Source organism: Cetorhinus maximus, chromosome 7, assembly GCF_964194155.1.
Source record: "Cetorhinus maximus chromosome 7, sCetMax3.hap1.1, whole genome shotgun sequence".
Taxonomy (NCBI): domain Eukaryota; kingdom Metazoa; phylum Chordata; class Chondrichthyes; order Lamniformes; family Cetorhinidae; genus Cetorhinus; species Cetorhinus maximus.
In genome coordinates this window covers 41,501,001-41,573,089 of record NC_135885.1, presented here as the reverse complement: position 1 = coordinate 41,573,089, position 72,089 = coordinate 41,501,001, and the positions used below count along the sequence as shown (strand labels likewise).

At 42.9% G+C, this 72,089-nt stretch overlaps 1 protein-coding gene across 1 annotated transcript; it reads right to left on the bottom strand.

The window, feature by feature from the left end:
• Positions 1-13,913: 13,913 nt before the first annotated feature.
• On the bottom strand, positions 13,914-69,435 carry LOC144683110 (receptor-type tyrosine-protein kinase FLT3-like). The gene is made up of 19 exons (XM_078546127.1): positions 69,387-69,435; positions 66,575-66,726; positions 66,326-66,476; positions 60,680-60,845; positions 58,273-58,379; positions 54,011-54,113; positions 49,025-49,209; positions 48,760-48,857; positions 38,672-38,804; positions 37,829-37,933; positions 35,487-35,597; positions 35,234-35,387; positions 33,305-33,441; positions 32,279-32,400; positions 32,069-32,191; positions 21,292-21,403; positions 21,103-21,202; positions 20,109-20,214; positions 13,914-18,992 (listed from the first exon to the last, which is right to left on the bottom strand). The coding sequence occupies exons 1-19, from the start codon at positions 69,433-69,435 to the stop codon at positions 18,927-18,929; spliced, it is 2,280 nt and encodes a 759-aa protein (XP_078402253.1). The 3' UTR covers positions 13,914-18,926.
• Between the last annotated feature and the right edge of the window lie 2,654 nt (positions 69,436-72,089).

The following is a 72,089-nucleotide window of genomic DNA, read 5'->3' as shown; positions in this document are numbered from 1 at the left end:
GAGGAGATATGAAGACTGATGGGCTAGATTTAAGGAATGTCTTAGGGGAGGAGAGGCTAGACTTGGAGGAGCACAGAGATTTTGGAGGTTGTAGTGGGGCTGGAGGAGGGTACCGAAATAGGGAGGGGGGGGTGGTGGCGAGGCCATGGCAGAATTTGAAAACAAAGATAAAAATGATCAAATCGAGCCAATCTGAGCACCTCATAAAATTGCTATGTTTTAATGGTTTTCGCTGGTCCTCTGTCGTTGTTACAACGTGAAAGCAGAGCATTCCAGAGAAAAAATCTCCTCTAGTTTTGCAGATGTGGAACAAAAAAAACCTGCAGATTTTGCAAATCTGAAATGAAATGCTGGGAGCACTCTGCAGGTCAGGCAGAATCTGTAGAGAGAACCAGAAGATTGTTGTTTCAGGTGAGGGGCCTTTGCGCTTTGAAACATTCATTATAGACATGGAAATGTGAACTGATAATTCCATGTATTACAGAGAGTTTAACTGTATGTTTGGGAATAGGCTTGAAAATGCCCACTGATTGCTGCTGACGTTTAGACAAATCAACCCATTACAAGCTTTTGTGCCTGGAGATTTTATTGATTCCCTGCTTCTGACAGAGAAGAAAGTAAGTGCCTTCATATGTATTACTTTAGGAACTCAATTTAAACTATTAATTCATTACATTCATAAGTTGCCTTGAGGGGCTGGAGGCCCTCCTACAGGAGATGAGGCAAAGGAGACAAGGCTAGTGCACTGGGAAAGAGGTTGTCAAAATCAGTGGCATGTGTCCAATCGAGGTAGGTGATATTCAGGCCCAGATTTTTGTCACGATGGAGAGCCTTTCCAAAATAGCGGAACTGCCCAAAAATCGTAAGTCCCGCCCTCAAACATAGCACTTCCCATTTTCGCAGGGGTGGGAATGGGGATGAGGTACAATTCGCACATGCACGTTTTATGGAGGCAGCTGGCTATTTAAATCAGCAGCTTCCTCTGTGCTAGTTGGATTTCGTTAGCCCAGGGGTGTGAAAACCAAAGTGTGCAAAATAGACACGGTAAAAGCAGATCTGAACTTGGCATATTTCTTTGGAAAGGTAGGGTACCCTTGTGGAATTTGCCTTAAAATCTTATTCACTGCCCCAGAAATGGCACAAAATAAATTTCATCTGTCTTCCCTTGACCCAAGAGAGTAGGAAGTGGGGCTCCTGGTCTCACAGGGCAATTATTTTTGCCCCTACACACTCCTGCACCAAGCTGCCAGGAAGAGCTTTGTCCTGGAGAAGGGCATATAGTACTTTGTGTGAAGGAACTTCAAAGGTGGGCATGGCACCCTCACACATATAGGCCAAAGAAGCCAGTCACCATGAGCAGCTTGGGGACCAGAGGGACGGCAGAAAGTCAGGAGGGAGAGGCTGCCTCCCGTGCACCAGGAAGGAGGAGGAAGAGAGGCAGAACAACCAGGTGCCACCCTATGGGATGGGCCTAGGATATCCTACCTCAATATGATGAAGTACCAGTGCCGAAGGTGACTGAGGCTAAGCTGTGAGGTGGTGACAGACATGTGTCACATGGTCAAGGAATAACTCAAGCCACAATCCATTGAACCTCATTCCCTATCAGTGACTGTGAAGGTAACCGTCACACTCAACTTCCATGCCTCAGGATCTTTCCCAGTATCATCAGGAAACCTGTCTGATATATCCCAGTCAGCAACACACAGCTGCATTAAGGCAGTAACTAATGCCTTGTTTGCTTGTGTAAAGTGAATACATTAATTTCCCCATAGATTTGACATCTCAGATGCAGAGAGCCATGGTCTTTTCCCAATTAGCAGGCTTCCCTCAGGTACATGGTGTTATTGATTGCACCCATGTTACCATGAAGGCCCAACTCAACATGCGGACAACTTTGTCAACTGGAAGCCTGCCCATTCAATCAGGGTGGTTTGTGAACACAGCAGGGTCCTCCTTCATGTATGTGCAAAGTTCCCTGGCAGCTGCCAGGACACTTTCATACTAAGGAGTTCCCAACTCCCTCAGCTATTTCAATCATCAACACAGATCTGTAGTTGGCTCCTGGGAGGCAAGGGCTACCACTTAAGAACTTGGATAATGACCCTCCTTTAGATGCCCACAAATTGAGGCAGAACGCAACTACAACAGCAACCATTGCACCTTCGAGGCCTTCCGTGCTTGGTGGGCACCGCGTGGGAATTGGGGTGCTTTATCAACCCCTTTAATCACATTTTGGTTTAATGTTTGTTAGTTTCCTTTGAATTTTGCCTTTTGATTTTGCAGTTTCCCTTTAAAGGGCTGCCTTTTAATTTGTCCCTTGGTTTGTTAATTTAGTTCATTTGTTTGTGTTCAAAAGGGTTACAACAGCAACCATGTCATCACCAGGAATACCATCGAGCAGGCAATTGACATTTTAAAGATAGACTTCAGGTGCCTTCATCAATCAGGTGGTGCTCTGCAATATGCCCCAGCAAGGGTATCAAGAAAAGTAGTGGTGTGCTACATGCTGCACAACACTGCTCAGCGGAGGGGCTTACAAATCAATGATGAAGAGGCCAGGGCAGAGCTCCAACCTCTGAGGAGGAAGATGAGGGGGAGGATGAAGCCTCTGTCCATTTGGAAGATTCCAAAACAGATGAAGATGAGGAGGCCACCAATGACAGAGCAGCTGGGAGGCATCACTATGTAGCCAAAGCTGATCCTGAGCAGGAGGGGACCATTGCCAGATGGGTCTTTGCGCAAAATAGTTTCTTATAAGGTCCTCCCATATTACAATTGCCATCAGCCAGTCCCTGCACATACTTCCACCTAAAGAACCTTGTACATTGACTCCACAATTACTCAAGGTATTGCCCATCCCCCACAAGGGAGAGAATAAACATCAGTGAATTGGACTCGGTCACATTCATATGGCTGAAACACCCACTGCCACAACCATGAGCCTCATAATATTGCAAACACACAGGGTGATAAGTCATTCACAACTTCCCTCACATGAACATGTGACTGTAAATGAGGGGCCCATCCCACCAAATTGTCCATAATCAAACCATGCCTACAATGCTGAGAGTGACACAACGTCAGATTCCAAACCCTATAAATGCTGATAGGATTGTATGTTGCAGCATACACGCAGATAAGACACTTCACACATGATGAGCCCATAACTGAGCAACAACAGTTCTTTGGAAGAACTTGCGCACCATCCATTCTGGTCAATACCGGAACGTTTCTGATGTGGGCGCCACATGCAACATTCCTGGCTTCCATATATGTCTGCTTACCACACAAAGCACATCCTGTGATACCTGGAATGCAAATGCAGCCAAAGTAGTGGGCAGAGCAGATGACCAATATTACCAGGACAATACATGGTCTCTCGAGCTGTGATGCCTACACCTAGGTCAATGTGTAATACTGCAGTGCAGATGAATGCCTTGCACCCAGCACTCATGCTGAGACGCACCTGCTGCCTAGCATCTCCTCATGGAGTGTGATCATTGAGACTACCTTAAAGTCAAGCTGGGATGGACAATGAAAGATACAAGGAACATTTCAGTACTTGAGTTTTGACCTCTGGAATCTTAAGTTATACAGCAGAGAAGGAAGAAATCTTCCAAAACATCACAAACCAGCCGACAACGTTGATCCTATTGACAGCACATTGAGATGGACCTCAGCATGCCATTCTCATTATTACTGGTAAGAACCGCCTTCATAACATTAACCATTCTTTTTGAGTCATCTAGTGTATAAACACACATCGAGTTATGTAAAAGTGTAAGTAACTGCATGAACCATTCTCACCATATCGTCAGTGATTACTGGTAAGGTTTGGTGGGCAAAGTGGCTCTGCACAAATGCTTGGTGCCATGTATGTTGCGGCTGTGACTCCAAGGTGGCATGCTGAGCTCTGTGACCACTGACAGCCCTACTGGCTTTCTCCCTCTTAGTCACGTTGTTCTGCAGTGACAGTGTGTACCTGTGATGGACCTGGTCAAGGGTTAACTGTGTGGGCGCATCTGATAGATGGGCAGCAAGAGGGAAAGTGGATGGGATAATGAGTGTGGCACTGTTCACCATTCATCAGCCTACTGTGTCTTGGCAGCTAACTATATGACTGCATACTATCTGTACCAGGTAGTGGTGGCAAGACGATGCCACCTCCATGGCTGTGAATTGAGAATCCACTCCATGCTTTCAGTGGTTCAACAGAGTACACTTTGAATAGGCAGCAACAATGACAATTCTCCCACAGGGAAAGCCCATGATGGGCCATCTGATCCAGGATCAGCCAACATTTGGACAATATTTACAGTTTTGACACTCCCTGACAAGGTAATGACATCTCCTCTGAGGCACAAGGACTTCACTATTGATGACCAACCTCTCAAATGGGCCTTTCTGAAGGCCCGTTTTTTATCTGTGCCCAAGTCGCCCAAACTGACTCAGGGGTCACCCACCCCAACTCCTAATCTAGCCTGCTCCCCAGAACCGAAAACCAGAAGTTTGGACAGCCATTTTCAAAGGTCGCTTCACAGAACCAGGGATTCTCCTGTCTCTGCACACCCAACCCAGGAGTGAAAATCTATGCCTCAATCCCTGTCGTAGCACCAAAACATCACTACCCAAGGCCTTTCACTGATATCCTCCAGCAAAAGCTTCACTTCCCACCCTTCCATTGTCCCTTTGGAAGTTCCCTGAGGATTCATTCTTGGCTTCATCTTCTTCCTTATCTACATGCTACCCCTTGGTAACATTGACTGCAGACAGTTTCCACATGTTCATCAATGACACCTAGTTCTAGAACAGCGTCACCATGTCTGTGGCTACTGTGCAATCAGATTGTTTGTCCAAATAAAGCAAAAAAGAAAGACTTGCATTTAGTGCTTTTCACATTCTTGAAACATCCTACTTCACAGCCAATGAAGTATTTTTGAAGTGCAGTCATTGTTGTAAGGTAGGAAACACGGCAGCCAAAATGTACTGAGCAAGATCCCACAATGTGACATGACCAGATAATCTGTTTTCTTTAGGTTGAGTGATAAATACTGACCAGAACACCAGGGAGAGCTTCTTTTCAAAATAGTGTCTTTTACATCTGAGGCGTCAGATGGGGCTTCAGTTTAATGTCTCATCCAAAAGAAGGCATCACTGAAAGTGCAGCACTCCCTCAGTATTGAACTGAAGCTTCAGCCTGGATTTTGTGCTGGAGTCCCTGGAGGTGGACCTGAATCCAAAACCATCTGAGTCAGAGGTGAGACTGCTACCCACTAATATCACTTGAGCTGCAATAACCTCCAGGAAGTCCAAAATGAGGATCACTTCACCCTGACACAAACTCTGCCCCCTACCACCAGTTCCGTCCCCATCTGAATCACGCTGAGCCAGATTGTTCTTAACTTCAGTGTCCTTTTTGGCCTGAGCTGAACAAAACTAGCTTTGGACCTTATAGCCCCTCCATCACAAAGCATACTTCCACCTCCAACATGGTCTGCCTATTCCTACTTCAGTGCTTCTGCTGCTGAAACCTCACTCATACCTTTGTCTGGTCCAGACTCCATTACTCAAATGCTCTCCTGGCAACCTTTTCACCTTGCACTCTCAATTCATCCAAAACTCTGCTGTCCATATCCTATCCTCAGCCAAGTCTCACCCACTACTCAAAGATGTAATAGAAAAATATCTAGAAACAGAAAGTATAATTCTGAGTAGTCAATACAAATTTCAAATGGGAAACTCATGGTTGATGAATCTTATCAAATTCTTTGAAGTAACGAAAAGAGTAGACACCGGAATACAATAGTTGTAAATACTTGGGTTTTCAAAAGGCCTTTAATGAGGTACCGCATAGTAGACTAAGATCAGAACATATGGAGTTAGGGGACAGATCGTAGAATGGATAGCAAGGTGTCAGCAAAACAGGAAACAGAGCATTGTTAAGTGTAAAAAACAAAAAACTGCGGAAGCTGGAAATCCAAAACAAAAACAGAATTACCTGGAAAAACTCAGCAGGTCTGGCAGCATCGACGGAGAAGAAAAGAGTTGACGTTTCGAGTCCTCATGACCCTTCAACAGAACTGTTGAACAGACAGAAACGTCAACTCTTTTCTTCTCCGCCGATGCTGCCAGACCTGCTGAGTTTTTCCAGGTAATTCTGTTTTTGCATTGTTAAGTGTAGTTACTTAGATTGGCAGATGGTGGGAAATGGTGCTCCAGAAGGATTGGTGTTGGGACGACTGTTCAGCATTTGCATAAATGACTTAGACTTGGGAATCAGAAATACAATTTCAAAATGATGCTAAAGTTGGAGCAAGAACAAAAAATGCTGGAAAAACTCTGCAGGTCTAACAGCATCTGTGGAGCAAAAAAACAGAGTTAACATTTCAAGTCTATATGACTGTTCTTCAGAGCTAAAGAGAAGTGAAAATGTGATGAAATTTATACTGTTTAAGGGGGGTGGAGCAGGTGAAGCTGGATAGAAGACCAGTGATAGTTGGAGGCAAAGGAGAGATTGCCAAAGATGTTGTGAACAAAAGGACAAAGATAGTGATACCGGCTAAAGGAGCTGCTGAAGGTGGCATTAAGGTCAGAAAGCAGGATGTGATAATAGCAGGACAAGGGTAAGCACTCTGGAAAGAACAACACAAACAAGTGACAGATGGCCCTTGTGGGGTGGGGGGAGGGGACGATGGTGGAAAAAAGATTGAAAATAGGATAAAAGGTGGGGATAAAACAATGAATAAAAATAAATAAAAATAAAAATGAGTGGATAAAAAATAAAAATTAGGAGTGGACCCTAGGAATATCCTATGTCATATCAACAATTTCCAGTTCCCTGGCCCTAACCGCCTCCTCATCACCATGGATGTCCAATCCCTCTACACCTCCACCCCCACCAGGATGGTCTGAGGGCTCTCTGCTTCTTCCTTGAACAAAGGCCCGAACAATCCCCATCCACCACCGCGCTCCATCTGGCTGAACTAGTTCTCTCACTGAACAATTTCTCCATAAACTTGTCTCACTTCCTCCAAATAAAAGGTGTGACTATGAGTATCCGCATGGGCCCCAGTTATGCCTGTCTCTTTAGTGGGTATGTGGAACATTCCTTGTTCCAGTTGTACTCAGGCTCCCTCCCACAACTCTATTTTTCAGTACATCGATGACTGTTTCAGTGCCACTTCATGCTTTCATCTGGACCTGGAAAAACGTGTCAATTTTGCTTCAAATTTCCACCCTTCCATCACCTTCACATGGTCCATCTCTGACACTTCCCTTCCCTTCCTTGACCTCTCTGTCTCAATTTCTGGTGATAGACTGCCCACCAATATCCATTACAAGCCTACCGACTCCCACAGCTACCTCGACTACAGCTCCTCACACCCTGCTTCCTGTAAGGACTCCATCCCATTCTCTCAGATCCTTCACCTCCGTTGCATCTGTTCCGATGATGCCACTTTCCAAAACGGCGCCTCTGACATGTCTTCCTTCTTCCTTAACCCAGGTTTCCCACCCACTGTAGATGACAGGGCCCTCAACCGTGTCCGACTCATCTCCCGCGCCTCTACCTTCACACCTTCCTCTCCCTCCCAGAACCATAATAGGGTCCCCCTTGTCCTCACTTTTCACCCCACCATCCTCTGCATTCAACGGATCATCCTCCGCCATTTCTGCCAACTCCAACATGATGCCACCACCAAACACATCTTCCCCTCACCCCCACTGTCAGCATTCCATAGGGACCGTTCCCTCTGGGACACCCTGGTCCACTCTTCCATCACTCCCTACACCTCAACCCCCTCCCGCGACACCTTCCCATGCAAACGCAGAAGATGCAACACCTGCCCCTTTACCTCCTCCCTCCTCACCGTCCAAGGCCCCAAACACTCCTTCACTTGAGCTTCACTTGCACCTCCTTCAATTTGGTCTACTGCATTCGCTGCTCCTAATGCAGTCTCCTCTACATTGGAGAGACCAAACGCAGACTGGGTGACCGTTTTGCGGAACACCTTCGGTCTGTCCGCAAGCATAACCCAGACCTTCCTGTCGCTTGCCATTTCAACACACCTGCTCACATGCCCATATGTCCATCCTTGGCCTGCTGCAATGTTCCAGTGAAGCCCAACGCAAACTGGAGGAACAGCACCTCTTACTGGATTAGGCACTTTACAGCCTTCCGGACTTAACATTGAGTTCAACAACTTCAGACCATGAACTCTCTCCTCCATCCTCAACCCCCTTTTTATCTTCTTTTTTCAATATTCATTTTTAATTTTTATTTTTTATACACTTATTTTTATTTATTTTCATTTTCATTTTCATTCATTGTTTTATCCCCACCTTTTATCCTATTTTCAATCTTTTTTTCCACCACCGTCCCCTCCCCTCACCCCACCCCCACAAGGGCCATCTGTCACTTGTCCATGTTGTTCTTTCCAGATTGCTTACCCTTGCCCTGCTATTATCACTCCTACTTTCTGGCCTTAATGCCACCTTCAGCAGCTCCTTTAGCCAGTACCACTATCATTAACAACCCTTTGTCCTTTTGCCCATGACATCTCTGGCAATCTCTCCTTTGCCTCCACTTATCACTGGCCTTCTATCCAGCTTCACCTGCTCCACCCACGTTAAACAGTATAAATTTCATCACATTTTCACTTCTCTTTGGTTCCGAAGAAGAGTCATATGGACTTGGAATGTTAACTCTTTTTTTCTCCACAGATGCTGTTAGACCTGCTGAGTTTTTCCAGCATTTTGAATAAAATACCAAAGCTGTGGCAAACTGGTTTCATACTGGGCTTATCTCTGCCACACTGCTGTGAGGTGGCACAAAGTGGAAGCCATTCACCTTCCTGTCATGGAGACTGAAACCAGAGGAAAGCTGTCTCCAGGCCACTGCCTGTTGCCTGTTGGTGGCTAACTCGGAGTGGCATGTAATTCACCCATAGTCAGTCCAGGAGGAGAACGGAAAGGATTAAACGGATTCATAACTTTAAAAAAATAAACAATTATTAGTTCAGTATAATTGTTAATAAGCACTGAAATTTGCTTCACCAAAATTGCAGAATGTACTTCTCTATGTTCCTTTCTAACTGTTTAACTCTATCCAACACACACAGGTGCTTCCTTAGAATAATCTCTTACAGCCCTTCTAGATTTAGCTGGTTACCAGAAACCTTAGTGAGTTCCTTCTTCATGTTCTCACTTTCCTCCTCAGGTTTCCTCATATGTTCATACTAACCTTCTATGAGTCACCATGAATCCACCACATCCTGTTGTAGTTCCTGACTGTCCTACGCTATTTTAATTGTCAGCTTCTAACCTGAATGTATTTAACAAACCATTCACCCAATCCTGGTATCTCTAAAGAACTCTGCTTTCCCATTCTCTTGCATCAATGCCACAATTATTAGCTTTCTATCTAGATAGCAAACAGCAGTCAGGGAGTTGTAATGTGTCTTGGCTTTCCAATGCAGTGAATTGAAATATTAATGGAGCAGTTTTAAATATTAATGGTGCACATTTAGGGGATGAGAAATATGCTGGCACAATTTTGATTTTGCTGTCATCTGCAAACAGAGTGGCATTGGGACCAGAATCTCCTGCTGACTTACTGCTGGTTGACCATCCACTCCAATTTTTTAGGTGGACACCACCACCTGCCAGTTCCCCTCCAAGACACTCACCATCCTGACTTGGAAATATATTGCCATTCCTTCACTGTCACTGGGTTGAAATCCTGGAACTCCCTACTAAACAACACTGTGGGTGTACCTGCAGCAGATGGACTGCAGCAATTCAAGAAGGTGGCTGACCACCACTTTCTCAAGGGCAGTTAGGGATGAGCAATAAATGCTGGCCTTGTGTGTAAAGCTAACATCCTAGGAACGAATAAAAAAACATTTTAATTGGAAAGATTTCCCACTGGACACTGCCCAGAAATGAGGGAACATATTTCTTCTGTCACATTGCAGTTCTTTGCTACTTAGACTGTTTTAGAGTGCTGGTAATAGCTGTACAGGGGGCTGGTTAGCTCAGTTGGCTAGCGTGTGCATCAGATCAGCATGGGGTTTGATTTTCATTCCGGCTGAGGTAGATTCAGGGCCTGCCTCACCATCCTACCCATAGTAAAAATCACAGCACTTAGCCATGGTTCGGTGAATAATTGCCAAGGACCTGCCTTTGGACAAAGAGCTGAAGAACAAGAAGTGGCTGTACAGTGTTCTGAACTCTTAACATACTTGTTTACTGCTTTATGAAGTCCAGTTCCACTTTGGTGAGAGGACAAGGAGCTAGTGAGCAGCAGCAGGAGAGTAAAACAAAGAGAACTACCGCTGCAGAAAGACCAAATAAAAGGAGTTATGTTCACAGCAGTGCTTGCCCTGTGATCAGAACTATTAGGCCGAGGACAACATTCCTGCAGTTCTCTAAGGAGCAGTGGTTAAGGAGGCTGCACAGTTGTTCCAACTTCTGCAGTAACCTGCAACCAACAGCTAGCCAAACACAGCAGTGCCTGTTATAGTGAAGCACACTGGAGTCTGAACTTTCAGGTTCCTTTCAGGCTGCTACAGTGGTTGTCAGTACTATAGGCCATCCTGCAATTCATGGTTGCAAATGGTTGATGTCATTTCAGATCAATTACTTTCATCACTTTCCCCATGAACAACTTGATGCAGCCGGATAACACTCTAGAAAAGGGCACAGCGACAAGAATTAGTGCATAATGACAAAAGTAAGCAGTAGCAGCTGAGTGGCAGCACAATGCAGCTCCAGATTTGCCATTGTGTGAATGTGCTTGTGTGAGAGTTAAGTACAAAGCAACAAAAGATGCAAAAATGTATAAATGTTCTTCTGAGCTTGGCATCTCATATGACCATCTCTAATGCTGTGTGCCCTTTCTCTGCCAGTGATGTTGATTGCTGTATCTTCCAAAGGTTGCAATGTAACTTCCTCCTTCTCTTGAAATCTCCCATTGTACTCCCGCTTCTCCTGCAAGAAGTGGATTAGTCTGTGTCCTACTGAAGGGTTCTGAAGATGCGTGAAACAGCTTAGCATTACATGCATGATGAAAGAAAAAAAAACAGTTCAGTGTGGCCTAGGGGACATGAATGTGAGGCAGTAGCCCCCAATCAGAGGCCTGGCAGCACAGCAGCCTTCGTGGGGTTAATGTTAAAGGTGTCCTCTGCTGAAGTTGAAGAGGAAGGAGGGCACCTCCATGCCAAGGTGTTCTTGAAGACAGGTGTTCTTATTGTGCTGGGGCCAGGCAGGCAGGCAGGCAGGCAGGCCTGGTGAAGGGGCACCTTCAAGCAAATGCGCTGTAGCTGTGGGGGGGGTGGGTGGCCATTGCCACAGGGGTGCCTCCATGTACCATAGAGTGGCCATAAAGGAGGGCTTCCTACTCCCGCCTTGGGTACCTGCAGGGATGCTGCCAGGGTTTACCTGGCAGGCTCCCCAAATAGCAGCAGTCCCTCCCAGTTCCAGTGGGGGCAGGAGGTGGCGCTTAATTGGCCACAAAATTGCCACAATTTTGGTGGGTAGCCGTGTGCTGATATTCCCACCACTGGTGAATATGCCATGGAAGCGGGAAGACATCGGGTTCCCCTCCTGTCACTTCGCAGTTGGTAAAATACAGCCCATTGTATTTTACTCCTCATTGCTCTGTACACAATCCCTCTTTCAGTTCATTATTTGAACATGTAAATTGAGCATTCAATAATGCCAGAAAATGTTCAATATCTCTAAACTCAAAAGCCATGTGATTTCTACATCTAGCATTATCAAGATAACAAGGAGAAATACCAATATTCCTGTTCCTTGAATTTCACTGTAATCTTCATTCAATCATGACAACTACTGATGAGGCAGATAATATAACTCATCTTAATGCATCAATCCAGAGAGATCCCAAGCTGCCTCATTTTAGTATCTAATAGCTTTACAAATGATTTCAGGATTTTTGATTCCATTGCTCTGTCTGTAAGTTTGTTCCATACTTTGATTATTCTTTGTGTGAAGAGTTTCCTGATCAGTCCTAGAATGATTTGCTCATTTGAACCTACTCGTTCAGCTCCTTAATAAAAAGTAATATTCCATGTTTACTTTTTTCCATATCCATCCTGTAGGATTATCTCTGAGGCATCTCCTTTCCAGGTTGAAAAGCTCATATTTCTCCAGTTTTCCGCAGGACTCAAGCTTTTCGCAGGACCTAGTAGCTCTTCTTTGTGCTACCTGCAGTGTGCGAGTGTCTTTCTTATGTCATGGTGACTGGAACTGGATGTAATATTCAAGATGTTGGGCTAGATTGTATGTGCATGTTTCCAGCAGGGTTAGGTGGGAGGGTGCAGTAGGGCATGTAAAATATGACGACTGCCCGGCCCACCACCTCTCCGCTTACCCCCATAACATGGTAAGTGGGCAGGCGCTGCAATCGGCAGCCCGCCCGCCATTTTTAAATAAATAATTAGGGGTCAATTCAGCGTGTTAGCAAGCCAATTGACCCTGATAATACGCTACCCGTGCCATAATACAGTTGGCAGTCAGGTCAGAGTAGGCAGGCCGTTTGAGAAAAAGTTTTAAAAGGATGGGAAGGAAGTGGGGAGTACTATCCTCAGGGGGTGCACTTTGCACATCGGGTGGGTGTGGGGGCAGGCCTTTAAGATAGTAGCCCCTTTCTTCCTACCCCCCTGCTTTCCAAAACCCACCACACTCAGCCCCCACCTCTCTCCCTAAGCTGGCCAAACCCTCTGTTCCCAATACCCTGGACTTACCTTACTCCAGGATCCAAAGGACCTTCTTCTTGGAACTGGTTGCAGTCCCACAGCACCCACTAATGAGCTCTTGGCACTACTGGGACTACTGGAACTGCCAACCAATCGGATTAGCCAACAGCTCCTGAGGGCAGGTCTTCCACTCCACTGAGGGGGCAGAAGTCCAACAATTTAGCCTGCCCGTAGTATGCAATGGTTGTGAGGTGCCCCGCTGTAGTATGCAGCCCATTGTCCTACCAGAGCACAATAAGTTTAACTTCTAGTGGTGCCTCCTTATTGTCCAGTGACTCCCTCTGGTTACCAGTCTCTTTCAGCAGAATTGGAATAAATACAATCAATGAATCCAGATTTCTTGGTTTTGAGTTTATTCATCTGTCTAGTGCTTCCAGCTCACTAGTGTAAAGTAATTGATCTTACTTGGGATATGTTTGGAGAGAACACATTGCTCATATGTTGTGAATAACTGGAGAAGGCCTTCATTCAGAATATTTATTATTTTATGCTTTTTTATTTCATGCTATTTTAGGACCATCTGCATCTTATATAGTTTTCCTCTCTCAGTTGAGTGTACTCTTGCTCTTGTAGCACTGTGAGATTGTTTTTACTGTTGTGCTTAACTTTGTGCTTTTTTCCCAGGTTTCTTTTGGAACTTCCCCCCACCCCCCCACCATCCAACCATTCTTTTAAAATGTTTTTGCATTTCAGAAGAAGAAGAAGAAGGGTGAAACATCTAATTCCTACCAAATCCTGAATTTTTAAAAAGTTGGCATCTTATAACAGGAAAAATTAAATGTGAAGGGCAGGATGAAGGGAAATGACCCTCAACTTATCTTCTGTACATTGATGCCTTGATACTTTGCTCACAATGGTAGCTTTGCTGCCTGCTAACAGCAGTTTGATTTATTAGTATACAATTTACACAGCAAGCTTGCAATGCTTGACACTGAGATGCTCAGACATAAAATCACACCACAGGCTGCAATTGCATTTTTTGTACAAAATTGCACTGACATAAATAAACAGCATATAAGAAAGGCGTATTTATACATGTGCTAACTGTATTAATAGCTTATTAAAGATTCCTCAAAAAGGTGTTTACTTTCTCTAAATAAAACACATGCGTTTTACAACAATGACAAGAGATTTGATGTTTAACTTCAAATTTTATTCAAATGCAATAAAAAAGGAAGTACACTAGCAAAAATCGCAGCTTTCGGTATCACCTCATTAGTATAAATATTATCCAGAACAGTATAGGATGATGAAAATGCAAAATCATATAAAAGTTATTCCTATGATATAATAGCAGTAAACACATCATACTGTAGCATTCTAATAACCCTTGTAGCTATAATTTGTAAATAAGTATGCTTTTTACATTTTCAAGGTGAGTGCCCATCAGCTAAGGAACAATTGATTAATTATTTCCCCACTGCACACTTAGTGATAATAGCATTAAGTAGTTTGAGTAAGTATGGTACAGATCAACTGCAATGAAAGTCTCTCTCCACATAATTGCAACAATGCATTCCTTCTATTGCAACGTCCATCCTGTACTGTGTATTATTCACAGCTAAAAGAGTAGTTAAGCTTCCTCTTCACAGCCGCACACTAGCCTGATGCTAAGAGGTGCACGGAAGCAGCATAGGTTCCTTCTCCCTCTAATTTCCTTCCCCTTTCTACAGAAGAGTATCTGTTTTATACACGGCACTATTCCCCACATAAGCTGCTAAAACTTAAGAACTTGCCATGTAGTTTAAATATAATGGGCACCAGGTTAAAAACAAGGAAGTTGGTCGTGAAACCTGGTAGAATGTTTTGCTAATAAGGATAAAAGGACTAGCAGAACCAGGCTATCAGGGAAGTTAACTGAAATAAATTTTGCACATTGCGTGATGACAATTCTGGAAAAGGTTTGAAATATATGGTGAGAAAGAAGGTAGGGTTTATATCTATCAAAAAGGGGCAAACATTTTGAACCTGAAAGTCTTTTTCCCTTTGTAAGGGAGCCAGATGTATAAATCTGTATCCTTCCATGCAACACGCTCAAAAACATGCTTTAATCGCAGCTGCAGTGGGACACTTGACCTGTAATAGTTTTCCATTTCCATTTTTCTAAGTTCTTCAGAATTAATAAAACAGTGACCAGCTTGGTAAAATATTGGGCTGTCCAGATGATTCAATGATCCAAACTTATTTTTAGTTAGAGCACTTAACATTCAACCCAAAAATGTTTTAATTGCATCTACCTTGGCCACACTTTTGTGCCACACCATCACCGTGTAACTGCATGCTGAATGAACACTAGTGATATATGCTACATACATGACTGGAATGGTTTACATTGAAATCATTGTCAAACCAGTAATATAAATACAATCTTAACTAATACAAAAATACAGAAGCATACATCAACAAAATTAAGAATATAGATAAATATAGCAATACATGTTGCAGCAATGAAATATTTGCAACCAAGCATGTAATATGCGCACTACTGAGAAATACTATATGCTGGAATAGATGCACTGATACAATGCTCATTTGAGATATAAATAGCTTTTCCCTAATCTCACAACAGAACTGAAAGTAATTTTTGGAAGAGCAGCATAGTGATTATTTGTATTGATGCCATAGAATGACAGATTGCTGTTTCAACCACTTGATTCTCCACACAGTGCAATTCTGATAGTAGCTGCATCATTATAGAAAGGTGCTGACTGAAAACCAGGTATTTCCTTACAAGAAAAGTGGGAAAGTAGCAGGAAAACTATTCTGAGACCCCTCCACCTCTCAAACTCATCCAATAGCAGATGCCTGGTTACCTGCCTGCACTGTTAGCTCATCAGTGGTACATAGTGTCAGAAGGAATAAAAAGGTGCAAAAAGTTTAAAATTGTATTTTGAGAAAGTAGCTATCAAACTTAATTGATCAACATGTTTTATCTTGATTATCAAAGGCTTAAAATATCAGCATTGTGCCTTTCCAATCACTGTAGTATAATCTCAGAAAGCTTGCAAAATAAGCAGTATTCTTTCACAGGATCACATATTAAAGAGAGTTGCATTACGACAACTCTGAATGTAATCATCTGAATGAATCTGTTTTGCCTATAGCTCAGCAGTCAAAATGTCCTTGTCTGAACTGTTCTTGTTTTCTACGAATAGACTGGAGATGAATATTTATTTAAACCCCTCGAGGCTGTTCCCCATTTAATGACATCATGGCTGATCTGTGACAACTCCATATACCCACCTTTGCCCCATATCCATTAATACCAATCTCAGATTAAAAATTGATCTAGCATCAATTGCCATTTGTGAAAGAAAGTTCCAAACTTCTACCACCCTTTGCATGTACAGGTGTTTCCTAATTTCACTCCAGAAAAGGTTTAATTTTTATGCTCCATGATCCTAGATTCTCTGACAAGTGGAAACAGTTTCTATCTAATCTATATGTTTTCCTTAATATCTTTAAAAAATAGATCAAATTACCCCTTAGCCTGCTAAGTTCCAGGGAACACAACTGCTGTTTGTGTAATTTGTTCTTGTAATTTAATTCTTAGAGTCCAGGTATCATTCTGGTAAATCTACCCAGCACTCTTTCCAAGGCAATTATATCCTTAAGGTGTGGTGCCCAGAACTGTTCACAGTACTGTAGATGATCTAACCAGGGCTTTTGATAGCTGAAGCATGACTCTTACTCCTGTATTCAAGTCCTCTAGATATAAAGGCCAGCATGTCCATAGCCTTTTTGATTATTTTCTGCACCTGTTATTGGTATTTTGATGATTTATATATCTGGACTCTCAAGGCTCTTGGGAGTTCCACTGTTTCTAGAATTTCCCCATCTAGAAAGTATCCTGTTCTAGCCTTTTTAGGTTCAAAGTGAATGACCTCACATTTGCCTACATTGAAATTCATTTGCCACACAGTTTTCCCCATTTTCAGTCATGCTGTCAAAAGGAAATGTCAAGCAGGTGTCAGTCCTTTCCACATACAGAATGAAGGGGGGGAAATGTGAAGAGCTAGTGCCCCGGAGCTACATATTGACACATCCTAATGGTTGGCTTGGATGGCACTGCAAGTGACTGAAATTTGTTGCCGAACCATCCTTTAACCAGTTGGAGAAGACAATTTCTTAAATTGAGCAGATACTAAAACCTGTAAGTCTTCACATTAGGCATATTTTAGTATTTATAAAAATGGATACTCTATATGGTAAAGTGAGAAATGTTTAAGTTACTTTGTTTACAACAATATAGCAATAACATAACATAAGAGAACAGTTTACAAAATCCACTCCACAGAACATGCACAACATTCTCAATTATGAACTTTATCCAATCTATTTAATCACTGGGGAATGACAATGAAAAGTTGTTCTATGCTCCATAGTAGAATTTTCATTTTCATCCTCATGTTTAAATTACTCCGCAGTCTTGCCCTTCCTATCCATGTAACCTTCTCCATCCCTAAAACTTTTTAAAGAATTCTGCATTCCTCTAATTCTCGCCTCTTGTGTATCTCCCGCTTCTCTTGCCCCATCATTGGCGGCTATGCTTTCAGCCACCCAGCAACTAAATGCTGGAATTTCTTTTTAAACCTCTTCATATTTCTGCTTCTCCCACCCTTTTTAAAACACTCCTTTGGCTTGCTGTAAACCTTTTTGTCAGATTATGTCTCATGAAGCACAATGGGACTTTTTAAACTACACTAAAGGGAGTATTTAAATGCAGGTTGTTGCAACAGTAATTTAAGCAAAAGCTCCTAAAACCTATCTAATCTTAAATCCTACAATTCTATATCTTAAGACCAGTAATGGCATTTCTTTGTAATGTGCAAGTTTTTGTAATGATATTTAAAGGGAAAACGGAGGTGATGGTGTAGTGGTATTGTCGCTGGACTAGTAATCCAGAGACCCAGGGTAATGTTCTGGCGATCTAGGTTTGAATCCTACCGTGGCATAAAAATCTGGAATTAGAAGTCTAATGATAATCATGAAATGATTGTTGTAAAAACCCATCTAGTTCACTAATGCCCTTTAGGGAAGGAAATCTACTGTCCTTACCTGGTCTGGCCTACATGTGACTCCAGACCCACAGTCATGTGGTTGACTCTTAAATGCCCTCTGAACTAGGGGTGGATAATAAATGCTGGCCTGGCCAGTGACATCCACATCCCATGAACGAATTTAAAAAATGATTTAGGAACCATGATGTTTCACACAGCATTTGATTATCTCTATTGGTATCTAAATATCCCGTAGCCCCCATTTCTAACCATATATGCATTCATTTCTAAATGTTACCTGCTTTAGATGGGACCAATTTCACTATTGTTTTATTCATTCATGGGATGTGGGCATCATTGGCAAAGCCAGCATTTATTACACATCCCTGATTGCCCTTGAGAAGGTGATGGTGAACCATCTGCTTGACAACTGAGTGGTTTGCCAGGCCATTTAAGAGGGCAGTTAAGAGTCAACCACATTGCTGTGGGTCTGCAGTCACATATAGACCAGACCAGGGAAGGACAGCAGATTTACTTCCCTAAAGGACATTAGGGAACCAGATTGTTTTTTTATGTCAATTGAGTAGTCACATAGCCACTATTCTTTGTATACTAGGGTTGGGGAATTCCTCCTATTCTCAATTGTTGCTTGAGACTTGTCAATTTTATACACTGCCCACTAACTCTGTACTCACAATGTAAATTAGATAGCTGTTTGCGTCTACATCATCCATTTTATAAAGCAGGCTTATTATCTCTCCTTTTTTATTATAATTTTCATCACCTTTGAGCTGTTAACTTTCAAAGTTTAATTGCAAATGGCTTAATTTCCATATAGCTTTAATGTACCATTTTTGAATAATCTGTACAATACAAAGGGGAAAATGTAAATTTATGACAGTCCAGCCTTCCGGCAACGACTGAACTACAACAGAAGAAAAATCAAACTGTTTCAATAATTGCAACCTTTTTTTATGTTAGCAGCTTAGACAGTCATTGATTAGCTTAGTGGTGGAAAGAAAGTATTCAGGGTCCAGTGAAACCACCTTTGTCTCAATGGTCAATACAGCAGAAAAATTACATTTGCACATCTTCATTCCTTAGAATAATTTCCTCCAGTGATGATGTGGCAGCTGGTACACTCCTAAGAACTAATACTTAGGTTTTTATAGTTTGAATTGTATTTGCACACCTTTTTGTTATGATAAAGCTAAATAAAAACAAAATAAAACAATGAATTAGTGAAAAAGCATATTTTCATCAGATCTGTCATATGTAGGAATGAATCTCACTAAGGATTTTTATGAAACTGCAAGATGCCAACATTTCACAACTTGTAAATATTTTTGAAAAAATTGTCCCTCTTGCAGAAGTGTAAACCAGAACAAATAATAATAGGATAACGCAGCAGCTATGAAGTGACAGCAGTGGCTTAGTTTCCTCTGCCTCTTGCCCCTGAGACAGCCATTTATAAATTCAAGTCCCACTCCAGAGACTTGAGGCTAAAATCCAGGCTGACACCTTTGTGCAGTACTGAGAAAGTGCTATACTGCTTGCCGTCTTTCAGATGAGATGTTAAACTGCTGCCCTGTTTGCTCCCTCAAGTAGACACCAATAATCCCATGGCACTAATTCAAAGAAGAGTGCAGGAGTTATGCCTGGTGTCCTGGCCAATCATCACAAAAAGCAGATTATCTGATCATTTTCACAATACCGTTTGAGAGAGTTTGGTGTGCATAAATTGCCTGCTGTAGAAACTACCAGTTCAAACTGAATTAATCAAACAAGGTAATGACAAATCAATTTGGTAGGTAATCATGGCAGTTTAATAAAAGTAAGTTTCTGGATCCAGACCCAATATTGTCACCTTTGCACCGGAGTCAGAAAGTTATGTGTTCAAGTGCCACTGCAAGATTTGAGCAGATGGTCTAGACTGACATTTCAGTAAAGGATTAAGGGAGTATCATATTGTTGTAGGGTTCCCCTTTCTGCCTTTGCTCGTGGCATTATTTGAAAAAAACTATAGTCAAGTTCTCCTGGTGTCCTGGTTAATGTTTATCCCTCAACTAATATAACTAAAAACAGATTAACTGATGACTTACCTAACTTAATGTGAGACCTTACTGTGCACAAATTGGTTGCCATGTTTGGCTATATAACAGGGACTATACTCAATAAGACACCCATTGATTGTGGAGCTGCTTTCAGATGTCTCAAGGATATAAAGAATGCTGTATAGATAAGTCTTCCATTCCTAGACAAAAGCCTTCATATCAAGTACTGTAATTATGCTATCAGTTCTTCCTGTAAGACTATGTTCACTTACAGCTACTTCAGCATCTGCAAGCTGCTTTTCAAAAATAGAAGCTAGGTCTGAAAATGCGAGTCTTTTTCCTGGATCAAGAGCCCAGCAGGATTGTATCACACTGTATCTATGAAAATATGGAAATGTATGTTAGGAAATAGGAACAATAATACACTTCACAGAACTAATAGAACTGCAATGAATGTTTTTAACAACATATACAAGTTCCAGATGCTAGTTTGAAAATGATTGTACATTGCTGCCTGTGAGTGACATCTATTGAAGAACAAATTAATGGTCAAGGTAGAATCTAAAGTGTCAACAGCAGAGATTACAATACAATATTTCTTCATTTCAAAGTAATTTTTTTACATTTTGTAGATTGCTCCTGCAACTTACATCAGACGCCAACCAAGAGGATGGGCAGTGTAGAAACACACTCTGGGAGGCTTCTTAGTCAAACAAAACAAACTTTATTTACATGAGAGCTTCTGTGGCTGCTCATATCCAGCCAGCCCCTCATACAGCCAATTTTCCTAGGAAAGCCCTCTCTCGAATTTATTCTCCTGTGCTAACCTCACATTGGTTAAACACATCACGTGACCCCAACTCAGCTGAACTGAGTCACTTTAAAGTCATCACAGGCAGACAGTTAAGTCAAAGGCTTCCACCACTGCAGCTGTTAATCAGTCACTAGAGTTGGTCAGACAGCTCAACCTCCAAAATGTCGTCCTCTCAGGAAGAACCAGTTTCCATTTTGCACCACGCCATGAGATTGACAACATGCCAGAAGCAAAGTATGAATTCATGTCCTCCTACCAGTCCATGGGACATATAGTGTGCCAGGTGACTTTAAATATTCAATTTTTTTTCTTATTTTCTTCAGAAGATAACGCTAAAAGCAGGTGCGGAGTACATCCACAGAGTAAAACTGGCTCAAGATTTCAATTTCAGCTTTCTTTTCTTTCCCTTTAGTTTTAAATTCTTATGTAAAATTGAAAGTAAGGAAACTTACATTTCTTCAGTAGCATAAAATGGCTGATCCATCTTAAACCCACTCTGAATTAGCTTGTAGAAGTTTGTATCTACTTGAATTCCAGGATATGGATTGACACCTGAGCAGGTATTGAAAATATGACATTAGGCAATGCAACTGAGTAGAATTCATGGGACAATATCTGAATTATGAAAAATTAACAATTACCAAGTGAAAATATTTCCCATAATAAGATTCCATATGACCAGACATCACTACGAGTTGTATAACTGCCTTCAAACAAGCTTTCAGGTGCCATCCACTTGACAGGCAGTCGTGCCTAAATTTTATTGGGAAACAGAAGTTAACAATTGAAATGTGTTACTTATATATAAGCTACTCTAAATTACTTCTTCTCAGTATAATGAGAGGGTCACTATAGTGAAATTTTTCTGTGGCTGCAAATGGGAAGCACACCAAAGTCAATGGCCTAGATTTTCACTGTGTCGGGATGACTCGGGAACCATTTAAAAATGGTGGGCTGGTCCCGATTCTGGGATTCCTGACCTCATTCCCGGGCTGTCTGATTTTCGGGAGCGTCTTTAAAGGTTGCAGGTTGGTTCCTGTCAAAAGCCTGCATTCAACACTCCCGAGCTGGCCGGCTGCATTGCAGGGATAGGCATGTGCTACATCTCCACTATTTTCATGTCATCGGGCCAGGTTTTTAAAGAGTCGTGGTTCACTCCTGAGTGGCCGTGAACCCCAACTCTTTAAAACCCTGGCCCAACTCCATGAAAATTGTGGACCTTCAGAGGAGTCGTGAACCCTAGTTTGCATGAGGAGACCTTTTAAAATGTCTTCCTCGTGCATTCTATGCCAAGTTACAACCCCCCATTCAACCCCATGGCCCCTCATGCCACTCCCCTTTGCCGGAGCTGCTTGGGGCCTGCATCAAAAGACTCCTCGCAGGCCACAGCAAAGTCTAGATCCAGCGGATTCAAGGAGGCCACACCCCCTTTTTTACAGCACTTGCTGCCGTAAAGCAGATAAGTTTAAAGGGTCAGGGAAATTGATAGGCCAGTGGAAGGTATGTATCTAAGGTAAGTGGGTAGGATTTGGGGTGTCCGGGGGGTGGGGGTGGGGTTGGGGGTGGCGGGGAGGGTAGAGTCGGTCAGAGGTCTGGAGGGGGGTCAGGCGGAGGAATGGGGATGGGAGATTCGGAAGTCCAGGGGAGGGATGAGAAATCTGGTGGGGGATGCAGTCGGAGGTTCGAATAGGGGGTTGGAAGTCCATGGGGAGTGAGGTGTGTCAGGGTTTGGATGGAGAGTTGGGGGGCATCGGGGGTTGGGGGGTGGGAGTGCTGGAGGTTGGGAGGCGTGGGGTGGTGCGAGGTTGGGGTGGATGAGGGGGACCGAGATTAGGGGTGGCAGGGGGGGTCTGAGGCTGGGGTGGATGAGGGGGACCGAGATTAGGGGTGGCAGGGGGGGTCTGAGGCTGGGGTGGGTCCAAGGTCGGGGGGTTGTCGGAGGTTGGGGGACGGTCTGAGATTGAGGGGTTGTCCAAGGTCTGGGGGTGTCAAGGGGTTGGGGGTCCAAGGTCTGTGGGAGGGTCTGGGTTTGGCAGAGTCCAAGGTCAGGGGATGGAGGTATCCAAGGGGATCCAAGGTTGGGGATGGTCCACGATCAGGGGTGGAGATCAGTCAGAGATCCGCAGAGGTTCTTTGGGGGCGGGGGGGGGGGTGGGTTCTGAGGTCCAGAGGGTGTGGGTAGGAATCGGAGTTCGTGGGTGTTGGAGGTTGGGGGGTGGGGTGGAGGGTTCCACGGTCCAGGGAGGATTAGGAGAGGTGGAGGGGGATTCCAAAGTCGGGGGGGTTTGTGTGGGGAGGTCCAGAGTGGGTGGGTGGGATTTGGAGGTCCGGGTTGTTGGAGTTTGGGGTGGGGTGGGGTGGGGTGGAGGGAGTCCCGTGAGGGAGTGGCGGGGGTGTGGGGGAGTCCCATGGGGTCAGTCTGGATCTTTACAATAGTTACTCAGAAGTTAGAAGAGGTTTTAATTCTTCTAACTTTTTCTGGGTAACTATTGGTATAACCCCAGCGGGACCAGGTTTGCGATTTAAACCGCATTTCCAGATGGCTCCCAGCACAGCACAATTGTCCAGAGAAAGTGTGCACTTCTGGGCTATTGCTGTGCAAACCCTTACTTGGGAACTTCCCAGTGGGATTCCCCAATGCATCTTTGGGGTACCACCCAAATGCAACACCGGGGAGCTCAGGAGTTACAGGCCAATATATTGGCACAATAATAGGGCTATATCACACTTTGGTAAACCACCTCTGGAGTAGAGAAGGACAACGTGGATGAATCCTGGGCTGAGAATGTTAACCTATGAAAATTAACTTAACACCATGGGCAGAATTTTTAGATCGGTGGGCGCAATTGGCAGGCTCGGGAATGGCCAGGGAACGGACCACCGACCACGATCAGGCCCTGACCACAATTTCACACTGGCTGGCCAATTAATGGTGAAATGCGTGCTGAGAAGCTCGGTGCTGCCGGGGTGGGGGCGGGTGCTGGCGTCAGCGCAAGTGTGGGTGAGCGCTGCGAGAGAGCTCCTTGAAGGCAGAGAGCTGCCTCAGGGAGCTGAAGACCTGAAAAGCATTAAATAAAGTTTTTAAAATCAGGACAAAAATGTGCAAGCATCACAATCAGTCACCTGAACGTATACATGATAAAAATGCTTTCCATAGATTTTGCTTTTATTTAATAACGGAAACCTCATCCCGCCCTTGGATGAGGTTTCATGAAAAATGCAAAGTCCACCTGGTCGATTCACCCATCTGCCAACCGTAAGGTTGACGGACCATGAAAAATCAGAAACAATGCACCTTTAATTGGCCTCTTAATTGTCGGCGGGCGCGCTTCTGAATTTTGTGCATGCCCGCTGACCAAAATATCGCACAAGCGCGCAGTGATATCAGGACACTCGCCCGACGTCATTTCACATTATTTTGCATCCGATCAGGTCAGGCGCGCACCAATCCATCCACTGAGCTAAAAATTCTGCCCCATGTTTGTACTTCCTGGAGAGATGGAAACTGAGAGGAAGATTTGATTCAAGTTTTCAGGACCGTTAAAAAGCATGACAATCATTAAAAATGATAGCGCATTTAATGCAGTGAGGTCTGCTAAAGTATCGGCCACCTATACAAACTGTGGAAGGGGAAACTGAAGTCGGATACCTGGAAGTTTTATTTTATCTAGAGGATGCTGGAGCTATGAATCAGAATTCCAGAGGAGTAAGTGAAGATATATTCCTTGCTGTCTTTCATGAAGGTGTTAGATGTATGTAAAACAAGATCATCGTATCATATAGATAAGAAGAGTAAAATATTTCTGGATAACATTTGTGGGTCTAAGGTCTCTTGAGACTTTTCTGATTGACCTGAGATCAGAAAGAAATGTTTGTCAGATATATCCCATTTTAGCTGGCTATGTTTTGGTTTTTCTCCAGAGGTGGGATTAATGGTGCATGGAGTGAAATCTGCTGGTGGACAGGAGAGATGGGTCTCATGCTCTTTCCTCATCCTGGATACACAAACATATAAACACAAATGGAGTAGCCAAGGAATCAATATTTTCTCCTGTGGGGAAAAATCATACCTCTGTTTAAATCTTTCTTCATATATCCTGGCAAAAGTCTGGAATTCCCCATATGAAAAACTGTTAATGCATGTTTGTGTCACACTTCTGTATTGGTAAACCAATGTACTATGTCACTGAAAGTAATAGATTAACAGAATAGGAACTACTCACTATTTTTCTCAGTATTGCAGTATTTCTCAGTATCGAACAAGACAATGCAGGGAATGTGTCGTGCTTTCCTGAACATTATTTATGAGTTTTGTAACCCAGGGATTCCTAGACTTTCTGGAAGTATAGGGTGTTTTCACGTCTGCAAGTTGATTTGCCAAACTCATCTTTACAAATTCGATGAGCGGAATTTTACAGTCCTGCCAAAGTCAATGGACTTTTGAATGACTCATCACATTTGTCAGTGGGGGAATATTTAAGAGGCAATGATCATTGTATTATACGTTTTAGGATGATGATAGAAATGGACAATAGGCAATCCATAGTAAGAATAATTAACTAGATGAGAGCCGACTTCGATGGGGCAAGAACAGAGCTGGGCCAGATAGACTGGAACGAGAGATTGGCAGGAAAAACTGTAGCTGAACAATAGGCTACCTTCAAAAAAGAATTAGTTTGGGCACAGTCAAGGGCAAACCAATCCAGACCACCTTGGATGAAAAAGGAGATCAGAAATTAAGATTAAAAAGAAGTGTGCTTATAACAGGTGTCAGGTAGAAAATACAATTGAGAACCAAGAGGAATACGGAAGGTTCAGAGGGGAGGTGAAAAAGCATGTTAGAGAAGCGAAGAAGGATTATGAGAAAAAACTGGCAACCAACATAAAGGGGAATCCCAAATCCTATAGGCATATATATGATAGAAAGGTGGTAAAAGGAGGAATAGGGCTGATTAGGGACCTTAAAAGGAATTTACACATGGACAAAGGGGCCATGGCTGAGGTATTAAATGAATACTTTGCATCTGTCTTTACCAAGGAGGTAGATGTGACCCAGGCCATGGTGACAGATGAGGAAACTCTGTCACTAGAAGGATTCAAAATTGATAAGGAGGAAGTGTTGAATAGACTATTTGTACTTAAAGTTGACAAGGATGAGATGCATCCAAGGATATTGAAGGAAGTGAGAGTAGAAATTGCAGGGGCACTGGCCATAATCTTTCAGTCTTCCCTAGACTCAGGGGTGGTGCCAGAGGACTGGAGAATTACAACCATTACACCCTTGTTCAAAAAAGCTTGCAAGGATAAGCCTAGCAATTACAGACCAGTCAGTTTAACTTCAGTGGTGGGCAAGATCCTAGAAACAACTATTTGGGATAGAATTAGTAGTCACATGGAAAAATATGGGTTGATAAGGAAGAGCCAGCATGGATTTCTAAAGGGGAAATCATGTTTAACTAACTTGCTGGAGTTTTTTGAAGAGGTAACAGAAAAGGATGATGAGGGTAATGCTGTTGATGTGGTGTATGTGGACTTTCAAAAGGCATTTGATACAGTGCCATACAACAGACTTGTGAGAAAAGTTATTGCTCATGGAATAAAAGCAACGTGGATACAAAATTGGCTGAAAAGTAGGAAGCAGAAAGTAATGGTCAATGGATATTTTTTGGGCTGGAGGAAGGTTTGTAGTGGAGTTCCCCAGTATTGAGACTCTTGCGTTTCCTGATATATATTAATGATCTAGATCTTGGTGTGCAGGGGACAATTTCAAAGCTTGCGAATGATATGAAGCTTGGGAGTATTGTAAACTGCGAGGAGGACAGTGTAGAACTTCAATAGGACATAGACAAGTTGGTAGAGTGGGCAGATAGGTGGCAGATGAAGTTCAATGCAGAGAAGTGCGAAGTGATGCATTTTGGTAGGAAGAACATGGACAGACAATATAAAATAAGGCATGAAATTTTGAAGAGAGTGCAGAAGCAGAAAAACCTGGGTGTATATGTGCTTAGGTCATTGAAGGTGGCAGGACAGGTGGAGAAAGCAGTTAATAAAGCATATAGTATCCTGGGCTCTATTAATAGGGGCATAGACTACAACAGCAAGGAGGTTATGCTGAATTTATATAAGACCCTCGTTAGACCTCAGCTGGAGTATTGTGTACAGTTCTGGGCACCATATTATAGGAAGGATGTGAACATGTTGGAGAGAGTGCAGGAGAGGTTTACAAGAATGGTTCCAGGGATGAGAAAATTCAGTTACGAGGATAGATTGGAGAGGTTGGGACTGTTCTCCTTGGAGAGAGAAGGCTGAGAGGAGATTTGATAGAGATGTTCAAAATCATGAGGGGGCTAGACACAGTAGTCAGGGAGAAGCTGTTCCTGCTCATAAAAGGATCAAGAACGAGAGGGCACAGATTTAAAGTTATTTGCAAAATAAGCAAATGTGACGCAGGAAAAACCTTTTTCAGACAACGAGTGGTTCGGGTCTGCAATGCACTGCCTGGAAGTGTGGTGGAGGCAGGTTCAATCGAGGCATTCAAGAGGGCATTAGATGATTATTTGAATAGAAACAATGTGCAGGGGTACAGGGAAAAGGCAGGGCAATGGCACTAGGTCATAATGCTCCTTCTGTGCAGTTAAAATTCTATGATTTTAAGGGCCCACCTCTGCCACAATGGGGACATAAAATTCAGTCCTATGTGGCTTTTCTGTTGATAAAATTTGAAAACCATGGCCAGGATTTAACAGCCCCTCCCGCCCGGTGGGATATTACCGTCCTACTGAACGGAACGGCTCGCCACATCCGTCAGGGTGAGAGACATGCTGTGGCAGGGCCGTAAAATCCTGGCCCATAAGACCATAAGATAAGACCATAAGATGTAGGAGCAGAAGTAGGCCATTCAGCCCATCGATTCTGCTCTGCCATTCAATGAGATCATGGCTGCTCTGATAATCTTCAACTCCACTTTCCTGCCTTTTCCCCATAACCCTTGACTGATTAAAAATCTGTCTATCTCAACCTTGAATATACTTAACGACCCAGCCTCTACAGCCCTCTGCAATAAAGAATTCCACAGGTTCACAACCCTCTGAGAGAAGAAATTCCTCCTCATCTCTGTCTTAAATGGGCAACCCCTTACTCTGAGGCTATACCCTCTGATCCTAGCCTCTCCCACAAGGGAAAACAACCTCTCAGCATTTACCTTCTCAAGCCCCCTAAGAATCTTATTTGTTTCAATAAGGTCGCCTCTCATTCTTCTGAACTCCAATGAGTACAGGCCCAACCTACTCAACCTCTCCTCCTAAGAAAATCCCTCCATACCCGGGATCTACCTAGTGAACCTTCTCTGGACTGCCTCCAATGTCAATATATCTTTCCTTAGATAAGGGGACCAAAACTGTTCACAATATTCTTAGTGTGGTCTAACTAGTGCCTTGTATAGTTTTAGCAAGACTTTCCTATTTTTATACTCCATTCCCTTTGGAATAAAGGACAACATTTCATTTGCCTTCCCTATTACCTGTTGAACTTGTATGTTAACTTTTTGGGATTCATGTGCGAGAACTCCCAAATCCCTCTGTGCTGTAGCTTTCTGCAGTCTTTCTCCATTTAAATAATATTCAGCTCCTCTATTCTTCCTGCCAAATGCATAACCTCACATTTTCCCACATTATATTCCACCTGCCAAATTTTTGCCCACTCACTTAACCTGTCTATATCCCACTGTAGACTCCTTTTGTCATCCTCACCACTCAGCTTCCCGCCTATTTTTGTGTCATCCGCAAACTTGGGGCAGGATCTTCCAGTCAGCGAGCGGGGGCGGGGCCTGTTCACCGATACGTAAAATGACACAGGGTGACGTTGGGTGGAACTCCCGACGTCAACCCGCGTCATTTCCGTTTTCAGGTCGGCGGGGGCGAGCCAAGTCTAATTAAGGTAATTAATGGACCTGCCCGTCCAACCTTAAGGTTGGCGGGCAGGCCGGGAGCCCTGGTGGGCTTCAGAAAAAACATGAAACCTCATCCACGGGCAGGATGAGGTTTCATGAGGGTATTTAAATTTTTATCAAATCTTTCAATAAAAGTTATGGACATGTCCCAACTCATGTGAAGGTGTCACATGAGGAGAAATGTCAGGGAAATTTTTGTATCATTTCTATTAAAAATTTTAATTCTGAGCAGATCTCCCTGAAGCAGCACTTAGCCTCAGGGAGATCTGTGCGCTCTTTTGTGCGCATGCGCGAAAGAGCGCACTCCCGACTCAGGGAATCCCCCCCCGCCCGTCCGCACAGGCAGCGCCTAGCGCTTCCTGGCGGACATCACACTGGGTGGGCCTTAATTGGCCCACCCACGAAAAATGTCGGCGCGCCCGCAATCAGGGGTGCCGATCGGAGGCACACCCGCCCGTGCACGCTCCCGCACCTCCCCCAACGATGGGGGGAAAATTTTTCCCTTGGTGATAATACACTCACTTCCCTCATGTAAGTCATTTATATATATTGGCCCATGTGATTTAGAAAAGGGTTTGCGATAAATAGGTATAAGAATAGCTACATTGGTATCTTTCTTACTACACCATAAATAACAGAATGTAATACTTTGAAAATAGGGACTGAATTATGTCCAGTTCTCCCCTCCTCTGACCCCACCTTTCAACTGAAAAGTCTTCATTTCCCATGTGCACGGTCGGTCAACTAGGATATTAAAATTCTTAAGGCTTTCTGTTTTTCACACCCATTACCAGTTGTCATGATTAAGTTATGCTTTTGTGACATGTGCCTTCCCGCCTATTTTTGTGTCATCCGCAAACTTGGGGCAGGATCTTCCAGTCAGCGAGCGGGGGCAGGGCCCGTTCACCGATGCGTAAAATGACACAGGGTGACATTGGGTGGAACTCCCGACGTCAACCCGCGTCATTTCCATTTTCAGGTCGGCGGGGGCGAACCAAGTCAGCTGTGCGCCCGCTGACCTGTCAATGGCCTATTGAGGCCATTGAAAGACTAATTAAGGTAATTAATGGACCTGCCCGTCCAACCTTAAGGTTGGACGGGCAGGCTGGGAGCCCTGGCGAGCTTCAGAAAAAACATGAAACCTCATCCACGGGCGGGATGAGGTTTCATGAGGGTATTTAAATTTTTATCAAATCTTTCAATAAAAGTTATGGACATGTCCCAACTCATGTGAAGGTGTCACATGAGGAGAAATGTCAGGGAAATTTTTGTATCATTTCTATTAAAAATTTTAATTCTGAGCAGATCTCCCTGAGGCAGTACTTGGTTGTGCCTAAAGTGCACTATTATAACTAACACTCGGAGATAATGCCCTCTTCTAACATTCTAAATAATTACCACTATAATGCCTGTTATTCTGTCCTCCCACCACGAGTGACAATTTCACAGGTTGCTAAGGTTCATGTGGCATTTTGTTTTCTCACCAGATTTGTCAGGAAAATTGATTTAAAATTTTTAGTTTAATAAAATTTATTTAAGGTTTCACTTCTAAGCCATTAATAATATTTTGTGCTACTTTGTCTTTTGGTCATTTAAGCACTGCTTCCCTAGTGCCCTCTGTCCTGCTGGGTCAGCCACTAATCTGAGACGCTCTTGGCTCCTACTGGCTTGATCCACAATGACTTATTTACATTTTAGCTTCTTGAGTCCTGCTCCTGGATCCCGCACTCTGCCCAATCAGCTGCCCAAATCCCATCATGAATTGCTCAGAAAAAATTCTGCCACATTCTGCCCCGGCACCACTTCAAGACCCCACTCCTTCACTTATGCCAAGCCTTGCATTTATTAGAGCCATTTTGTACCAGATAGAAGGCAACCTTGAGGATGAAATACAAAGTGATACCAAGGCTAGAGAGATTTGGGGGAGATTGAGGAGAAATAAAAAGGGAAGGAAATTTCCAAAGAGAGAGACAGGGAAAGATCATAGAAAGGGAAACATGGGACAGGTGGAGGAAAGATTGGGATGTAGAAAGATGGGAGAGCAATATGCAGAGGGAGAGATGGGGAAAGAAAAAGTAACATATGAGTGTAAAGCATTATGGGAGATTGGTAAAATACATCACAGAGACGGGGCAGAAGGAAATTTAAACAAAGCAAAGATGGCAAAGAAAGGCATACAATAGAGAACAGAGAATGATATCAGAGATATGGTGGACAGTGAGGAACATACATTCACAAAGTGCCTTTCACATATTCAGGATGTCCCAAAGCACATCATGGCCAGTGAAACACCTTTGAAGTGCTGTCACTGTTGTAATGTAAGGAAACACAGTGGCCAATTTGAGCACAGCCACAGATATCAATGAGATAAATTGATAAATGAGATGTGTTAGCTGAGGAATAAACTTTGGATCCTGCGATAAATCATCTGCTCTTATTATATGTGCACCTAAATGGACAGGCAAGAACTCATTTAAAGATGGTGAGAGGTGAGGGTAGTACATCAAGGGGGAGACAAATCAGTGAAAGAGATTTTAGAGAGTTATAAGCAGTTACATGGATAAGAGAGAGAGAGATCAATGTAAAGAAAGAGGAGAATAGGGAACAACAATATCGGAAACAGTGAGAAGATAAAACAGATAAACCATGAGGATACACAGAGATTGAAAGATCAGGTAGAGAGGGAAAGAAAGAGATGAACAAAGGGAAAGAGAAGGAGACAGACATGTCGGAGAGACAAAATGTGAGAAACATGCAAAGGCCATAGGGCAGAAAAGTCGCACAGGGTAACATCACACATCTACGAGTATAAAAATAAACTGTGTCCAAGGCAACCACAGGTCCTTGCCTCAGCTCTGATGCCTTGAAGAGCAGATTATTTATTTCCTTGAGAACTTGATGAAGGATCAAATTAGCAATATTAACCTGCATTTCCTTTTACTAACACTAATAGAGCTGTCATACATTTCCAGCAGTTTCGGTTTTATTTCTGATTACCAACATTTGTGCAAATTTTAAAAAAAGTTCAATAAAAAACATTTATTTTCCCTGATATATCCAGTAATCTTACCAGTCAATAGCTAGGCAAATCAGAAAGGTCAAAAGTCTGTACTGAGTTGGCTAATCTTAGCGGGCACAGTGACATGATTACATGTTACGGTTGGGTTAGGGAGTGGAAAATTAGGAATCCTACTTCTGATTGCTATCCAGCAACCGTTTATAGAAGAGAGTGCAGATAATTTTAACTTTTGACAATTGTTTAAAACAAACAATAGCAGATTAGTCACTGTTAAATACTTCTCCTGATTTTCTTCTTCATTGTCATAAAATAGAAATGAGAATTGCAAGTGTTTGTATAATGGATGGCTGATCTGCTATCATCCACACTGACATTGAATGTTAAAATTACTCACAGTATGTGTGGATAGATCCATGAGGAGATGACAAAAGGAACATATACATCGACTTACATTGCCTCTGACGACGTAGTTAGAGTCTTGCATGATGTCCCTGGCCAATCCAAAGTCACATATTTTTGCTACTTTCCCATGTGTCACTAACACATTCCTAGCTGCCAGATCTCTGTGAATACACTAACAAAGATCAATGATTAACTTACTTTGGTAATACAAAGCTGCAACTTTGAATATTTGACCCAAAGGCTTTATAAGTAAGCTTACACTTTGTGAAGTGAGGAATTCCATCCCTTTGGCAACTTGATATGAAAAGCTGAGAAGATCTTCAAATGTAAGAACATGTAAATCTTCATCTTCGTATCTCCTGGCATTCTGATAGTTAATTTCTATAGAAAGGTCCAAAAATGACTGAGTAATTGCAAGTATCTGGCATTCATGGAATCTCTTATATGCTCCTCTGTAGATAATAATCTGCACTTTATATTTTATTGGAATCTTTAGATCAAAAGTGTTAATTGCCATAGCTATTTGTACTGGAGAATAAATAAAGTTTGAGCATTACTCAGTTTTAGATTATTGGCTTTTGACCATACACTTGAACTAGAGTTAGATGACTGAGTTTGCAAATTTGGTTTAAAAAAAAGAGTATCTACAAAATAAATATCAACCTTTTGAAATGTTTTCAATGTTAGTATAAATTTTCTGGGGCAAATGAAATATATTCTACTTGTGACACTATACTCAGGAAGTAACCTGCATATGTCACTGTTTTACACCAAATACTCTTTAGTTCTCTGCACGACTTTTGGGAGCTTGATTCACATATCAGTGCATCTTCCTACTTCTCAGCCATGGAAGAATCAGCCTGATATAATGCTTCTCCCTTGTCGGTTGATATACTTGAATTGCAATTCAATATATATGGTATATAGATATAACATCAGACATATACATTGAGCAATACTGGTTACTCCCTCCTGAACTGCATGATATGCCATAATGAGCTAGTTACATTTACAGCACACAGAGCACTGACCTTGTCTATGGTTTTTAGCCCTTGCGCTCAAATGAACAACAGATCAGTTACCATAAAATTTCCAATCACATATGTTCTATTTCTTAATATTTATACTTACATTAATAAAGAATCTGTGGTTACTTCCTGAGTATTGAGTCACAAGTAGAATATATTTCATTTGCCCCAGAAAATTTACACTAACAATGAAAACATTTCAAAAGGTTGATATTTATTTTGTAGGCACTCACTTTCCTGTATACAAAACTTCTTACCTGCATTTAATGGGCATGTTAGTTCACACTCGCAGAATAGTAAATGACAATCACTCCTTTGTGATAACATACCAGCATTGGGCTCTCTATTCATTGGTACGTAAGATTCATTTCGCAGAAAATTTCTAGCTTTGTAGCTGTGCAAAACAGAGAACAAAGATACTAATATAATAGGTTTGATTCCCACTTAAAAAGCCTCTCCTTATAAAGTAAACATTTACATATTTTTATCAGGTAACAACATAAACCTTTATTATTGCTTGTAATTAATTCACAATTGAGCAGTAAATCTGAAAATAAGGATGATCTTGTATGATACTGATTTAAATGTTCTCATGTTTCATTGACTAGTTAAGGCAATAAGTGGCTGAGTTGTATAGAAGAGGCAGTAATTGTGACACTATAATTGGCCTCAGTGACTCTGGACATAGAGGAGAAAATAAGTCAGGGTTCCCATTCCTGATCGCTAACCAGAAAACCTTGCTGGAAGTGTATGTGAATAGGCATTGAGAGAGACCATTATCAGTTGACTGTGATACCTCTGTGATGTAATTGCCCACTGACACTCAATGTAGGCTCATGTGTGAATAATTGGTAGTTGGTTAAGGCCCAACAGGGAAACTGGGATAATAAATTGAGTGAATGTGTCAAGGAGAGAGGTGGAGGAGAGAAAATTGGTGGAAAAGGAAAGGAGCAGACCAATAACACCAAAGTTTCTGTCCTTTTTGCACTTAACATGCATCTGCTAGGATATATAACAAGTGAGCAACATCATGATGCCTACATGACATTTTCCAGGAATTCCATCCACTGGATGTCTTGTCTTGAAGTCCATTAAGGGAATGCTTCAAACAGCAGACATCATGCCAAAATATTACTGGGAATTCCACTGCTACAGGCCTGCAGGAGAGCACAACTGACCTCCCCCAATTTGCTGTGAGCATCAGTTCCCAGGTAGTAGTCCTGATGGTGTTCATTCAATATATTTAAAAGTGCTAAACCAAAAATGTGTATTGGTTCAACTAAGTTCAAGTTAGGTCTGTGCAAAATGCACAGTGTCCAGCTTATGTTGGGGCAAGGCGGATACGAAAATCATCTTCTGTATGTCCAGAATGAGGGCATGGTTTGGAAAAAATACATTCCTTGGCATAGATTATGCAATTTGATTGAAATAACAAATATTAAATTATTCTTTCAGCTTCACTAATTATAGAAAGATATTCTTTTCATGGCCATTATTATTCCATTTTACCATAATTTCTAAATATTTTGCAAAACCTTTGTGAATCACAACTGAATGAGTTTCAGAAATACACACTACATTTGCTGATAACTGAAAGATAGATCTTAAATTTATATAATGTGTTTCATGTTCTGAGAATATGTCAAAGTGCTTCATAGTCAATAAATTACTTTTGAATAGCGTGCTGTAGGCAAATGCAGCAGCCTATTTGCACACAGCAAAATCCCACAAATAAAGATATGAATAACCAGTCAATCTGCCTTGGTGGTATTAGCTAAAGGATAATTGTAGACACTAAGCTGTATTGATTAGGGGTATAGGGCCCTTTACATTCATCTGAACAGACAGAAAGGTACCATCACTGACAACGCAGCACCCTCTCAGCCTGAAATGTCATGCTAGTGTGAAAATGAAAGTTGAACATATGATCTTCCGACTTAGACAAGGGTTAACATTGAGCCATGCTAACACTTGCAAAATATTAATGAATAAGAATCCAAGGCAAATTTGAATCAATTCGATTACTTTGGTGACCTGATAGTATTTCTCACTGCATTTAGAAATTGGAATTAAAACATTCCTATCATTATGTGCTTACATTTGTTGATAACAAACATGATAAAAGTCATAAGGACTGGAAAATAATAATACTGACCAGCAGTAAATTGGGTAAAAATATATTTTACCTGCATTGTTCATCATTGTAGAGATTATGATAGAAGCTGAAGTTGTTGTGTGCAAAGACATCTGTCAATGTCTTATGAAATTTCTCCCGGTTATTTCTTAAGTAATTAAGAAGATCTCCATAGCAACAATATTCAAAGATTAAGTATACTGGACCTAAAATAGCACATGAATAAAACGTTGAGTAAGCAAATGTAAATAGCATGATTTAATTATGAAGATATGTAAACAAAGGTTTAGGACATAGTTTCTTACCAGAAATAGTACAAGCTCCTAAAAGGTTCACAATGTTTTCATGGCGCCCCATGTGAATCATCATTTTCAGTTCAGACATTAAGGCATCTTTTTCAGAAGGTTCATATTTTTCTTTTAAGTGGATAATAAAAGATACTTATGAGTTCATGTTGATTTAATTTAAATTATTATTCAAGACATGGTTTGATATTGTAAACTTGCTGAAATATTTGTGCAACCAGTTTAAGTTTTAGAATTCATTCTTGTGATATAGGTGTTGCTGGAAAGATCATTGTCTATTTGCCATCATTAGTTGCTCAAAGAAAGTGATGGTAACTGAGTACCTTGCTGGACCACTTTGGAGGGCAGTTAAGAGTCAATCATGGTGATGTAGGATTGAAGTTGCATACAGATCAGATTAGGTAAGGATGGCAGTTTCCTTTCTCTAAAGGACATTAATATGCCAGTTGGATTTTTAGAACAATCCAACAGCTTCTTGATTACTTTTAATGATATAGATCTTTATTTGCATATTTTTGAAATTGACTTCAAATTCTCAAACTGCAATGATGACATTTGAACTTGATAATGTACATCATCATTTTAACTGGCTTTTTGTAAAAATTGTACTTTTTAAACAAATGTACTAAATTAATAGACATGATCTATTACATTGCTAGCTATCTTTATTATTAAACAAATTGTGTACATTTAACTCTTACTATACCTTTAAAGGAATAAAGAATAAGACACATTTGAAATCACAATCTCTAGTTGCCTTTAATTTTACCCTCATAGTTATCTGAACACCTCAGTGGTCTTTGCCTTCTCCAGTTTAATATCCTACTTGACTTTAATTTGAATAAGATACGTAGAAACTACATTGCGTAGTGTCCATTATGTGAGCACTGCACAGACACCAGGCACCAAAATAGCGGATGTCATGCTGTCCTGTTCAGAAGTGCAATGCCCAACATAGTGGGTAAGGACAAAAAAAAGGCCTCCTTTACTCATACCTGAAGCAGGCGTTAGGCATTTGTGTACTATTATTCAATAGCAGGGGCATCCTAGACCTTATTGAGAATTTCTAGGCAGTTAAGTTACATTTTCAAGATGATTATTTAGTTCTAGGAATAAGGCATGGATATATTCAAGAAAGGAGATTTTCCATGAGACAGTAATTCTGTCAATTAATGCACCTTCTCAGATAGTTGATAAGTGACATTAACGAATTGAAATGCCTCTTTTAGCATATCAATTACCATATTCTTCTGAAATTCCTGTGTGTTCTACTTTATTAAAGTAATTAATCTGTTTATTTGAAATGGGTTAAGACTCAGTGGGATTGAGTAAATGTTGTCTGTTTAGATATCCTTTCTTCCAAGCTACCAATTGCTAGGTGTTAAGATGGCTATAGTGTTGGCATCTTTCATATTGGTCTAATTTGATTCTTACTGGTTTGGCGCCATGCTATTTATTCTACATCTACCTTACCATTTTTTAAACTCATTTACAGGATGTGGGCATCTCTGGCTAGGCCAGCATTTATTGCCCATCCCTAATTGCCCTTGAAAAGGCGGTGGTGAGCTGCCTTCTTGAAACGCTGCAGTCCCTATGGTGTAGGTACACCCACTGTGCTGTTAGGGAAGGAGGCACTGATCTAGGCAAAAATCCTTTCCAAAATTCCAATAGCTAAATCTATAGGATGGTGTCCCACAAAAGGAATGATCTCAGAAGAAGTGAGGCTTCTTATCCTTTATTATTATCTGCTTATTGTAGCCTCCAACTATTAAAGTTTCAACACTCAGCTTCATTTCTAACATTGTCATTTATGAGTTATCCAATCAGTTGGACATATTTATTCAAGCTTTGGATTGACCCATTATTATCTAATCGATAATGCAGGAATATAGCTCACAATCTTTTTTTATTTAAGTGATCTTTTATTCCTGGCTTCTTCTGAGCACCTGCTAAAATTTGAGCTGCTATATTGAACTAAATGCACTTAGAAGTGGCAGGTCCATTCAACTATCTAGGAAAACATACAGGCAAGACTAATTCTGCTAATCTAAATATTAGTCTGAAAATAAAAATAATAAAAATATAGCAAAATGCCATAAGAATGGTCACTGAGTTGTAGCTTCTATTTCTCTGCTATATTTAAGCTAATAAATAAAAACTAAAATACAATTTTTAATAAATTGATACCCTTTATAATAATTCAACAGAATCCGCAATTTTATTAATATATTGGGGAAAAAACATAATTCATATTTGCATGGTTACCCAAGTGTGAGTCAGTATTTGTACAACATTGCACATAAACATTCTACTTAGATTAGTGTGGCATAAGTTGCACATACCCTTCAACATCTTCACAGCTACTTGGATAGGGACATCTGCTTTACTAATTCCATATGCCGTGGCTTCCATTACTTTTCCAAATGCACCAGAGCCAAGTACATTCCCTATAGTGTACAAACAATTAATTAAGAATAATACCAAATTTGTCTACAGTTAGTACACATACTGACCACTGTTATCAAAGAAGGAATTTTAACTTATTGTGGATTAAGAAGGAAATTTTTTAAAAATTGGGATTGTATTTTTGAATACCAGTTACATAAATACCTAAAATGTCATGACATGCCTTTTCTCTTTATAGTTGATAATTGACCTGCTGTATATTTCCAGCATTTTATATGTGTTTCTTTTCGATGATGCTGTCTTCAGTTTTAAAGGTAAGCACTTTTTCAAAAAAGTGTTAGCATTTGTGAATTATTGGAATAGTTCATTGGTCTTCATTTTCTTTGAAACCATTTTCAGATTAAGAATGATCAAATACAGACACGCATCACTCAAATTCATGTATTCAACTCTTACTTAATCTGCTGTGCAGGTTCAACAGAAGAAACTGTTAGTTCTTGATAATTAACCCTTTGTCATTATTTTGTGTACAAAAGAAAGCACTGAATTCTCAAGTGATAATGTCAGTGTTTTCAAGTAACTAATCTTTTGAAAGATAAGGTTAATTTTTTAATGTACACTTTCAGTAAAATATTACAAAATTAATTGTGTCACTTTAAGCACATAGATATATAAAGTTATTTGGAGCTGAGTAGCCTGTCTTATTTTGTCACTTTATTTGTCATGCTATTTTAGTGGAAATATTTATTTTGTATTAGGTTTTGGAATAGATTACCTACCCAGTTCCAAGTTTTCTCGAGGAAATTCCCATTTTATGTCATAATCAATGTGGGTAAAATCAACATAAATGTAGTCATTCTCAGATGATCCAACAACCTGTATCATGTGGAGCTGTCTTTCATAGCCAGGTTGCTTGAATGAAGACCAGAATGAGATTGTACATTAACCAATGTGAAAATTTCTGATATGCCAATAATTGCTATGCATCATATTATAAACAACCGTACTGAAGGAGAAAATGTTTGATTATAGAATCATAAGAAATTCAACACAGTTGGGTAACTAAGCCACTGCTAGGTTCACATTGGAGCTATTTAGTCTAACCCCATTTCTTATTTTACAAAGAGTACTACCTGAAAAGAACATTAAATCATTTTAGTTAGGATAACACTACTCTCTAGTTCCTTCTCTTTCTTGTTTGCTGTGGCTCATGCACAACTCTATGCAAGGGTTGGAAGAGGTGAACTATTCTCTGCTGATGGAGCAATGAACCAGATATTTGCAAATGTGTGAGAGCAAAGAGGAAAATGACTGTCTTGCTGTTTCCCCCTTTCCCAACGTGAAGCAACATTTAATCTCCACTTAATACTTATCTCCAGTAACACAACTGGGAATTTATGGATGTAAGGTGCACAAAGAGTAAATGAGATTCCACCACTCTCTTACTGCAAATCTCTGTGCTATGGTATTGCTACACAATAGATAAGCATTTTAATGTGATTAAAAGCTGCCTCATGAGCTGCTAAATATTAACAATCCAGTCTGCACACAGTGCATTGATTCTCATATTGGGTGTTTCATAGCACTATAGGATGCAGGGTTGCACATAGTTCCTCTCGCCCTGAGATCCTGCTCTCGGTTCTGCCCCCAGGGGAAGTGCTGAGTGGAAGACATTTCTACACAGAAGTGAGACACTTTTACACAGAAAGGAAGATGAGAAAGACTAAGCTACTTTCAAACATTTCTGGTGTCTGGTTACAAAGTGGTACTAACAGAGGTCTTATCACTAGAAAATTACTGCCAGGAAGACTAATTTGTAAAACTTACCCCATTCAATATTATCTGGGTCTGATCAGTGAAATGGGAGAATGCTTGCAAATTGATTTTAAAATTCTTAAAAACTATTATGAATGTTGGTGGCAACTAGACAGAATGTACTTGAAGATAAAACCACATCATGAAGGCTGTGTTTAGTTTTGGATTCTTCATTATAAGAATAATGTTATAATTCTGGAGAAAACGCAATGCAGGATGATTAATAAATGACTGAAATCACAAGGCAAGGTAGGACTAGCAGAACTGGAGCTGCATTCTGGACTTGAGAGATTGAGAGAGAATTTGATAGAGGTGTTCAAAATGATAAAAAGGATAGACAATGTAAATATTGACAAATTATTTCCATTGGTATGAAAACACAAAGCTGGTAATTAAAATGGAGTGGATGAACCCACTCTGTTCTGCTCTAATGTTAACATGCATGATTTTCCAGGCAGATGAAGTGCTTGCCAGAGTCAAGCAGCTGCCAGATAGAATTAGGCAAATCACATTGTGTCAATAGGACCATGGTGCAATTTCAACCAAGAAGTCAGCATGGCACCCGCTGCAAACTTTTACAGGTAAGCTTAAAATTTGCTTTCATGGGGCCCAGAGGAGCACCACAAAGGAAGGTGTGGAACCGACTGCCCCACAGTCCTCCCCAACACTTATTTCTTCACAAACCGTAGACTGTCCTGGAACCCCCACAATTACCTTGGGTCGGTGGGCAGTTTCTGGGGTGCCTGCCTTCCTGCCACCTCCTTCTCGCTTTGGGTGAAAAGTTGGACTGTGACATGTTAACGAGGCCCAGCCGATTTTAACAGCTCAGCTCCTACTGTCACTTCCAGGCAAGTAGACCGCTTGCTGGGATGCTTTCCCACCTAGGTGTTAAAATTCACACCGAATAGTTCCTGGAATATGTGGAATGCTTTTCCACAAGTAGTGATTGATATTAAATTTATTGTAGTATTCAAAAAGATAATAAATTAAAGAAGAAGAACATAAAAGGGCAGTGAGACAAAGCAGGAAAATTAGATTCGTTTAGAAGAAAAGCGGAAAATTAGCACTTGGGAGGATTTAAATTCACTGCAGTCAAGAAGGGTCAATTGATCTCTCCAGTATTAAAATGGCAATATCTCTGTCTTTCCTATCTAATTGTCTAGTTTTATCAAATAAGAGTATTTCAGAACTTCTCATCACATAATCCTTAGCAATTTGAAATATTATACATAATTAATAACTAAAATACATGGGGCAGGATTTTCCCCCCATCGGGGGGGAAGTTGAAGTGCGGGCGCACCTCCGATTGGCGCCCCGATCTGGGGCGCGCTGCCATTTTATGTGGGTGGGCCAATTAAGGCCCACCCAGCGTGACGTCCGCATGGAAGCGCTATGCGCTCCCTGCGCAGGTGGGAGGGGGAATCCCAAAACCCGAGAGTGCGCTCTTTCGTGCGCATGTGCACAAAAGAGCGCGTTCATCTCCCTGAGGCTAAGTGCTGCCTCAGGGAGCTCAGCTCTACAATGAAAAATATTAAATAATAGAAAAATAAGTCCCTGATATATCCCCTCATGTGACACTGTTACATGAGTTGGGACATGTCCATAACTTTTTGAAGAACTTTAATTAAGTTTTTTAAAACTTACATGAAACCTCATCCCACCTGTGGATGAGGTTTCATGCTTTTTCTGAAGCCTGTCAGGGCTCCTGACCTGCCCGCCAACCTTAAGGTGGGATGGGCAGGCCTATTAATTACTTCAATGACTCTGTCAATGGCCTCAATTGGCCATTGACAGATCGGCGGGCCTATAGCTGATTTTGCTGCGCCCCCGCCTACCTGAAAATTTAAATGGGGCACGGTGATGTTGGGAGTTCCGCCCGACATCACCGCGCGTCATTTTACGCGTCGGCGAGCAGGCCCCACTCCCCTTCTCACTGACGGGAAAATCCTGCCCATGAGATCTTTTGCATTTGCATGAATATGAACCCGTTAAGCCTGTAGGAAGAGCTATGCTCCTGCATTTTTCAATTGTTAGTAATAATAAATGCTTTTAACTTGGATTCTTCCTGACAAAACTGTTGTTTTCATTTTTAAATGCAAAGAGATAAACACCATTTTGATAGGCCAGTTAGAACCATTTACAGGACATGGGTTTTAAAGACCCATTCATATCAATGTTAAATTATTGGCATCTTTGGTCTAACATTGGGCATACTGTGTACCTAAATGTAAAGGGATATCCAAAGTGAATAGAAACATTACCAAGGACCTCAATTAAAAACCAATTATAAACTAAAATGATGAGATTTAGCTAATTTTCAGGACTCTTTCAGAACATGAGCATTTTTTTCTAGTGATTTATATTCAATGTGAATAGTTGATTGGTCTTTTTACTGCATTAATTTAATTGTAGGAATGAGGCTGAATAGAAATTTGAATAAACTCCTGAGTGATACAACCTGTTAATTGATGTAACAGAACATATTATGGTTACTTTATTCTACTTCTTTTTTGAATTAGTTATCAGATCTACTTGGAAGTATATTTCCTTCCAGTAATCTGGATTTATGTAAATGTAGTTACTACCCAACCTTCTTCATACTACATTTCAATTGCTCTGTAGGAACAATGCAATGATTTAACGGTTAAAGCAGACTTAATGGCTTTGATCTGTGTTGTGCTGTAGAAATAGGCATAGACATATAGGCCCTGAATTTTCTAGTGGTCTGATGCATAATGGTGGTGAGGATAAATTTGGTGCAAGAGGTCTGGCAAGAGTGAAAAATTGGGAGAAGCATTGGGTGTCTGCCTGGAAATCACCCGGCAGTCAGTTTCAGATGGAGCCTTGGGGAAGTGAAAATTCCACTCATCTCAAACAAGGTCCAAAACTTTACAGAAAATGAAGTCAGCAAGAGAGATTTCCCAAACTAGAATAACAGTTGATCCTATCTCTTTTCAGTCCACCAATCTGGCAGCTGGTTTCTTATACCTAGGTCATTCTAGATGTGGAAGATGTTTGTAAGTTGTAGTAATATAAAGATGTGTTTTTAGGCCATTTCTGGATTTTTAAATCTTTTTGTTGTTCATTTTTAATCTCTGCTAATGCTTAGATCCTCAAGCCTTTGGGCTCTTAGAAAATATATATTTATTAATTTGACACCATTATAGGTACTCATGGGTTTCTCACTGTGAATCCTCTTATCTGAATAGTTAGGAAGAAAAAAAAGGAGGACCAATGTAGGAATTCCAGGCAGCTCAGGCTGCATGAGGGATGTGCTAAGCCCACTCACCAGAGAAAGTAATTTCAGGGTCTTTGGGGGTAATGTGAACTTTATGGGCAGGATTTTTCGCTCAGTGTGTGGGCGCGCACCCGACACGTCTGAGTGTGAAATAGCGCGTGGTATTTCAGTCGGCAGGCGTGCGTGAGAGTCAGCAGCGCGCCTGCCGGCAGTTATGAGGCCTATTAAAGCCAGTAATGTAGTAATTGACCTGGATTTTTCACTGCCCGTCCAACAGTACGGTTGGCGGGCAGGCGAATCGGCCAGGCGGCCTTTGGATTTTAGAGGAAACCTTATCCAAGGTCGGGAAGAGGTTTTCAACATTAATTTTTTAAAAAGCAAAAATGTTTGGGCAGAATTTTTATCATCAATATGTTTAGGTGAGTGATTCTTATGGGTGGAGATTTTTTTCAGAATTTCATAATGTTTATTTTTGGCTTCAACATTCTTCAGCTCCCTGAGGCAGCTCTCTGTCTTCAGCGAGCTTTCATTGCGTGCTCCCCCACGCCTGCGCTGACTTCAGTGCTTGCCCTCTCCCTGCCGTGCGCCAGCAGTGCTGGACCTTTCAGCCTTTCATGCTGGCTGGCTGTTAATTGGCCAGCGTGAAATGGCAGTCGGGGGCCGATCGTGGGCGGCGCCCCGTTTCCCAGCCGCTCCCAGGCCCGCCCACCATGCCCACCCGACAACTGGAAAATCCTGCCCTAGGTGATTGTCTAAAACATGCAATATTAAATTGGCCACATGCTATACACTTCCTATTTTTATTCCCACTAAATCAATAGAAATCAGCTGAGCTACCATTGTCCATTATACACTAGCAGCCATAGTTTAAATTGCCCCTTTGTGTCTTCACGCATAAAATGACACGCGGTGACGTTGGGCGAGAGTCCTGACGTCACCGCTCGCCATCGCAATATTTGGGAAAGTGGGCACGCTATAAATTCGGATGTGTGCCCGCCATCAATTAACGGGCCAGTTAAGGCCCTTGCGGCAGCAATTGATTTTGATTTTTTGCACCCCATACGATCTTCGGGATGTCACACGGGTGCAATGGGCAGGCGGGTAGGAGACATTTGTATAAACCTCATCCATGGGCGGGATAAGAGGTGTGAGTGGGGTCACGAATGTGATGTCTAAGGGATTTAGGTGTGATAGTAACTTCTACTTGCCTGAGGGAGCTGGAAGACTTCAAAATTCATACCAGCTGCTAGGACAGGAGTAAAAACCTTGGTCAGCACTTTACAGTAGAAATCATTTCTGGGGCCTGCAGCTTTCAGGAAGCCTTTCCTTAGCCTGGGAATGCGAGTTATGTTCTCCACTGGAGGCACCTCCTCTGAGGAGGAAGGGAGGGCCAGAAGGGGGAGGAGGCCAGGAGTCCACATTCAGCCTGCAGGGGAGTCACCTTTGGGAGGAGAGGCACAGGCACAGGGGGTGCAGGGCCAACAGGAAGTGCAAGGCAGAAGGGGCCACAGAAGTCGCCACAATCCTGCTGCCAGGGTATACAGGCGGTGAAACAGCTACCTCAACATGTCTGATGTCCAATGCCGAAGGAGGCTCCATCTCTCCAGGGAGACAGTCACTTCCATCTGTCAGATGATAGGCCCTGAGATCTCCGCAAACTGTGTGGGCAGACACCCCATGCCAGTGGCACTAAAGGTCACAGCTGCCCTCAACTTCTCTGCCTCTGGCTCTTTCCAGGGGTCGGTGGGTGATCTTTGCGGTGTCTCCTAATCAGCTGTACACACTTGTGTCAAGCAGGTGACAGACGCTCTGTTCAGACATGCATTGACCTTCATCCACTACCGCTGGGATGAGGCCAGCCAGACACAACATGCCAGAGGCTTCGCGGCCATTGCTGGCTTCCCCCGCGTCCAAGGTGCAATAGACTGTACACATGTGGCCATCAAGGCGCCAGCAGGTGAGTCCACTGCCTTCATCAACAGGAAGGGCTTCCACTCCATGAACGTGCAGATAGTGTGTGATCACAGGATGCTGATTCTACAAGTTTGTGCAAGGTACCCAGGCAGCTCCCACGACGCTTACATCCTCAGACACTCCCGCATGCTGAGGCTCTTCAGTGCTCCGGCTTGGCTGGATGGATGGCTGTTTGGTGACAAGGGCTATCACCTCAGAAGGTGGCTCATGACACCTCTCCGCCATCCAAGAACAGAAGCTGAGCAGCAGTACAATAGGTGCTACGCCTCCACAAGGGCTGTGGTGGAGAGAACCATTGGTGTTCCAAAGATGCACTTCTAATGCATGGACTGCTCAGGGGCTGCACTCCAGTACCCCCCAGATCGTGTGTCACTGATAGTGGTTGCATGCTGCACTCTCCACAATCTGGTGCTGGAAAGGGGCGAAGCAGTGGACGAGGAAGACGTGGACGCAGTTGCTCCGAATGCACACGATGAGTCCAGCAGTGAGTCTGAGGATGAGCATGCACAGGAGAACGCTGAGGGGGTAGAAGCTGACCCGGGCATACTCCAGGGAGGCAGGAACACCCGGCAGGCTTTAATCCAAAGAACCTTCAGCTAGCCCAACACAGATGGACCTTCAACACACACCAGGGCTGCAGGCTCCACACTCAGTACCTGAGTACTAAATCAGCCTGGATACTAACATTAACTAAGGCCCTTGTCAATAAAGCTCAATATCAAGCAACTCAATCATAAGATCATGGGCTTCCCATACACATGCAGAAGTAAGGAATCACCCTGAGGCATGGCAACATATCAAAATTTATTGAGTAAACAAAAGTAAATTCATAAAGGAAAACAAAAATGGTGTTGCACATCACACCGAGTCTTCCAGAAACTACTATGGGCCAACATAAAAGCATCAGTAAGAAACCCGTGGTGTACCTAAGGTGCCTTAAATTTACGTTTATGGGTCCTATGTCTAGGTGCTATTCCCTCGCTGGCATTGGCATCTGAGACAGCCTGCTCACTGCGCTGTCCTGATGGGCTCGATGACCTTGGCGAATGTCCTCTGGCCCGCGGAGCATTTGTTGGCCCTGCCTGGGAGGGTGGCCAGCTCCACAGCTGGTTTCTTCCCAGTCGCCGCAGCCTCATCGGATGCCACGGTCACTGGCAGAGGGGCGGAGGAGCTGCTGCCCTCATCTGGAGCGCCCTGAGAGGAGCCCGCAGAGATGACTGTCAGCTGCTGCGCTGATGTGAGGTTGCTTCGGACCTCCCTGCTCATTGTAGATGGATGGGCACCGAGCTGGGATAGTTGGTGCCCAGACCATTTCCCACACTGGCACTGACCAGCTGAGGTCAATGCCGCTGTGAGGGCTTGCAGGTCCGAGCGCAACCCCAGGAAGCCCTGATTGTTCTCCTGAAGGTGCCTCTCCACAAGAGTCGCCACTCTCTCCAAGGAGGAAGCATGGCGCTTGGCTATGAGGCTCATCGGTGATGCTCCGCGTGGACTCCTCCAGCATGGGCACCATGCCACGCATAGCCTCATGTATCTCCGGCAGATCATCCCGCATACCCTGCTGCACTTCCAGCGTCTGCTGCCTCACAGACTACTCCAGAGGCCCATCATCATCCACGGACCAAACAAATACCTGGTTCCCAGCAGCCCTCTGACTGCCGGTGCCCTGGGCACTCTCTGTCTCTGCCCACACCTCAAGTGAATGTGAAGTACCCTCACCGCCGTGCTCCGGGACACTAGCTGAAGATTTAATTCCCACCAAGGTGCCTGGTTGAGATGGTGTGACGCTCTGGGGCTTCAGGGGTGAGAGGTGGCCCCTCTGCCTCCTCCCAGCCCTGCTCCGGTGATGCTGAAAGGAAGAACAAGGACATTTGATTAGTTACAGTGCAGACAATGTCAATTTGTATGCCGCTCCCCCGAATCATTATGCGCTCATCCTTCCATAATCAATGGTCAACCCACATTGTTAACTTCAATCACTGAGCATTCAGCAGTGCCGTGGCTTCTGCAACACACATAGTGACCTGGCTGCTCGCCAAACATACCTCCCCGTGGCATCCCAGCCTTGCCACCACTGGTGGACCTGGGGTCATGGCGCCTCTCAATGTCCATGGCCTGCAGCTCGAAAGCCATTAGGATGGCCAACAGGGCCTGTCCTCCGCCAGTCCGCATTCATTCCAACGCATTGTGCACAGCCTTTTCCTGAAAAGGAGAGAGGGGCATTGATTATTCCAACCTGCATCTGGATTCCCATCGCATCCCTGCCAACCCAGCCAGAGTGGGACATTACAGGACTCCAGTTCTTCATCACTCCGTAGCTGCCGCACACTCACCCAGAGAAGCCAGGGCTGACCCCCACCCCCACCCCGCCATTGGCCAAATGCTGCCTCCTTCACATGTGGCACCACAAGGTGCCACTTTGCTAAGCAAGGAGGCACAAGCACGTGGAGCGCAAGAAGATGGATTGGTGCCCCGCCATCTGGAAGTTCCCCTCCCAGCATGTTAGCACCCTGACTTTGACATGCTTCGCAGCTCCAGCACTTTGCTTAGGTGCAGATCCTTGACTTTTAAACCCATTCTATACTCTGGGTGTCAGTGTCACACATGCTGCGGATGCAGAACACATCCTAGCTTAATCCTCTCAGGGTGAACTGGGCATGGGTAATCTCTGCTATCACACCCAGTGAGGGATCCATGCCGTGAGGGATTCAATGACATTACTGTACTCAGAGTTGGCGGTGGTGTAGGGGGGATCGGGTGGGTTTGGGGGGAAAGGGCTGCATTAAGTGATTTGAGGCAACATGGTACTCACCCTTCTCGAGTGCAGGAGATCATTAAACCTTTTGCGGCACTGGAGCCACATGCGCCGCACCAATCATGAGAGCTCACACTCTCGGCCTCCTCCTCCCATGCATGTTTGGTCAGGTGGGGGGCCTCCACCTCCCGTCCCTCGAAAGAAGGACCTCCTGCCACACTGCCACCTCCTCCAGGAGGGCAGCTAGGCACTCGTCGGAGAAACAAGGGGCACACTGCCCCGGTGGCCTACCCTCCGGCCTGGCCTGCCCCAATGGCCTACCCTCTGGACTTGCATCACCAACATTGCCCCTCTGCAGAGCCCTTCTCCTAGCCATTGCGAGCAGCCTTTCCAAGGCTGCCAGGCCTTCCTTTATACAGGCCGCCGGGTTGCCATTGGACCCAGCGGTCCGAGTGCACCTGCCGCCGACCACCCACTCCCACTATGCACGGGAGTCATGAAGTACACTGGGTGGGCCTTAATTGGCCTGCCCACGTAAAATGGTGACACAGACCCGATCGCGGGCAGTGATTGGGTCCATTCCTGCTCTCGACCAGCCCGCCCGACATGGGGAAAAATCTCCCCTGTGGCTGCATCTGTTACTACAGCTAAGGTACCGGAATTTCAAAGACCACAGGGTATGATTAAAATTAAAGTAATGGTGTCATAATACAAGAAAAAAATAGTAAGAAATACATTGAAATATTACAGAAAAATATTCTCTAGAAGGCATGAAAGTGCAGTAATTTTTCATCATTAAAAATATTGCTTTCAAAAACAGATTTGAACAGTTGATTTAAAAGGTATTTCCTTTTCCCAGTTTATGTATCAGTCATTCAATTAATGTTGGCTGAAACACACCTTGCATATCTCCCACAAACCTCCAAAACAGTTAGTCAACTAGATTTAAATTGTTTGTCAATTTTCAGAATGCAGGCAGAAAAAAAATCACTTGCAGGGTGAACACATTTCCTCGCTTGGTCATATCGAATACGTAAGATATTAATTTCCAGTGCACATTATTCATAAGTAAAGTGCTTATTTACCTTTTGATATTTGTAGAATATGAAAACTATTAACAGGATTGTAGCTGGAACAAAGATTCCAATTGTCGTGTAGAAAATAAACTGCTGGAATGGTGTGCCTGGAATAATAAAAAAGAGTATTATATAGGTGTGAAAAATAACATAGTGCAGTGCAAACCTTGTGCAACCATTTGCATTCTATTTCAGTTTACTTTTTCTTGTATCACAATTAGTTCAGAATGTTGCCACTAACATAGCTTCAAGAATTATACAACCTTGACATTACCTTGCTTTGGAAGATAGCTTCTCTTGCAGATTGAGCCTATGGCATTCTCGGCACAGCACTGTATTGAAAACCCACCCATCGTGTCGGTTGTATCCAGCATACTGATTACATTTTTGGACCCAAATGCTTTTCCATCTGACTCCTCAGTCTGAATGCCCTCAGTTACATTTTCGCTAACACCGCAGCTTAAGTACAACAGCAGAAAAAGGACACGTTAAAATCTGCATTTCTGAATCTTACATGTATCAACTTCACACACCGTTTGAGTCAATTGGACAGAAGTCACCCAATCAATGTTTATTCTTGAAAACTTCCATTTTTATTTTGTTTGCTGCAGCATTTTGTTCAAAGTCTTGAGAATGTAGATAGAATTAGCTAGTATTAGAAAAATTGTGCTGCAGAGGTAACCTCAGGTTATATTTGCAATAATTTGCTTTACCCATTGATTAAAAACAGGGTAATAGTACTGAAATACCTCTCATTATTGTACAAATATTCAGAAAAATTACATTATATGTTTCCAAAACTTGTTTCCAATACAGAAGAGTATCAGTATATTTGATCAATACCATGGACATTTTTATAAGATTTATGGGGTAGAGTTTCTGCTTTGCACGGAAATTGCACCGAAAACGTGTTAGAAATTGCAGGTTAGGTTACAATACAAACTTCTGCTAAAAACTCATTTTCAGAATCACAAATCTAAAATCCTCCATGAACCAGCACGATCGGTCTTCTTCTGTTCATTAAAATTATTCTTTGACATATCTCAGAGTGGTAACCTGGTGCAGTTTTACTGATGCAGATGAAAGTGAGGATTGTTGAAAAGATCGTCCAGCTCACTACTTGTGAATAACCTGACTTTAAATCACTGAAAATGACTTGAGAAACTAGACTGAACCATGCACTTCTTTCGCTGGTGTGCACCAGATGGACTCTTAGTAAATTGGATATTTTTTGATATGAAAAAACTTTAAAACCTGCCTATTAGGACCTGTGCACCCAAGAAAATATGCGAACCAGTGCAATTGGCAGAAGCTTGCAATGTCACCATTGTGGTGGTGGGGGGTTGGTGGCTGGGCGATGGGGGCAGCTGGCCATTTTCATGCGTGTGGCCTAATCCAGGCGAACTGAATCTTGAACCAACGCAAAAGATCACAGATACTCCAGGCTGGAGCAAATGGTTTTGTTGGTAAATCACGTGTGTTTTAAATTCTCCAATCCTTTGTGCTAGTTCACCCAATCCCACCCAAGTGGCACTGCTATTACTAGAGCAGGGGATTAGAATTCTACCCTGTGAATGCCAAACATATGATTTCATCTGGACTTTGAATCTATACTTATGGCCAAGGAGATTATGTACAGTATGGGCATATGAGCAATGACAGGCAAAATCCCTCTCTTGCATTTGCATGAAAAGTTAGGGCTTGTCCATGTTAATGCAATGAAATTTTTAATGGTGTGATAATTACTATAAAACAACAGGCCGGATTTTTCAGCCCCACAGGACCTGCCACGGGGGATGCAGTGGCCCAGCCAGCAGTCCATTAACTTTTGGTGGGACCAGATGATCCTCATGGTGGGCAGGGCTGAAAAATCCCACAACACTTCTCTGCCAATGAAAATGAACCTTTCACAAGTGTGGAGTCTCATTCCTTCAGATTTTTGATTATTGTTAGAAGATATTCATTCCTATGTGAAAGCAATTTCCGCCTGATATTTAAAAGAACAAGACTTTGGTTGCCCTGTTTTGGAGTACCGTGCCCAATTTAATCCTGATACATGACAGGGAATGTAGATGCTCTGGAGATGGTACAGAAGAGGGCAAACAAAAGGAAAGCCAGTTCTGGAGCTTGTAGCTATCAAGTTAGGCACCAGGAGATACAATTATTTTCAATAGAGAAACACAAAATGATGGAAGGTGTTGTCGACAGTTCTATCAAGTGGCGCTTACACAGCAACACCCTGCTCATTGATCCTCATATTGGGTTCCGCCAGGGCCACTCAGCTCCTGACCTCATTACTGCCTTGGACCAAACATGGACAAAAGAGTTGAACTCAAGGGTGAGATGAGAGTGACTGCTCTTGACATCAAGGCAGCATTTGACCGAGTTTGGCATCAAGGTGCCCTAGCAAAACTGAAGTCAATGGAAATCGGGGGAAAAACTCTCCACTCGCTGGAGTCATACCTAGAACAAAGGAAGGTGGGTTGTAGTTGTTGGCGGTCAATCGTCTCAGGACATCATGGCAGGCGTTTCTCAGGGTAGTGTCCTTGGCACAACCAACTTCAGCTGCTTCATTAATGACCTTTATTCCATTATAAGGTCAGAAGTGGGAGTGTTCACTGAAGATTGGATAATGTTCAGCACTATTCATGACTCCTTAGATACTGAAGTAGACCATTTGCATACGCATCAAGACCTGGACAACATTCAAGCTAATATTAGCGTCACACAAGTGCTAGGCAATGACCACCTCCAACAAGAGAGAATCAAACCATCTTCTATTGACATTCAATGGCATTACCATTGCTGAATCTCCCATTATCAACATCCTGGGGGTTACCATTGACCAGAAACTGAACTGGACCAGCCATATAAATACTGTGGCTACAAAAACACGTCAGAGGCTGGGAATTCTGAGGTGAGTAACTCACCTCATGGCTCCCCAAAGCCTGTCCACCAGTTCATTGTCACAACAGCAGTGGCAGCAGCTTTCCTTGATTTGGGGATGATGTCTATCCAGAGTCGCAAGTTTACGCCATGGGTCTTCATGTGACTGAACAGGGCAACTCTCAGCCTGCAGATCTTTGGGCACATGAGACAGGTTATCCTGTCAGGTACTGGGATCCAGAGTGCAGCATTTGCTTCCTTATGTTTCCTTCCCTGCTGCCACTCTGCCTCATTAAGGTGTTTGGACTCGAAGCATGATGTAGCTTGGTGGACAAGTTGTTGCATTTTGAATGATTGGCAGCAAGTTCCTTCCAGTCATTAATGTCAATGCAGCCATGCTTCAAGGAGAGCTTCTGAATTTCTTTGAAGCATTTTCTTTGCCCCCCCCCACCACCGGAACACTGGTCATTTGAGAGTTGAGAAAACAGGATGTGGTGGGGGAGACATTTTTCAGCCATCCGGACACAGTATCCAGTTCATTGTAGTTGATTTTTCAGGTGTTGTCCCTGAATGCCTGTGGAGCATGCTTCAAGAAGGACATTAGCGTATGTTTGACGGTCCACCAACATCTTCTTATGGATGGGCAACAAATGCTGGCCTTGCCAGAATCACCAACATCCCATGAAAGAATAAAAAAGCCATAGGCTTAGAAGTGGTATGATTAGGTTTTTAAAATAATGAAGAGAAGAGATTATATTTGGTTCAATAGGCTATTTAAGATTAATGGGGATGAAAGAACAGGAGGATATGGTCATAAAATACATAAGCAAAGAGTTAGGTTTGGGATTTGGAGGGAGTGGGGTGGGTGGGGGGGGGTGGAGGGTGCCCAAATTGGGATGAAAGATCAACAATGCGGAAGGTAGCACCTTCTGAACGGGGCCATCTTCATGGGAGATGATCTTTTCTCGCCCTTCTTATTCACAGTCCTTAGCATCAGACACAAATCAGTTTGGAGCTCAAAGGAAATGATGAATATTGTGACACAGGACCCAAATACTGCATTCTTTGAAGGGTAAGAAAAATCTAGTAAAAGCACTTTTTTCAAAGTACTCTCTTTTTTTAATAGAGGAAACTATGAAGCCGAGGAAGTTTTTGATGATTTTTAAAAAATGTCAAACATCTTACTGACACGGACACATTCTGTCCCTCTCCTGTAAAACTGTTTCTTGTAATCATTGACAGGGAGTAGCACTCTGGAGTGTTTCAGGAAATGGTTCAATTGTCAACCAGAGAAGCACTTGATTTCAAAACAGTCGGAGAGTTCCTCTGAAGCCTGTGGGTGGCAGAAGCCCAAAAAGTCTGTAGATTGTATTAAAAATTCTTGAAAATTCAATTAATACTTTTACTGATGATTTAGTGATGTAATTTTTTCATGAAAATAGCAACCATTATTGCTTAATGCACCTAGGGACTGATATTCAGTATGTTAGGAACATTGCTATACAGAGACTGAATATTCAAATTCTCTTTTTATCGCATGGATTCTATGATACTTAATATTGTTTTAAAGATTGCATTCTGCAATTTATTAATTTCTTCGTAAAAAGAGAGAGACAGTGGACTTGCTTATAAGCAATTGTAATCAGATAGAATGAAACTCCTTTGGGTACAGAACTATACATACACAAACAAATTTAAGCTTTTGGTGATCCATGTATTACCCTTGTGCACTGGCACTATCCATGGTCAGTTTTGGATCTTGCACTGCAATGATACACATATGCAATACAAGTAGTGATAGGGTTACATCATACACTTAATATTCTTCTTTGTTCCAACTGATCATAGAAATTTTGCTTTGCCAGCTCATATTTGAAAGAACCTAATCCTAAATGGTGTGTGCTTGAAATGGTGTGCACTGGTTGTCCCAAACTTATTAGACAAACAAAGATCCTGTTATATTGATGTAGGAGCCCAATCACTGACCCTTAATTAAAATGTTGCAAGTTACTTTATTCCAAAACGTTGGGGGAAGACCATTATTCATGGTACTGCATTTTGTACACATTTTCCACAAATGGTTATGGCTGTACCCAAATTGCACAGTATTACAACATTTGGATTGTCTTGTCAATAGAATGGATATCTAATTCACACACATTATACATTGGGGATGGGGCTTAGGCTGTGCCTGCGTTTGTGCTCCCAGAATCTGCGATTATGACTGTGGAGGTCAGATACAAAGTGCTTTAATTACTGTGGAAAGTTAACATAGAGTAAATAGGCCCAAAAGTACTTCTCTTAATAATCAATGGCAAAAAATTCACTCTGTTACTTTAATTGTGGAATCTTGTTGCTTGTTTGTCTTACTTACGATTTTCCATTGCATTTTTTCCAAGTCACTGTGGCTGATGGGTGGCTTGTGGACTTGCACAAAATATGATTTTCTCTCAATGATAGCTCTAGAGATGGTTTTTCTGTAGAAAGTACAGTTTTCAAATTTAGTAGATATTTGAGGCCATATGAAGAGGTCATGAGGTCCATCTAAACTACAATGGTAATAAAAAACATCAATTTCGCAGATACAATTGATGTTACACATATTTCTACCAGTTCATTCCAGATATGGTAGCCTCTTACATGCAATGTTGGAACAGGTTGTTCAGAAGTGAATAATATAAAAGATGGCCTGATAAATGCAGTTATTAGCCTGTAATATTGATTACGCCTGAAAACAGTCAGTCACCTGTCCAGCAGGTCACAGGAACCACATTAAGTTGTTGCTTCCAGTTCGCTATAATGATTCAGGGGTACAGAGGTCAGTAGGGCACTAGGCTGTTCAATTTCACAAAAACAGAGTCCTACAGGCTTAGGACCCTTACTTAAATATGATAAAACTTTTAAGTGATTCTGGCACACACCCTGCATATCTACAGAGGAACCCTATCCAATATGGAAGGCAGTGCAGAATGCGTGTGTGTATACATCTTGCCATATTGGATTATCAGGAGCCCTTTTTACACCTGTAAAATGGGTGCAGATCTACAGCTTTCTGTCCAAATCCTTAAAATTGCAATTGCTGCGCTGACGTTCTATAGAGATACTGCCATGGGTGCAATATAAAAATGTTAATATTTTCAGAGGAAAGTAATTATTTTCTTCACAACAATATATTTTGAAAATTAACAAGACAAATATTTCTCACCTAAAAGCAGAAACTGCTGGAAATACTCAACAGACCCGGAAACAACCATGGCAAAAGAAACAGAGGACCATAACCCTCCTCGGAGTGGCAATCAGTGTGAGGTTGCCACTCCGCGCCCAATTATTTACGCAAAATTTCTTCCATGTCTGTCTCGCTCGACCTTCCCACTCAGGCCGGGTGAGATCTATGCAGCGCAGCTGTCTCTGAAGCCCAGCCTCACAGTCCAGCAAAGTTGGATTGAAGAATGACACGCCCCTTTTTTTTACAGCACTAACTGCCGTAAACCAGGTAAATTTAAAGGTCTGATTGAAATTGACAGGCCAAGGAGAAGGTAAGTCTGTCAGGTAAGTGGATAGGATTTGTGGGGTGTGGGGGATTGGAGGTTGGGTGGCGGGTGTGTCGGACATCGGGGGTGGGTTGAGGGGCGTCGGACATCAGGTGGAGGGGTCAGATATTGGGGAGGGGGTGTCGGAGGTTGGGGGTGGGGGAAGGGCAGGTCGGGACAGGAGTGGGGTAGAGCCTGTGGCGGTGGGGACGTGGAAGGTGGGTGTGGCTGGGTCAGGTGGTGGGGGGGGTCAGCCTGTATCACTACAATAGTTGCCCAGAAGTTATGAGAGCTTTTAATTCTTCTAACTTTTTCTGAGTAACTATTTGTGTAATACAGCCGGAACCATCCGAAGTTTGGGATTTAAATCACATTTTCGGATGGTTCCCAGAGCAGGGCAATTGCCTGAGGAAATTTGCGCTTCTGGGCAACTGCTGTGCAAACCCTGGCATTTTAAGTTCTGAGAGGGGTTCTCTAGCGCATCTTTGGGGTACCCCCCCCAATCTGATGCTGGGGAGCTCGGAAGTTACAGCCCAGAGTTAATGGGCAGAACCTCCCAGTCCCAGCAACAGTGGGAAGTTTGCTGGGTGGGGGGAACTTAATTTGGCATGATGCCAAAAATCAGTTTCCCAACGTTGGGATGAACTTTAGGAATTCTGTTCTCAGGACTTTAAAGGAGGGTTAAAGGTGGGTCAAGCTTCCCGATGAACAATTTCAGGAAGCCCTTTTGCATGCATTAGCGTGTCATGCATGGTCATTAAAAAGCCACCTCGCTGGAGTTAAGTTCCCTGTCAGTGAGAAGTTAGAAAGTTCACTTTCACGCCTGCACATAAGTGGCATGCACCTGGCAGGGTAGAGTTCTTCCATGGTTAACAGTGAGTTGAGGCTGCATTGTCCTCTTTGGGGAGCGTCTGTAAATGCCACTGCCAGCGGGTGGTAGCAGTGCAAGTTTCATGGAGGATGACCAATGAAGGGAGGAAAGGTTAGCAAGGTGGGTTTGAACAGTGGCCGGGCAAAGGTGGAAGGGTTAGTGCAGGCTGTCCGGGTGCCTTTTAAATATGGCGCCAGGGCCTTTGACCCCATAAAGTAACGGTGGGGACAGCGACTTCCTACCCGCCCCAACACATGATTTGCCATATTCCGCACGAATGTAATGAGCTGACCAGCGCAAAATCGTGTGTGGCCAGCTGTCTCGCCCCCACGCCCCCAGTGGAAATCACTCTGACTTCCACTCCTGCCACCAAACTTAGGGCAGAATTTTGCCGTCGGTGAGCAGGGGGCGGGGCCCACTCACTGACGCATAAAATGACGCGGGATGATGTCAGGCGGAACCCCCAGCGTCATCCCGCCCCATTTAAATTTTCAGGAAGGCGGGCCCACAGCAAAGTCAACTGCGCGTCCGCCGACCTGTCAATAGCCAATTGAGGCCATTGACAGGATAATTAAAACAATTAAAGGACCTGCCCATCCAACCTTAAGGCTGGTGGGCAGGCCAGGAGCCCCGTCGGGCAATAGAAAAAACAGGAAACCTCATCCAGCGGCGGGATGAGGTTTCATGCAGGGTTTAAACAGTTTAATAAAGTTTTATTGTAATTTATGAACATGTCCCATCTCATGTGACATTGTCACATCTCATGTGACATTGTCACATGAAGGGGACATGTTAAGAATTTTTGTTTTCTATTTTTAATCTTTTTAAAAGCATCAGCAATCTCCCTGAGGCAGCGCTTAGCCTCAGGGAGATGTGCACTCTTTCGTGCGTATGCGTGAAAGAGCACATTCTTGCTTTTGGGGAATCCCCCTCCCCGCCTGCACAGGGAGCACATCCCGCCAGCCGTCATGCTGGGCGTGCCTTAATTGGTCCGCCCACGTAATATGGCGGCGGGGCCTGCTTTTCTGGCGGGGATCGGCTCCCCGCCCACCGGAGATTGGGTGGGGATGGGGCCCGCCCGCCCGACAGGCAGAAAATTCTGCCCTTCGACTCAAGAACAGAAGATTCCATCCAACAACTCAGGCATTAGCTCTGTTTGTCGCCACAGATGCTGCCAAAGCTGCTGAGTATTTTCAGCATTTTCTCTTTCTATTTCAGATTTCCAGCACCTGCAGTACTTTTCTTTAATATTTCCCATTGTCTAGTCTGGTGGTTAATGGTACTGTGCTGCACTAAACCATACAGATAATCCTCAGTCTGTCTGAGCTAGCTAATTGCAGACAGTGCAACACTGCAGCATGACAAACGTGTTTCCACTCCTGATTGATATCCAATGACTTCAGCTGAAGAATGCACACGTCTGAACATTGAATAAGAACAGGATTGAGCTGGTCTGTAATACACTCAATGATAGAATAACCTGTTCACTCACACTTGAAAAATGGTTATTTGACCAAGGTACAGCTTTTGAAATGTGGCTCTGATGAAGAGTCCTTAGAACCAGCAGGACAGAGCGAAGGACCAATGAATTTGTCCACAGGAAAATCAGACTCCCAGCATCTCACGGACTTTTAGCTGAAGTGAAGAAGCATAAATTGAGAAAATATGACCATTGGAAAAAGCGGGATGAGAGTCTAGAGTTGGCGAAAAAGAAGGTGAAACATCAGGAAGGAACAGGCCATTATGGGAAGGACTGGATGGGTGGACAACATCAGAAACTGGATGGAGGGAGGAATGACACTGGTGCGCAGAATTACAGTGAACAGAGAGAGAGAGAGAGAGATGCTCAACCCTTTGTGGACTATAGTTCATTATGGATGGAGGCCAATAGCTCACAATAGGCCAACATATTCAAAAAGAGAGAAAAAAACCACAAAAAAAATCAACAAAATAATGTCTCAATATTGCCAATTGTCAAAGGCCTGGCAATTTCTTAGGTATAAACTTTGAGTGGACATTCTACACCAAGGAATTCAAATTCTGTATTCTGTATTCCAGAGTTCATTTTTCTCTTAGGCCTTTGGCATTCTAATTCCACGTTGTATCATTTTTATGAAACTTAAGTCATTAAATGCACCATCTTTCTTCTCAAAGTAGAAAGCAAATTCAAATTAAATGTGTTCCTGGATCTTTAATAACAAAGTTTATGTACTTAACTCAGTGATTTTGACTTACTCTTTATATATAAAGTAAAAAATGCCTGAAATTCTGCCTCTTCATTTTCTGCAAAGAGTTCATAGATTCCTGGTTTATGATCATTACCACAAAATGATGCAGAATAGCTAGGAAGCGGTAGAAAGAATAAGAATTAGAATATTATGAAATATACAAAATGCATATCCTTAACAGGAAAAATCTGCAATTGAAACATTTAAGGCAAATTAGAAATTTAGTATTGCACCGAATACAATTCATAAAAATGGAAATTGTGTGTGGGCTTCTTTGATCTTACAAGGACCGTTTAAAAAGGTTTTCTTTGGCATCACTCATGCCAGTCCCAAAATCAACTCTAAGACCTGAATTTCCGCAGAGGTAGAAGAACTCCACACCTTAGCCAAAATGGAGACCCAATTCCGGAAGTCCCTCACCCAAATCCACCAATTTTGCCTGGTTAGGGCAGGCGGGCGGGGGTGGGGGGGGCGGGGGGGCGCGGGTGGCGGGGGTGGGGGGGGGGGCGACGAGTGTGAGGGTAGTTGTACTTCACACATCGATAATTCATGGAGGGGCAGCTACACGTGTAAAAGTGCAGCTGCCTTCAAACAGATCAAATTTTCATTACTGGGATTTCCAAAACATGACTCGTGGGTTTTAGGCACTTGAGAAAAAGGTCCAAAGTTGCCAGTGTTATTTAGAGAGGTAAGGTACTCCTTTTGGATGCCATTTGGGACCGGTGCGGTGCCTTTTGGGAGAGGTCTGTGCCCTTTGGGAAAGGTCTGGTGCCACTTTGGGATTGTTAAGAGTAGACATGAATGTGCGTAAAAAGTGGATAAAGTCTGTGGAACTGTCAAGTTATTTAAATCCACAAGCCCTTTAAATTTTTGGGAAAAAAAATCCAGCCTGCAGTTAGAAAAAAAAGTTACTGCTATTTCACTGTTTGTTGGCATAATTATTAGTTCTGCTTGGCTGCTTCCACAACATATTATTCTCACAGTGTAAGTTCACAGTTTAATTTGACAGTTCCAAGTGGTTATAAAGAGATTAGCTATCTTTGATGTGGGGCTATGAATACAAATGTATGCTTTCATAAGGGGATAAATACGTGAATAAAATGTCTGTTTTCATAAGGGATTTAAATGTTAACAATGAGAGCGTTTTCTAATATAGTTACATCTGCAATAGAAATTTTATTTCATCTCATCATGGCTCCTGAGGTCTGCACATGGTGGATTCTGAGTGAGTTTACATGGAGGGTGTAAGGGCAAAGGGTAATGAGTGGGGGTCATGGATTGGTATGAGTTGGCACTAAGCTGGCATAGAGGGCAGGTAAGAGGGGCAAAGGTTGGCATGGAGGGTATGGGGGCCATGGGGAGTAGGTAGGAAGGCTAAAGTTGGCATGGAGGGTATGACAGGCCATGGGGCTGGTAGAGGGGCATTGGTTGGCATAGATGGGACATGAGGAGCATGTGTGGGGGTTGGGAGGTATGAGGAGTGAAGGTTAGAGGGCTGATATTTGTTTTGTTGTTTTTATTGTAACTAGGACGAAGCCCCAGAGCACTGAGGCGGGCCTTTTAAGCAGTCTGCCTGGGCACTCGGTAGCCATTGTGGCTACTTCCGAACACTTTCTGGGGGTGGCAGACCCGTTCCCCTGGAACAAAAGTCCGAACATTCGGGGCACTTTCTCCTTAGTCGGGTTCATGGAGTTGGGAATTTTTTCAATGCTGTGCTCCTTAATTGGGAGCGAAAATTCGACCTTATGTTTTGTACTCTACTATTTTCTCCTCCACTTTTGTCCTAATACTCCACATGTCTTCTGCCATAACTAGGCAATTAACTGATTTGTTTAAGACTCCCTATGGTGTATGCCATAATAAGGCAAATAACTTATCTGCCGCCAGGTCTCTGTTAAGCCACAACTTTACCAGAGGCTCAATGACAATGACAAAAGTAGCTAGAAAAACTCAGCAGGTCTGACAGCATCTGCTGAGAGGAACACAGTTGACATTTCGAATCATTATGACTCTTCATCAGAAGTTCTATGAAGAGTCATATGGGCTCGAAACGTCAACTGTGTTCCTCTCCGCAGATGCTGTCAGACCTGCTGAGTCTTTCCAGCTATTTTTGTTTTTGTTTCAGATTTCCAGCATCCGCAGTATTTTGCTTTTAGCTTAATGACATTGGTTTGGGGTGACTCACTCCCTCACACAAAGCACCTGACCTCCACTCTGTGCCATTCCCTGATGATGTAATTGGGAATCCTGAACCACTGACATCAACCTGTGTTCTGGGATACCATGGTGCAGTTCTGCACCTTGACACTGCATACTGTATGGATATTGTCATAAACTCCTTTTGAAAAGTTCTCTTTTGCAAAACGCATTGCATGTTGTGAACTATCCAGTAAATTCAATTCAAAAACCTGTACCTGTTTTCAGATAGTTCTTTAAGCCAACAGGGAAAAGCTTTTTGGGAAAAATACCACTGGCATCTTACAAGTGGGAATGCCTTCAGTTTGGCTTCAAAGCAAAAGTTCTCTGCTTCACCAATAGTATAGGTGTTGTTTGTAGTTGTTGAGTTTATAAATCCTTCCTCTGTTTAAAAAAAAAAGCAGGGTATCAATTTACTGTGATGTTTTATTATATTACCATATATTACTTTAGAATGTCTCCACATTTATTAACATTTACAAACTACATTAAATTTAACTTGCCCTTCTTTTAAGATTAGTAAGAAATATAGCATAATTAAAATATTATAAATATATACCATGCTACTTACAGAAGATGTATTGTCCAAACCTGGATTTACTAAATTTGGTTCATGGGGCTGAAGCTTCGGCTCTGTGAAGGGGGCTGGGACCCGCTCGCCGAGGTGTAAAATGACGCTTGGTGACGTTGGGCGTGCGTCCCGGCGTCATGGCGCGTCATTCAGACTTTCAATTCGGCAGGCACGCACCCGAGTCGGCTGCACACCCGCCAAACTTCAAAGGCCTATTAAGGCCATTTAACTGTCAATTAAAATAATTAACAGAGCTGCCCATCCAACCTTAAGGTTGGCAGGCAGGCAAAGAGCCCAGGCGGCATTCGCATTTTTCATTGAACCTCATCCACAGGTGGGGGATGAGGTTTCATGAATGATTTTAAATTTTGAAAAAATTTTTTATTGAAATTAATGCACATGTCCCAGCTCATGTGACAGTTTCACATGAGGGGACATGTCCGAATACTTTTTCAAAATCTTTTTTTCAGTTTTTCACACTCAAATTAATCTTCCTGAGGCAGCTCCGTGCCTCAGGGAGATTTCTGCGCTCTTTCATGCGCATGCACAAAATAGCGCACTTCTGATTCAGGCAACCCGTCCCTAACCCCCCCGCCTGCACAGGGAGCGCTTCTGGGTGCGCAGGGCAGGGCAGGCCTTAATTGGCCCGCCCACGTAAAATGGTGGCATGGACCCAATCGGGGGCGCCGATCGGGTCTGTGCCCGCCCGCGCCTGCCCAACTGACAGGCAGAAAATTCTGCCCATGGAAATTGTTTAAATGTTCCCATTCCTGATCGCTATCCCGTGACCATTGCTATATAGCAGTTGAGGATAGTGCTCTATTTTTTTTATGTTCTAATCGAATCATGGGACATGGCAAAGCCAGAATATCGAGTTGCTTCCTCTATATATCTGAATCAGATTGGATCAATGGTAGCAGTCTCACATCAATCAGAAATGTGAGTTTAAGCACAATGCCAGTGATTGGAACACATGGTCTAGGCTAACATACCAGTGCAGAACTCAAAGTAGAGGTGTTTAATTGTTGTGGCCCATCTGCCTGATTAGGTGAAAGGAAGAGATCCCATGAAAGTATTTGAAAAACAGCAGGCTAGGATGTCCTGTCGAATATTAATCCAGTAACCAACACGACTAAAGCACATTAGCTAGTCAATTATCTCTTTACTGTTTCTGTGATCTTGCAATGTAATAATTATTTGCCTAGAAAACAACAGTGACTACATTTCAATAATTTGTTAGCCGTGAAGTACTTTGGGACATCCTTCTGACTGGAAAAATGAAATACAATTTCTTCAACCATGTTCAATCTACATAGATTATGCTCAGCCCACTTATTTTTCTGAGGGAAAGTTCCATATAAACATTCCTGATCACTAAAGGAAATCAAAGAAATAATGACGTTCCTGTGATTGAATTACCACAGATGGGGGAGGCCAATTAAACAGCCCATTGCCGAAGCATAGCCGATGTTTTGACGTAGCCTCCCACCGGCAGACTGGAAGGGCCGTCGATGGATATAGCATCCTGCTGCAAATGCCATAGGGCCACAGGCCATCCTTTTTTTTATTCATTCAAGGGATGTGGGCTTCACTTACTAGGCCAACATTTATTATCCATCCCTAATTACTCTTGAGAAGGTGGTAGTGAGCTGCCTTCTTGAACCGCTGCAGTCCATGTGGTGTAGGTACACCCACAGTGCTGTTAGGAAGGGAGTTCCAGGACCTTGACCCAGCGACAGTGAAAGAACAGCGATATATTTCCAAGTCAGGATGGTGCGTGGCTTAGAAGGGAACTTCCAGGTGGTGGTGTTCCCACCTATCTGCTGCCCTTGTCCTTTTAGATGGTAGTGGTCATGGGTTTGGAAGGTGCTGTCGAAGGAGCCTTGGTGAGTTTCTGCAGTGCGTCTTGTAGATGGTATACACCGCTGCCACTGTGTGTCAGTGATGAAGGGAGTGAATATTTGTGGATGTGGTGCCAATCAAGCAGACTACTTTGTCCTGGATGTTGTCAAGCTTCTTGAGTGTTATGGAAGCTGCACTCATCCAGGCAAGTAGGGAGTATTCCGTCACACTCCTGACTTACGCCTTGTAGATGGTGGACAGGCTTTGAGGAGTCAGGATATGAGTTCCTTGCTGCAAGAGTCCTAGCCTCTAACATGGTCTTGTAGCCATAGTATTTATATGGCTAGTCCAGTTCAGTTTCTGGTCAATGGTAACCCCTAAGATGTTGATAGTGGAGGATTCAGCGATGGTAATGCATTGAATGTCAAGGAGTGATGGTTAGATTCTCTCTTGTTGGAGATGGTCATTGTCTGGCACTTGTGTGGCGTGAATGTTACTTACCACTTGTCAGCCCAAGCCTGGATATTGTCCAGATCTTGTTGCCTTTGGACATGGACTGCTTCAGTATCGGAGGAATCGTGAATGGTGCTGAACGTTGCACAATCATCAGCAAACACCCCCACTTCTGATCTTATGATGGAGGGAAGATCATTGATGAAGCAGCTGAAGATTGTTGGACTGAAGTCACTGCCCTGGGGAACTCCTGCAGTGATGTCCTGGGGCTGAGATGACTGAACTCCAACAACCACAACCATCTTCCTTTGTGCTAGGTATGGCTCCAACCAGCAGAGATTTTTCTCCCTGATTCTCATTGTTTCCAGTTTTGCTAGGGTTCCTTGATGTCATACTCAGTCAAATGCGGTCTTGATGTCAACGGCAGTCATTCTCACCTCGGGAGTTCAGCTCTTTTATCCATGTTTGAACCAAGGCAGTAATGAGGTCAGGAGCTGAGTGACCCTGGCGGAACCCAAACTGAGCGTCAGTGAGCAGGTTATTGCTAAGCAGGTTTCGCTTGATAGCACTGTTAATGACCCCTTTCATTACTTTACTGATGATGGAGCGTAGGCTGATGGGGCAGTAATTGGCTGGGTTGGATTTGTCCTGCTTTTTGTGTACAGGACATACCTGGACAATTTTCCACATAGCTGGGTAGATTTCAGTGTTGTAGCTGTACTGGAACAGCTTGGCTAGGGGCACATCAAGTTCTGGAGCACAAGTTTGCAGTACTATTGCCAGAATATTGTCATGACCCATAGCCTTGCAGTAGCCAGTGCCTTCACATGATATCGCATGAAGTGAATCGAATTGATTGAAGACTGGCATCTATGATGCCGGGGACCTCTGGAGATGGCTGAGATGGATCGTCCACTCAGCATTTCTGGCAGAAGGTTGTAGCAAGTGCTTCAGCCTTATCTTTTGTACTGATGTGCTGGGCTCCCACATCATTGAGGATGGAGATATTTGTGGAGCCTCCTCCTCCAGTGAGTTGTTTAATTGTTCACCACCAATAATGAGTGAATGTCGCAGGACTGCAGAGTTTAGATCTGATCTGTTGGTTGTGGAATCACTTAGCTCTGTCTATAACTTGCTGCTTGTACTGTTTGGCACATAAGTAGTGCTGTGTTGTAGGTTCACAGATTGACGCCTCATTTTTAGGTATTCCTGGCGCTGCTCCTGGCATGCCCACCTGCACTCTTCATTGAACCAGGGTTGATCCCCTGGCTTGGTGATGATGGTAGAGTGGGGGAGTACAATTCGGCTGCTGCTGACGGCCCACAGAGCCTCATGTTTGCCCAATCTTGATTTTCTAGATCTGTTCGAAATCTATCCCATTTAGCATGGTGGTAGTGTCACACAACACGATGGAAGGTATCCTCAATTGAAGACGGGACTTTGTCTCCACAAGGACTGTGTGGTGATCACTCCTACCAATACTGTCATGGACAGATGCATCTGTGGAAGGCAGGTTGGTGAGGATGAGGACAAGTATGGTTTTCCCTGTCATTAGTTCCCTCACCACCTGCCACAGACTAGCAGCTGAGTCCTTTAGGACTCATCCAGCTCGGTCTGTGGTGGTGCTACCGAGCCACTCTTGGCGATGGACATTGAAGTCCCCCACCCATAGTGCATTCTGCACCCTTGCCATTCTCAGTGCTTCCTCCAAGTGGTGTTCAACATGGAGGAGCACTGATTCATCAGCTGAGGGGCTGCTGTAACCAGCAGGAAATTTCCTTGCCCGTGTTCGGCCGATGCCATGAGACTTCATAGGGTCTGGAGTTGATGTTGAGGACTCCCAGGGCAGCTCCCTCCTGACTGTATAACACTGTGCGGCCACCCTTGCTGGGTCCGTCCTGCCGGTGGGACAGAACATACCCAGGGATGGTGATGGTGGATTCTGGGCTATTATCTGTAAGATATGATTCCGTGAGGATGACTATGTCAGGCTGTTGCTTGACTCGTCTGTGAGACAGCTTTCCCAATTTTGGCACAAGTCCCCAGATGTTAGTGAGGAAGCATTTGCAGGGTCGACAGGGCTGAATTTGCAGTTGTCGTTTCCTGTGCCTAGGTCGATGAGACTTTAAGACTTTTTAGTGGTTTGATACAACTGAGTGGCTTGCTAGGCCATTTCAGAGCGTGTTTAAGAGTCAACCACATTGCTGTGAGTCTGGAGTCACATGTAGGCACAGGTAAGGATGGCAGATTTCCTTCCCTAAAGGACATTAGTGAACCAGATGGGTTTTTATGACAATCGTTTCATGGCCATCATTAGACTTTTAATTCCAGGTTTTAATTGAATTCAGATTTCGCCATCTGTCGTGGTGGGATCTGTCACCTGAGCGGGGACATGTTATAAATGAAATTTTAAAATGTTTATTTTACTTTTATTTCCTAAAAAATGCAAAGGCCGCTTGGTCTTTTCGCCTGCCTGCCAACCATAAGGCTGGACGGGCAACGAAAAATTTGTTTCAATTACCTTTTTAATGGCCTTAATAGGCCTTTTAAGTGTTGGCGGGCGCGCTGCAGACTCTGGCCGCGCCCACCGACCGAAATATCGCATGAGTGCATGATAATGTTGGGATGCTCGCCCGACATCATCACGTGTCATTCTTCGCTTGGTTGGGTCGGGCGCATGCCCGCCCGACGAGCTAAAAATTCTCCCCCAGAACTTAATTCATGCCCCATTTTTGCAGGCTACAAAAACCTGTATGAAGGTATGCTTTATATGCAAGGGAATGTCAATTAGGTGCAATGCCTTTATTTCAAAAACTGGAAAATACCAAGTGTGCAAGGCAAGAATTGAAAATATGACTACTACACATCTTTGATCCATTGTTCAGTTAGGAAGATTAGGCAGGTACACATTTAATTTTTAATTTGCATCAAACACATTGGAAAATTCATCTTTATAAACCTAATGAATAGAATGTTCAATTGTGAAGCATAAACTTACCAAGGACTGTTAATTTAACTGTCTTGTTTGAATGGCATGTGGAAGCACATGTATATGATCCACTGTCTTCCAAACGTACTGAACTAATAAACAGGAACCTGATCCTTGTAAACCTGTTTCGATCAATGCTTGATTCTTCAACTTGCGGGACCTGTATCATTGTTGAAACAACAAGAACTATGCTGAAGCTGATTAAGTAAAACTTAATTATGCACTTGGGTAATAGGCAATCTCAAGTCAATGCCATACCTCTGTGGTATTTCCTATCTTTCTGTTTTTAGTCCAGCCTATTCTGAATTTGTACGTTTCATGTGAAGCAACACATCTAATCAGAAATGGATCACCAACTTTCAGGAAAACATTCATGACTGAGCTTTCTTTGTCTGATTTGATATCAAGATCTACAAAAGGGAAAAATTATATTATAAAATGACATGCAGTGTTTAATTGAAATAGACTACACCAAATAAATGAACTAATTTCAGCTTCAACCAGGGAAATTTTTTTTCTGATTAATTTTAAGGTAGAAACGTTTGGATTGTAGCACTTAAAATTTCAACTATCCTTTGTGTTGGAAGTGTGGATGTCCATAAGATCAGCCCTTATGCAGTTGTTATTAGATATTTTAACTGGTGATTACAGTTCTATCAGTATGAATTTGTAGGAGGCAGGTACTGCTGACCCTGCTGAGAGTAGCTGTACTGCTGAGGAGTAACATGCTTGAAGTCTCACAAAGGACAGCTGAGGTGATCTCAAGAAGGGAAGCAGCGGTGTCCTTTGAGAGAAGTGGGGGCCATCTCAGCGAAGAGAAGTGGTGGCAGAATTCGCAGAACCGCAAAGCTGATTTCATTGAGGGAACTTATTGTGAGAAGGAAGTGGTGGGAAAGCCATAGGTGGTACAGGGAAAAAATATATACAAGATGAACATGAACCCTATCTAATTGTAATGGGTTCATTTGGATACTTTAAAGTAATTGCTAGCTGAACAGTAGTGTAACTATTTGAACAAAGTTATAGAAAGTTATAAGTTATACATTGTACTAAATTGTCCTTACAAGATGGTAATTCTCTTCTATGTCCAGAAAACCCAGAACTCACCAAGCCTTCTTGGACAACACCCTCAAAACCTACGACCTCTCCCATCTAGAAGGACAAGAGCAGCAGACAGATGGGAACACAACCACCTGGAATTTCCCCTCTATCCTGACTTGGAACTATATCACCATTCCTTCACTGTCACTGGGTCAAAATCCTGGAACTCCCTTGCTAACAGCACTGTGGGTGTATCTACATCACATGGACTGCAGCGGTTCAAGAAGGTAGCTCGCCACCACCTTCTCAAGGGCAATTAGGGATGGGCAATAAATGCTGACCTAACCAGTGATGCCCACATCCCATGAATGAATAAAAAAATAATTTTGAGGATAAAAATCTGTGTGTGGAACAATGTTATGTTGATTCACTAACAATGCGACCTGCATTCATTTGTTTATAATTCAATGTTGATTTGATATTTTTTTAAATGAGCATTGGGTAAAATAAAGGGCCCCATATTTGAAATGAACTCTTCCAAATCTACTTATCTTTTCAGTATTACCATGTGATATGGCATGTTACAGCCCAACTGCTTCTTTGCTTTTATTGTCATATTCCTAGAAATATAAGGTTTTGTTCATATCAAAAGTGAAAAGGGATTTCTTTTTCTTTTTAAGTACTGGTTTGTTTACCTGTGTTTTGAGAGTGGTGGACTTAAGGGAGAAGAGATTCTCTAAGTACTATTTGTAGTGAAACCGTGGATTTCCCCTGTGGGCTTCTGAACCCTGTTGTCAGGCTGCAATGTATGTCAGAAGTCTGAACTCTGTGGGAAACAGTCATCTGTGATTTTCCGTGGGGAGGCCAATTAATGGGCAGAGTCTTAAACCACAAAAGGAGTCACTCTGTCTCTGGAAAATCTAACAGATTCCATCTGAGATTGATTACCTTGGCCCTAGTAAGGTTTTGGGCCTTCGGAAGGCTTCACAGGGACTGTTTGGCCCAGATTTGTGCTACAGTGGAGGGGCTCTCCATTATGGCAAAAGTCCCAGAAATGGCTGAAAATTCCAAGTCCTGCCTCTGAACACAGCACTTCCTTTTTTTACGGGAGCAGGACTGGAATCAGGCCAGGATTCGAGCATGCATGGTTTATAAAGGCATCTGGCCATTTAACTCACCAACTGCTCCACTGGAGTGGGATTTTTGTAGGCCAAGAGTATGAAACTCTAAGTGTGCAGATTAGACCAGGTAAGGGGAGGTTTAAACTTGGTGGGTTCATTTAGAGAGGTAAGGTACCCTTTAGGATTGTTAAGAGTAAACATGATTGTGCGTAAAAAGTGCATAAACTCATTGGAACTGTCAAGCTGTCAAAGATCAATCAAAGAACTGTCAAGCTGTCAAAGAACTGTCAAAGCTGTCAAACTGTCAAACCTTTCAAAGCTGTCAAACTGTCAAGGAATTAGTTGTTCGGTAGTACAAAACTTGAGCATTACTGAAAAAAGCTTTTCCTCTTGCACTCATCAGGATACTTCACAAAAATACCAATACAAGGGGAAGACAACAATTTATGCTGTATGTGAAGAGAGTGCTGATTGATTGGCAAGTGGACTCTGATTGGTAGAGGCATTACCATAGAGAATGCACCAGTGATGATGACTGACAGTTAACTGTCAAGCATTGCTTGAAGTTTAAACCTGGCAGCTTGACCCTGATTGGTCAAGGCATTGTCCTGAGGAATGAGTCAGTGAATGGCTGTCACTTATTTTGTTTAGCTGAAACAGGTGCAATGTGCGTACATATTCTTTCTGTCTGCAAAGAACAGGGCCCTGTGTATTAATATATGTAGCTTCCAGTACACGCTAATGTGCCACACTGTGAGCCCAACTGACAATCTTAAATTGGCTGTCAGTGTAATTCTTAGCACACTAAGGATTATTTAGCAAAAGTTGCCTAACCATGGAATTACATCTAATATTGCACACTGTGTTTTGAGTTTTACAAGCACAGGCTGGTTGGGTACGGCCTGTACCTTGCCCGTTATGAACAGTAGCTGGGACTTGCTGTTTGATACAATCCATCAGTCTTCGGGACGTATGGCCTACATACTTAGCATCACCTGACACTGAAATTCATATTCCAGCATTATTCATTTGTGTGAAAGGCAGAACGTCTTTTTGGCTTGACGGCAGCACCCTGTTAGTGACAAACACCACACGTGTTGCTACTGCATAGTAGCAGTGTGAAACAGCTCGCTTCACCTGTTGCTCAAATTTTTGAGATACCTTCAAGGGTAATCTGAGGTAGACTGGGCACTTTTCAGGGCTGAAAGTGACGGCCTTAGGCCTGTTCATGAATTTGTGTGATATACAGTACAAAATGATCTGATCAGGGTAGGAGGTTAGGTGCAATTCCATCGAAGACACGTTTCTCATGGAACTGAACAAAAATGTTTGCGAAAGCTGGGCCTAGAGTGGATCCCATGGCAGCACCATCTATTTGGGCATACATGGTGTCATTAAAACTGAACTCAACTGCACAAGATTCTGAGTTCATAAATTCAATGAATACTTATTCACGCAATGGTCGTGGGTTTGGATTGCCACGATATAGTGCTGCAGCGCAAATATCTATGGCTTCCTTAAGTATAACATTGATGAATAGACTAGCAATGTCAAATGAGCACATGGACAGAGCATTGTTATCGATATGCAAGTCCTGTATGGCCCTCGCAAATGTGAAGGAATCCTTCACCATGTATCTGGAAAACTTGGTCAAAATTGGTTGTAACAATTCACCCAACCAATTGGCCAATTCATGTTGTGCAGAACCAGTCATAGATAAGATAGGGCATAAAGAGACATCACTTTTGTGTGTCTTGAGCAGCCCATACATATGCGATCGTAGCGAACTGCAAGGACGAACCCTGTCATATATATCACGCTGTAGCTCATTGCTCTTACACAAGTCCAGCAAGTATTTTTTTAGCTTACTTTCGAGCAAGGCTGTCTGATCATGTTGAGTGGCAGGTCCAATGGACACAAATTTGGACCTGTCATTAATAATGGCGTGAATTTTGTTGATATAGTCATGCTTGTTAAGGTTGACTATTCCCATCCCTTTGTCAGGTTTACTGATGTGTATGTCCCAGTTGGTCTTAAGGCCTCACACCACTGTTAGATATCCACGTCGCATGTGAAAGGCTCGTAATCTTGCAATATATGTGCGTTAGATCAGCTTGGCACGCTTTCAAGGATTCAGCATCTTCAGTGGACACTAGTTTGTGGCGCGATAGTTGGGAGTAGAGGAGTTCGAACTCAGCAAATACCTCTTTCCATTTGATGCGGGATGAAGGCACACCAAAACTGAAACTATGTGCAAGAACAAACTCCTCGCTTTCTGAGAGTACATGGTCAGACAGCTGTTCGAGTCAACCAATCAGTACTCTCTTCACATACAGTATAAATTGTTGTCTTCCCCCTATATTGGTATTCTTGCGAAATGCCCTGATGAGTGCCAGACAAAAAGCTTCGACATGTCTCTTTTTTCAGCAATGTCAAGGAACTGCCAAACCTGTCAAAGCTGTCAAGGAACTGTCAAAGGATACTAGGTGAGGTGGCATGGAAGGGGTAAGGGCAAAGGGTGGTGGGTAGGGGGCATGGATTGGCATGCACTGACACTAAGTTGGCATAGGTTCTATAAAGGGCCATGGGGATGTGGGGGGAATAGGGGATATGAGGGGCCATGGGGGTGGATGGGAGGCACAAGGTGGCATAGGTTAGCATGCATGATGTATGGAGAATGTGTGGGGATATGAGGGGTGAGTTGGACAGCTGTTTTTTGTTTTGATTGATTTTCAAATAACTTAGAAAAAGTGCCAGAGCACAGAGGCAGGCCTTCCAACCAGGTCGCCTCTGCACTTGTTCTGGGGGCTGTGGGCACGATTCCTAATCCAGGCCACCCCACATCCCCGGAATGAAAATCCCAACTGCGGCTGGCCATTTTTAAAGGTTGGGTTTGCAGAGCTGGGAATTCTCCTGCCTCTGCACATCTGAGCTGAGAGCAAAAATCTGGGCCTTAGCAGGTATGAATTCTAATTAGGCATTTTAATTGCATAAAGGGTAGAATTTTCAGGATATCACAGGAAGTTATCCAGACAAATCCCTTGATGCGGAGGTGGGGGCAAAAGGTTTGTCCATGTCCTTCTCTCCTCACCCCTGTCAGAATGTAAAACACCAGAGTATATGGGATGGAATTCCAGCATGACTGGATTCCATTCCAACTTCCAAGTCCATCCATAGCGGAAATCAAGCTTTCTGACATCTCCGTCCAAAGAATATTAGGGACACAGTGTGTAGTACCCAGAATATCAAAAAAAACAGAAAGCAAGAGATAGTTCATTACAAGTCTATCATGTTTTATGATATTATCTGAATTCCTGCATGGAATTACCATTTAAATCACTCGTTAATATTTGTTACTGACTGCTTTTGAGTTAAGAACATAGAAACATAGGAACATAGCAAATAGGAGCAGTAGTAGGCCATTTGGCTCCGCGAGCCTCCTCTGCCATTCAACTAGATAATGGGTAATCTTCTAGCTCAATGCCATTTCCCCGCATTATCCCCATATCCCTTGATATCTATATAATCTAGAGTTATAATTACCTTGAGTGTAAAGACTTGAACACTCTGATCCAAGGGTATTACTTGCACAGCAACATATATTACAACGA

Excerpts from the sequence above, each read along its gene's own strand:
- LOC144683110 (XM_078546127.1), bottom strand. The coding sequence starts at position 69,435 with ATGGATTGTATCAAACAGCAAGTCCCAGCTACTGTTCATAACGGGCAA. Across the intron at positions 35,598-37,828 it reads AGCTGTGAAGATGTTGAAGG|AAAAATATGAACCTTCTGAA; the intron begins GTATGTGCAACT and ends TCCACTTAAAAG. Across the intron at positions 32,192-32,278 it reads AATTCCTCACTTCACAAAGT|TGTATTCACAGAGATCTGGC; the intron begins GTAAGCTTACTT and ends GATCTTTGTTAG.